This window comes from Euphorbia lathyris, chromosome 5 (assembly GCF_963576675.1).
Source record: "Euphorbia lathyris chromosome 5, ddEupLath1.1, whole genome shotgun sequence".
Taxonomy (NCBI): domain Eukaryota; kingdom Viridiplantae; phylum Streptophyta; class Magnoliopsida; order Malpighiales; family Euphorbiaceae; genus Euphorbia; species Euphorbia lathyris.
This window is the reverse complement of record NC_088914.1, coordinates 27,519,594-27,591,682: the sequence shown is the minus strand read 5'-3', so window position 1 is coordinate 27,591,682 and position 72,089 is coordinate 27,519,594. Positions and strand designations below refer to the sequence as shown.

The following is a 72,089-nucleotide window of genomic DNA, read 5'->3' as shown; positions in this document are numbered from 1 at the left end:
TGTATATATGTAGCTATGTTAAATAAAGTTGGTTTTTATAGCTGATAGTTTCTTATTGAGATTTTTGTCTCACTTTTTTTAAATGTTTTAATGTTTTTAGGTGAGAAAGTACATGATATAGAGAAGGTTACCGACCGTTTAGGCGGGGTTTGGAAGTTGGCTGCTTATTGTGAGAATTATGGTTAGAACTTTGGTAGTTCAATTGTAATATAATGGCGTTGGATAATTTGGAGACTCTTAAGTATTGATTATGATCTTTCTATTTCACGTCCGATGCCGATTGAGGTCGTCTAGGGTCGGGTGTGATTTTAAGTCGTTATAAAGTGTTCATACAAGCATAAAGTGAGACTATATACTTTATAATAGACCAATAAACTTAAAATCAAACCAAGTCAAGTAATATGTTAAAGAGGTTGACATGTTACTGTTGAGACTGACATGTAACTGTGTTTTCTATCGAGACAGAGAACTGATCTCACAAGCTTTAGATATGGAGATATCTAGACAGTTACATGGATCTGGTGAATGAGTTCATTAGGATTGAGACCCGACTTGAGATAACAGTATGGATAAATTTATCTAAGTGTCAACTGTACATCTCATTGGTAGTAGTAGGTATAAGTAATCATCAGACTCAAATAATCATTAATTAGTGATTCTGGATTATGGAGTGTGATACTTTGATTCTGTGCGAGCACGATCCGCTATAGGGGAGGCCATGGGGTGTATGAGAGCAGGATTGAGTATCACATAAAGTAATTGCAGGATAGTTAATGTTAGATTGAGCATTTGTCACTCCTGATAAATAGGAGATATATCTAAAGGGCCACTTGTGGTGAATTGACAGAAATCCTTACAAGGTGATAGAGTTAAGAGTAGAAATGAAGATTTCACTTAACTTGTCTTTCAGAGTAAATTCAACTTTTGTTTACACCTGAAAAACAGTCTTTTACAAAAGCAAGGAATCCCTGCTTTATGGAAAAGCAGTTTTTTCCAACAGCAAACCGTAGATAAAACAAACGAGCCTATATAGATAGATATGCAGAGAATTAGAGAGAATTTAGGGATTAATCTAAATTCTGTAGAACTTTTAGGTATAATACGAATAAAATATTCTTTTTATATAATAATATAATTAAAATTAATTTATTATATACTATATTATATTTTTTATTAGTAAAAAAGGAGGAAGTGACACTTCAGCCTCATCGTTACTGTTTTATATTATATATAGATTAAAGATAAATCTAGAGGGACTAATTAAGAAAATTTAGGGAAGTAGAGAGACTAAAGAATGGCTTTAACCAAATTATATCTTATAATTAATCATCTATTCCAGTACTGCAATAACGATTTTACAGTTATTAACTTCATTTGTCAAGCTTAAAAATGTGTTTAATGGCAAGGTTATATATAAAAAAAATTAAATGAAAAATATATTTGAGTAAAGTAGTATGTTTATACTTTCATATTATCAGGGCCGGCTCGGCACTACTTGAGGCCTTAGGCGAAATATAAAATATGGGCCCTTATATACAAGCAAAACTATAAAAATAAATAGATGTATTTAAGTATAATATCATCCTCTCTTTGTTTTCTATATTTCCAGACTCCTCCGTAACCATATCATTTTCTGGTTCATGTGATGTTGATGTAGTTTTTATCAAAAACTTATTAAGAGCCCCTTTTTATGATTGTACAAATTCTTCAGCTCTTTTTTTCTTGTATTTTTTCATAACCAGATTCATATTTTCTCTTCGTTATAAATTGCAATTTTCAATTTAAATAAAGAAAATATACAAAAGTAACAAACAAAATATGGAAACTATAAAAAGTATAGCAAAGTCACCTAAACAAAAATCAAAGGAAAGGTGAAGCGGTGAACACAGCATGTTATCTGATTAACAGCGGACCACACACCGGCATACAACTCAAGACGCCTACAGAAATGTGGTCAGGAAAGGTTGCTGATTACTCAAATTTGAAAGCTTTTGGGTGCACAGTTTACTATCATGTTAATGAGGGTAAGCTAGAGCCAAGAGCCAAGAAGGGAGTGTTCGTAGGCTATGGAGATGGAGTTAAAGGCTTCAGGATCTGGTCTCCATCAGAGAAAAGGGTCATTTTGAGTAGAAATATAGTCTTTGACGAAAAATCTGTGCTTAGACCCATTGTGAAGCCTACAACTGCAACAGAAACTGATAGCATTGATAAACAGGTGGAGTTTCAGGTCATACAGAGTGAGAGTGGCTTGAAGGAACAAGAGTTAGAAGCAGAAATAGAGCTACCAGAGTCTACACCATCAGTTTCTCAACCATCTAAAGCTACACATCGTAGCTTAGCTCAAGATCGACTAAGGAGGGTTGGAGTTAGGCCACCTAAGAGGTATGAGGACATGGTGGGCTATGCACTACAGGTTGCTGAGGAGGTGGACACTCGTGAACCATCAACTTACCAAGAAGCTGTTTCAGGCACCGATTCTGAGAAATGGCTTGCTGCTATGGGAGATGAGATGGAATCCCTTCATAAGAATCAAACATGGGATTTAGTCATACCACCTCCACGGAGAAAGATTATTACTTGCAAGTGGGTTCTCAAGATGAAGGAAGGGATATCACCTGCAGAGGGAGTCAAGTATAAGGCTAGAGTTGTTGCTAGAGGTTTCAATCAAAGAGAGGGAGTGGATTATAATGAGATATTCTCACCAGTAGTCAGACACACCTCTATTAGAGTGTTGCTAGCTATAGTTGCACATCAGGATTTGGAGCTTGAGCAACTTGATGTAAAAACAGCCTTTTTGCATGGAGATTTGGAGGAAGAGAATGACATGTTGATAGCTGCAAGGAAGAAGCACGACATTCAGAAGTTGAAGGGTCTTCTCAACGCAGAGTTCGAGATGAAGGATTTGGGTGCAGCTCGAAAAATTCTGGGAATAGAGATTTACAGGGACAGAAGCAAAAGGAAACTTTTTCTGGCACAGAAGGGCTATATTCAGAAGATCCTGTCAAGATTTGGCATGTCTACCGCAAAGCCCATAGATACTCCTAGTGCTGCAAGTGCACATCTGTCTATTGCTTTTGCACCTAAGTCTGCTGAAGAGAAGGAGTACATGTCTCGAGTTCCCTATGCTAGTGCAGTAGGAAGCTTGATGTATGCAATGGTCTGCACTAGACCTGATCTTGCACAGTCTGTTAGTGTTGTTAGCAGGTTTATGGGTGAACCTGGCAAGGAGCATTGGCAAGCTGTGAAGAGGATCTTTCGGTACCTAAAAGGTACATCTGACGTTGGTCTCATTTATGAAGGTGATACAGAGTGTTTGGTGACAGGTTTTTCAGACTCTGATTATGCTGGAGATGTTGACAGTAGAAGATCTATGACTGGTTATCTTTTCACTCTTGGCGGTTCAGTTGTCAGTTGGAAAGCTACTTTGCAACCTACAGTGACTTTGTCTACTACGGAAGCAGAGTATATGGCACTGACTGAAGCTGCTAAGGAGGGGATTTGGCTTAAAGGACTAGTTAGTGATCTTGGTCTACATCATGATCAGGCTACAGTGTATTGTGACAGCTTGAGTGCAATCTGTTTAGCCAAGGACCAGGTTCATCATGAGAGCACCAAGCATATAGATGTGAGGTATCATTTTCTGAGAAGTGAGAAGAGGGTCAAGGTGAAGAAGGTAGGCACTACTGACAATCCGGCTGACATGTTTACCAAGCCTGTTCCACAGAGCAAGTTTCAACACTGTTTGGACTTGCTAAACGTCAGAGATTATTAGTTGCCATGTGGGGGCGACTCTGAGGCAGAGGGAGAAGTCTGTTCTTCTGGTACTGTCATGGGTGCATCTGTTATGTTTTCAGGAGGATTCAAGTCAAGGTGGAGATTTGTCGTAATGCCTTGAATCAGTATATCTTGTTTCCTATTCGGAGTAGTATTGGGTTTCAGATTCCTAGTTGGATTAGGATCATGGGTTCCTAGTTGGATTGGGATCATGAGTTCCTAATTGGATTGGGATCATGGGTTCCTAGTAGGATTAGGATCATGGGTTCCTAGTGGGATTAGGTTAGTTTGGGTATTATAAATACCCCATTATGTAACCTAATCATTGTAATCTGATTTTTTCGCCTCCTAATAATACTATTCTCCTTCTGCCCGTGGACTAGCCAACACAACATTGGTGAACCACGTAAATCTGTGTTTTTCGATTGCTTGTTTATTTATCTTTCATCAATTCCGCACAACAGTATTAAATGGGGAACAATAATTTTATACATGATAAGATGAATCGGTGAACAAAAATCAATCCAGATTAGAATAGTTGAGCAAAATTGTAAATGAGTATGAAGAAGAACTTGTAGAGAACCAGATTAGAATAATTGTAGTTAAACACAATTGTAAGTGAATATAAAGAAGAACTTGTAGTAGAGAAATTTAATTGTAAAGAACTCAATTTGTAAGTACTGATGCATATAAACACCTTGTCTTTTCAATTTTTTGAATGTTAGAAAACTGATAACAATTGAATATCTTTTCTTTTTTAAGTCTGTGATCAAACACAAAAAGATGAGATTATGATCTACTTACTAGCATTTAGTCAATTGAGTGAGGCTTTTTTTTATCCTTCCAAAATAATAAAATATGGCAATATTTTGTACTTTCTCATCTCCACATTAAATGAAACTAACAATTTTTTTTTTAACTTAAAATCGTATATATGTAGCAAATTTATCCTAACTCTCTTTTTTACCAATTAACCAAACTAATTTTTAGGAGCCCTAGGCAATTGCCTAGGTTGCCTAGAAGCCCAGCCAGCCCTGCATATTGTTTTATTATCTAAATAGATTTTCTCTTTTATTTTCATCCCTAAAAATCAAACACAAGTAAAAAGGTTTCAACTTTATTGTCTTCCACAATAATTGCATTCCTTTTCCCACACAATTTTCATGAAAAAGTAAGGTGGATTCCTCTAACATAAAATAATAAAAAATCACATAATTATATTTTCCGATCTTCATGAGGTATGAAAATAAATCATTAGACATCTACATTTTTAGATTTAAAATTTGGTTTAAATAATTTCAACTAGTGGAGAATCATTATGATAACCATTCCAAATTAGACTCTCTAAATAATTAAGTCAACGTGAAATCTCTTCAACATGATCATCCTCAATTGTCATGTAATTTCATAATTAATTCAAACTTAGTGAAATATTCTTAATTTTATAAACTTGAGAATTGAAAAGTTTGTCTATGAATTCATAACCACTTTCATTTTGTGCGATGAGGAGCATGCACGTACCCATCATATAGATCCTGGTTAGGTGACTTGAGGTGAGGTAAGCATTCGTCTCCTTTCGACGAGAGTGGGACTGGACCTACGTATAGCGACTCTTTACATCCTTGAAGTATTGTTTTTCGGGAGTTTTATTTCAAGGGCCTAATTGGGACTATTCCTCTAGACCCCAATCATGTAGTTACACATGTGGGAAATGCGTGCCTATATCGTCAACACAATGGTCATAACATTAACAAGTGCTGAGACTGGATGGGAATGTACCAAATGATGATATATCGAGAGTTTATTCATGATCTCAAATTGGTTTAAGTGTGTAAGACTAGGTGCCCCATCGTTGGGTTGTTATGAACAACTGAATTTTTGATTTATGCTTTTGGCTTTGCTAGCATAGGTCGCATTTCGAACATTTTGTATTTTAATATATAAATCAGAATCTTTTTTTTCTGTTTTTAGTGTTCTTGCTCTGTGAATTGTTGTATGCCCTTAGGATGACTTCGATCCCCTTCTTGGAGGGGTATCTGGGGGATTTGCTTATACTTTTTAGTGTGCATGCTTAGTTTTTCGAGCACTCGCGTACGTGAGGCGTCTGTTGGACGAATTCCGCAAGTACACGGTTTCGCTCGTAGTAATAAAAAGATATTGATCCCATAGAGAATGTCTGATAATTTGATTAAAAATTATTGTTTTGATTAAATTCGTTTTCTCGAGGTTCATAGAAAATCGTTAATGGTTTAAATGATTTCTAATTCTAATTTTGGTTATAGTTAAGATTACAATTTATAGAAATCATATTTAGATTAAAGTTCATTTCAAGGCTAATTTATACTAAGCAAAAACACAACTTATAACTTCGATTTGTTTAAAAAGATATAACAAATTATCAATTGATTCAATTTAAAAGCATTGAACTGTAATCAATATATACCTTTCGGCCTAAGACTGAAAACCTTAATCAAATTCGGTGTTTATATCCGATTAATCGATCTCTCGCAATGACCAAATATAAATCCGAATTTACTTAAGTGTTCAACAAGTTAGCATGAAAAATGTCAAGACCTTTTTATAAATACTTTGCATGAAATACCTGTTAGAATTACTTAAAGAATATCGCTAGATCCAACTTTAAATAAAACAATAGTGAAAATGGAATTGAACTAAAAGATATTTATTAGTGTGAGTTGAAACATATCAAGTTAACAGAGAAGAAGAAGTTTGATTGGAATTTGACTACATTGAGTTCCGGATTGTCAATCCTTTACTTAACTTCGTAGGTTTGTCAGACCGTAGGTCGCCCCCAATATTGGTTCTTCTCGCTGAATCCTCGAAATAGCACCTTTCGACCAAACTACAGAGTATAAACTCGACTTGAGTAAACTCTAATGTAAATAATAAAATCTATTCATCGTATCTCTAACTATTTGTGTTTGAACAATAGTTGAACAATAGTTGAACAATAGTTGAACAACAATTAATCAACTATTGAACAACAACTGAACAACAATTTAACAACATTGAATTCTGAATTCTTCATCTATTTATAATTATCGAAGAAGTGTGCTGAAGAGATGTGTCCGTTGGTGAAGAGTCACCTCTATCTGGATGAAAGGATGGGTCGTTTGGAAATTAAAACATGTAAAATATGTTGAAAATGCTTGCTGTCCCTGTAGAGATTTCAAGAATCTCTACCGTGACAAGGGGAAGAGGAAGGAATGGATGGAATCGCGCTGCTGCTGCTGGGCGCGTGTCGCGATCAAGATTTTGATAATCTCGGTCGCGACAGAGACTTATCTTCACTTCCTTGTGTTGTTTGCTTCAAATCTCTAACACAGCTTTTGATTCTCGTACGCGTCTTTCACTGAAAACTTGATTTCTTACTCATTTCTACTCCATTTTTGCTCCTATTTGGATTTTTCCAAATAATTAACACCTTGCACACAAGTAACAAATACCAACGTGAAATCTTAGCAAAATAATATAATTAATATATATTTTACATGAATTTGACATATTTATGCATGCTAATTTAGGTATATTTTAGGCTTATCAGTGTCCACCAGGTGATGATAACATTTGATATGCAGGATTTGAAGATGAAATGCTTGGATTCATAAGGCATCCATCTGATGATGTCAACGTTCGGTGTGGAGGCTTTTGGTGTTTGTTTATTGTGCATATTGAGGGTGAGTGCATGATGTTTCACTGACTAACCCCTTGGTCTTGGTGTCCTGGATACTCACATTTGCGGGGTGTCGAAGAGAGCCCCAAAATCATTTGGCAAATGAATTTCTATGTTTTTGGGCACTTGCATTTTAGAGGTGTACACTAGGTGTTGATAGCGTTTGGTACGAAGGTCTTAACCTTCCACACGTTTGTATTCGCAAAGTGCTCATCTGGTGCTTATAGCATTTGGTGTGTAGGCTTTAGCTTCCTAGACATTTGCATGTGTAAAATGCTCGTTTGGTGTTGATACCATTCGGTATGTAGGTTTTGAGTCAGTAATGAAAGACACAAACTTATTGTGAAGATAAAACGAAATTGATCAACACAATATGCCCTTTATTATTAATAATATTTCAAAGAGTTTGTATATTTCAATTGTTGTCTAGAGAATTTCTTTCTAAGGAAGATAACTTGTAGGCTTCATTCAGAAGGGTTTTTGAGACGATGTAAGAGTCTTCCCAATTCTGACATACCTTCCCTTTTCCTATTAGAGATTGTGATGTTTGAACTATCGAGTATGGACGTGTCGATTGTAATATTGGTCTACCTTCTACTTGTATGAGGTGATTGATAGTAAGGAATTTAGCCTAAACTCCTGAATGTGATCAGTTGCATCTTTAAGCTCATGTTCGCTAGTGGTTTTATTATAGGACTATACCTGGTGGAATCATAAGGTGACCTCCATTGGGGGCATGGTTTACAAGATGTAGGTGAGGAAGAAAAGATTTTCTCTAGTGGCTAAGTCTGGCATGGTCCTGTAAGACTAGAGGACTGATGGTAAGTGGTCAACCCAAAAGCATCCCTTTTCGTGAAGGCGAGTCTTTACTTTTGCACGGAATGGTTCAGTTAATGACCTATGCCATCATATTACTTTGGGGGTGCTACCGAAATATACCGACATTGGATTCCCCATCGTTCATAAAAGCTCTGAAAATAAGCATAATCAAATCATTCTATTATATGTTAGAAATTGGTGTGGAATGCCAAATTGGTCTAGTTTGTGGCTCTGTAAAAAGTAGATAATGTTGGTAGCTGAGATTATGGTTAGGGCCTCCATTTCGACCCACTTAATGAAATGGTCTATTGCCACAACGACATATTTCTGTTGTTCGGATGCTGGCGGAAATGTGCCCAAGATGTCCACTCTCCATAAAGCCAAAGGACATAGTGAGATAATTCATTTGAAGACAACGTCTGAGAATTTTTTTGGTGTTAGCATACATTTGGCAACTGTTACACGTTTGACCAAGGTGATGGCATCCTTAGCCATCTCCAGACAATAAAGCCTTTGTAGGAAGTGCCTTTTGGTTAACACTTTTTCCCATTGTTGTGATCCAGACACCCCTTCATGAATCTCGCCTAGGTAGTGACCAACTTCTTCCTCAGAGATGCATTTCATCCATAGGTGGGTTATGGATTTCCAGTAGAGGATTCCATCCTAAATTGCTTCGGTTCCATAAGAAAGGGATGTCTTTTTAAGGAGTTTGTAGAATGGGATGCAGCGTTCCGCTAAGTAGGGTTCAAAGCGTCTGAGGGCTATGAGTATTCCATTGAGCCTCTAGACCTCTAGCAGGTTTCACGGGGCTACCATGTCGATCACATCGCTGAATTTGTCGAGGTTTGGCTCTATTCCTTTTTCGGAGATGGCATATCCTTGGAATTTACCTTGTCAAATGTTAAAGATGCACATTTCAGGGTTCAGTCTCAAATGATACTATGAGAAGATTGTTAAGGCATTGGCTAGGTCTCTAAGGTGATCTTCCTCCCACTTGCTTATGGCCACTATGTCATCTACATACATCTGCATGGTTTTGTCGATGTGTTCCACAGACATTTCATTGAACTTCCATTGGTAAGTGGCTGCCACGTTTTTGAGCCCGAATGACATAATTCCATAATGTGCCTTCATAGGTGATGAAGGGTGTTTTCTCTGCGTCATCAAGGTACACGATGATATGATTTTTTCGTCTTATATTTTATATATATATATATATAATTTTGAATAGTTTCATTAAAATCGGGTAGTATTTTTTGTTTGAAATAAGAAATCGGATAGTGTTAAACCCCACAATATCCATTTTCTTTATCATCTCTCAGTTATATAGAAGCACTCGAGTTGTATGATAACTTTTAAAGTTCACATTCAAAGGAAGTAATCTTACATTTAATTCGAGTGCATATAGAAATCAAGAATTAAATAATTTATGAGAACTAAGTTTTTTTTTTTTGATGAAAATGCCATATCTCATTTCATTGACATAAAAGGTACAACATACAGCACAAAAATAAACCCATACAGGCTATAGCTAGTATAAGTTCCATAAAGGGAAAAGAAATGACTACAAAGTGCAATATAAGACTACAACGAGCAATAATAACCATAAAAGGTACAAATACAACAAACATAGAAATCATATTCTTCTCGTAAGTCAAGTCCCGTTGAAAAACCTCTGTAATCCATGCTTCATCATTTAGGCTCCTATGGATTTTCGGATCTGAGTCCTTTCTATTTTTGCAACCACGCAGATCTATAGATCTACGGACAAGATGAAGCTTTTCCGCTCTTGCTAAGACCGAAAAAAGACTAAAAGAAAGAAGTATAGCGAACAGTTGTAGATCTGACGGAAATAGAAGTTCAAGAAGATATATAGATTTCAAACTAACAAGAAAAAGTAATTTGAAACGAAAACGAAGACTAAAACATAAATTGGAGGAGGAAGAAGGAAGACAAGCTTCCTTCTTCCTCCTCTAACTAGATCTGTTTAGAGAGCTACAATAGAGAAAGTGATGGTGATGATAGCGGTAAGGACGGGATCTGAAAAGAAAAAAGGAAAAATGAGAAGAAAGTTAGAGAGAAGGAGGAGAGTCTCTAAAAGTCTTTTAAGTTTATTAATAAATGTAAAATATATTTATGAGAACTAAGTTGAATACACATAACATGCAATCATGTTCATCTAATCAATGTCAAGTTTAGTATTTTTTTTAAAATAAATTTAGTTCAACACGTGATTTATGCTACAATATATAAACTGAATTGTTGAAAAAATACGTTAATTATCATGATGCATGAAATAAATATTTAATAGATTCCCCATTTTTCAATTTGAGTGACGGACCAAACTTTAGGAGATTTTGCAATCCAAAAGCTCCCTTTTACAAAAATGGATGATTACCATTATATAAAAATCAAAGAGATATTGGAATTCAGCTAGGTGTGTATCTACTTTTCTTTACTAAAAAATCAAATATATATATATTGATTCTGTTGAAAATATTCGTTATGCATCGGATATTTATCCGTCCGAATACAAATGGGTTAGATTATTAGTAAGATAGAAGATTACCGTTTGCTCTAATATCTATCTAATTAGAAGTGTGTATCGGTTTAGAATTGAACCCAAAAAACTGAGTATCAAAATTATCAAAATATTAGAACCTAACATTGAACCGAACAATGTGTAAAATCGAAATATAAAAATATTCGGTTCGGTTTGATTTTAAACCGAACAAACTGAATTTAATTAAAGCAATAAAGAAAAATCATTAGATTTTCTCATTAAATTAATCTCAATAAAAACATTAAAATACTTGACAATAATAAACTGATGAGTATGTGGTCACTATATAATTTTTTCCCCATTACATATTTTTTTTTTATCTCAACAACATGAAATAAATTAGACTTGTAAAATCAAATATGTAGATATATATTTGTATATAAATGTAGAATATGTGTAATTCAGTGCAAAGCATGATGAGTCATGGGACGAGACACTGAATGTACTCCCTCAAAAAGAGATTTTTTTATATTTCATGTTTCTGTTATCATGGACTGTTTTATGTTCTTTAGATAAAATATATTTGTCTTGGGTGATCCTATTTTGGATTCGAACACCCTATTTATTTTTCATATTGAATATGAATATTTATGGATTCATTTATTATTTGGAATAACTTTTTAATGTCATAGAGATATTTTTCGTAGTGTGGTACTTATCGATGAATGTTTTGCACCTTAAACAAAGGATAAATGGTTTTATATTAATTAAATATTCTAAAACCTAACTCATATTGGCTTAATCATCTAAGAAATATATAAACTAATAACACAGGTCGGACTCAGATGATAGAGTGCAGTTCTCTTGTTTTAGAAACTTAAGAGAAAAATGTAATCTATTTATAAGTTTTGGATGGATTCAAATTTATTAACAAATATGCTAATTAAATTAAATTCTAAATGGCCTATATATATTGAATGTATCCGGTCCTTAAGTACATATGTATTTAAAATTATTTGATTGGATCATGTTGATAAAATACAAAAGGCCAATATAAGTTAAATCACTTTTTGATACCTTAAACAAAATAGCCAGCTAAAATCAAACTAAAACATACTATATTAGATATGGAGTGTTTGTCTGTGTGATATCTCAAAAAAGTAGAAAATAATATTTCTATTGCCTGAATGAGAACAAATAGTTTGTTGCTCAGATAACTGTTTTCTTGGAAGAGAGTTTTCGGTTTTTAGAAAGACAGTGGAAGTAGAATCAAACTCTAGGAGTTCCAACGGCACAAATTAATTGAAATGGTAGTTTGTTGATTGAATCTGGTTCATGTAACTTGGAACGCACTCACCGTTCCATGAAAATTCCTAGTGCTTTCACATACATCTGATGACTCTTTATCCAACTTTTAATAAGCAAAACTCTTAGCCTTTGAGTGAAAAAGAACTTCTCAATTCTCCATAAACAAGAGTTGATCCTGAGCTTTTGCTAGATCACCAACCAAGAAATAGTCTTACATCAAATTATGTAATTTGATGATATGAAGCATTATTGTCCCAATATCGTTCCATTTGACATACCAATTAACTTTGCAATTTTTAAGTTCTTTCCTCAACTTTTTCAACTTGGCTCATTCACACTAAGTTTGAGGAACATCAAAGTTATTTTCTAACAAGCCATAATTTGTCAAAAGATAAAAAGAAATCATCATAAAAAGTAAAAATGATTTCAATATATATAATCAAAAACGCATTTTTATCCATATGAATTCTCCTAAAAAGATTATAATATTTTAGAATTTTTATAAAATAATACATAATTTTTGGATAATTAAAAACATTTTTTGTAAATTTAAAATGAATTTTGAATATTCAAAGAATAAAAACTAAAATTCCTTCTGTCAAAAAATTTATATAAAATGCATAAAAAATCAGAAAAATTGAAAATATAAGGTCTGGAAAAAATTGGAGGATAAAAGACCACCAACGCGCCACTCACGTGCTCGGTATATGGGATCCATGCGAGTCACAAGGCGTGCACGGATTGGTCGAAGGATACCACATGTCGTAGCGTGATTGGCACATGCACTACATGCGTAACATATGGCGAAAGTCTACTCCCACACGTGTGGGAGCCATAGAGGGCACATGTATCCCATATGACGCCTTCCCATCGTCTGTTGCCCCTAGAAATTTTTCCATTCTAGGATTTTTAGGGTCTCTGGTAATATTGGTGAACTCAGTTTATCCATACTTATGACTTATGCTTAGCTGGATGACCTAATTGATGATTTTGATATTTTAAGGTTTTAATTAATTTTTAAGTTTTAGTTTAGGGGTCAAATAAGTGGTATGCCATTAATTTATATGTAAGAGACTTAGTTGTTAAGATTTTAATAGATTTTTTTTTATAATTTTGTTAGTAATACACTAAAGATCTTAGAGATAATTGTTGTTTGGAAAAGTTTGAAGTGCCAGTTAAATAAGAGTGAAACCAATATTTTCTAATTTTCGATAACATATTACTAAAATTGATATTACTTGAAAACATTAGGGTTAAATTTACACAATTTCGTACAAAGGTTAAATCTCCACTTTTTTTTAAATGTTGGGTTAAATTTGCTCTCCATCTAATATAATACTCCCTCTGTTTCATTTTAATTGTCTTTTAAGGTTTCTACATAAATATTAAGAAACTCATTAATTAGCCTAAAAAGTAGTTAAACATTACCTTATTACCCTCTTGCAATTAATGATTAAATTTCTCTACAATTTTTTTCCTTTTATTATATGAGGACAAAGTTGGAAAAACCATATTTAATGCTCATTGAAAAGTGTAAAACGTCAAATAATTTGAAACAAAATTTGTTCCTCAAAACGACAATTATTATGAAATGGATGGAGTATATACAGATAAGGTGCAAAAATACCCTTAATGTTTACAACCAAGATCAATTTTATATTTAATGTCTAAAATTGTTCAATTTTACTGCTAAAGTTGGCAGCTAAGAGCAATTTTACCATTAACATTGTTAAGTTGTGTCAATTTGAGAAATAACATCAAACTATCTTCTCGGTCATTAATCTTGTCATCTAAATTTAACATATTAGGCATTCTATCACTCATTAGTAATAGATTATAAACATATGATCAGGGGCGGAGCCAGCCCAGGGCTCGGGGGGGGGGGGGGGGCCGGAGCCCCCCCGGCCACCGGCTCTGCCCTTGAGTACTTTTCGTTTTGTTCCCTGTAGCCCCTCATAAAATTCGTATATATTGATTCTATGTAGTATTATTTTAATGTTTAAAAGTGGATGAGAGCATTAAGAATGCATGTTTATATTCACGAGGTCTAAGTTCAACTCTCCCAAATCTCATTTTATTTTAGAAAGTTTTTATTTATTTTAAGTTTATTTTTTAATAATTATAAAACATATTACTATATTACTAATTAATTTAAATCAACTCTTTATTTGATATCACTTTTGAATTCATTTTTATTATGTCTTTATCATAAAAAAAAATTAAATTTTTATTTTTAAGATTCAAATAACTTAGTTTTTAAATTAAATTTTAATTTATGAAAAATATAAAAAATTTAAAAATAAAAACGGTAAAAATGTTATAATTTTTTAGAAATTAGCATTGAATTAATAAAAAATTAAATATGTTTACTATTTTCACGTTGAACGCTTTTAATGTTTATTCGAACACACCGTCGAACACTTTTAATGTTTTAGCGAACACACCAAAACGATGGTGTGCTCACTAAAACATTAGAAGTGTCAAACCTGAAAAGAGTAAAATTAGCATTGAACTAATAAAAAATTAAATATGTTTACTATTTTCACGTTGAACGCTTTTAATGTTTATTTGAACACACCGTCAAACACTTTTAATGTTTTAGCGAACACACTAAAACGATGGTGTGCTCACTAAAACATTAGAAGTGTCAAACCTGAAAAGAGTAAATATATTTAATTTTCTATTAGTTCAATGCTAATTTTAAAAAAATGATAACATTTTTACAGTTTTAACGCGTTGGACACAAAAAAAAAAAAATTTGCCCAGTCCAACGGGCTGGATTTTAAAAATTTACCTTTAAGCCCACGGCTAAAATTAGCCCCCAAAAATCTAAATTCCTGGAACCTTCGTTGCATATGATTAGATGTGATATTTGTCTGAAAAAAATCAAAATATTTCACCGAATTTATAAATATTAATCTTCAATTCTATTATTAAATTATAGAAAATATGAAATCTTTTTTTAAAAGAAACTGATATGCAATTAGCGTATAATAAGGAACAAAATATATATATTTTATAATAATGGCTGAAATTGATCCAATTTGAAAACGTCATGAGTAAAATTGCTCTTGACTCCAACATTAGGGGTAAAATTGCACAATTTTAGATGGAGGAAATAAAATTACTACTGACGGAAAACGTTATGAGTATTTTTACCCGTTGTTCCCTCTATATATATATATATAAACTCAAGAATTAATATACTTATTGACTTAGGCTTAATAGACATTCAGCCCCTTAAACTTGTAACTTTTTTTCACCTGACCCCCTCAACTTAGGGGACAACCTCTCAACCCCCTTAACTCTCCAAAAACATCACATACAACCCCTTAAACTTGTAACTTTTTTTCACCTGGCCCCCTCAACTTAGGGGACAACCTCTCAACCCCCTTAACTCTCTAAAAATATCACATACAGCCTCTTACACCCCTATATCCGGTCAAAATATTGACCCGTGTAGAAAACGCGCTTGACTGTTGACCACACCAATGCCACATGTCATTTTTTTCTTAAATTTTTCCATGTAAATCCAGTAAATTACCCCATAATTTGGACATCCGTAGAGTCTTCTTCCTTGATTTGCAGGTTTCCACGAAACCTTAAGTACAGCATATTCACCACAAAAACATGATTCATGAGTACCCACCATGAAATCGGTTTCAAGAACAACACAAGCCCTAACCTAATTGACAAAAAAAAGGAATTATCTCAAAAGAAGAAAGAGGCAAAGAAGAAGAAGAAGAAGAAGAAGAAGAAGAAGAAGAAGAAGAAGAAGAAGAAGGTAGAGGAGGAATAAAGGAGATGATACTTACTATTGAACTTGAATCGGAGACCGATCGGAGACAGAAAAGAGGTGAATCGAAGGAATCGGAAAAGAGGAAGGAAGGATTTCTGAGGAGAAGAACGTTAGGGATTTAAGAAGAAAAATGATTTTTTTACCGTTTAAGTTTCTAAAGCCAACCTTCACGCGCTTTCTAATGAGTGCAATCCCAACTTATTCCATTAAGGGGCTATATGTGATGTTTTTAGAGAGTTGAAGGGGTTGAGAGGTTGTCCCTTAAGTTGAGGGGGTCAGGTGAAAAAAAAGTTACAAGTTTAAGGAGTTGTATGTGATGTTTTTGAAAAGTTAAGGGGGTTGAGAGGTTGTCCCCTAAGTTGAAGGGACCAGGTGAAAAAAAGTTACAAATTTAGGGGTTGGAAATAGCCTATTGACTTATTTATAGAATTGCGAATTGAAATAGTTAAAATAAAAACTCGGGGGACATTTAATTGGCAATTGTGAGTGAAGGGGAGAAGCAGTAACCTTGGAGATTGAACAATCGTTTTATTACCCGTACTTATTAGGACACCTGTCGGTGATCATGTTTTATTAAAAAACTGAAGAATGATCGTACACTACGAAACGTACCCACGTGGCTACGTGGCAAACGGAAGAAGCTACGATGAATACTCTGCCACCGGCGATTAATGGTTGATCATCCATATCATTTCGCTGACATGGCCACGGCGGTGGGTCGGAAAGGAGGTGGAAGATGAGACTAGGAGGTAAATTTGGTCAGCCACGTGCTTGATCGAGACACATGAGGCACTAAATACTTAGGCCAAAAATGATTGTAAGCTCCATCTTATTTCGATTGTTTATACATTGTACCCCTGTTTCTTTTAACACAAGATTTCGTATTTTTGTTTTACCTTAATTTAATTTAAGGGATAAAATATAAAATATCTCTAATTTTTATAATAGGAGCTATTTTATTTTTAATTTAAAGTCAATTGTAATTTTAAATTAATTTCAGATATTATTATAAAATATAAATATTTTATTTTTTATTTTACATCAATTACATATCAATATTTGGCTGAATCAAATATATCCAAAATGAATAATATATATATAAGCTTAATGGAAAATTTTTAAAGTATTATTGGAGTAATATTCCCAACCAATGAATTTACGACACATGTATCTATAGTTTCTCTTTCTATTAATCATGTCCATATAATGAGATTCAAAACGATTTTCATTGGTCGGAAGTGTTACTCCTGGAGTACTTTAAAATTTCTCAAATTGTAGTGGTGAATGTATTATTGGTTCGTTAGGTGGCCAAGTTTTCAAATGTCTGTGTAAAAGAATTGAATCGAACTTGCTTAAATTGTTTTTATATAAATATATATTATCATCCGAATGGTTCAAAACCAATTTTTACGTACCAATATACAACTTTTCAAAATTACGCTAGAAATGAACTATAAAAATAAGATCGAGTCATTTTGAACAAATTTAGAGAAATTTATCCTATGTCATATATTATTCAAATTAAATTTGTAATTAAATACAAACTCAGTAAGTTAATTAACTATTTCGAACCTTAATTTGTCAAGAAACAGAGGAGATGAAACCATCTATGATAGAGGTAGTTCCAACGGTCGATGGCCGAAAACCATTCATGATAGGAATGGTTCTGGCGGCTTAATGTGATAGAAATAAAAAATAATAATAGATTTAATATGTTGAAATAAAAGATTAAAACTTAATTCACTAAAATGATGATGTATAAGGACCTGAAATACTCTTTGCCAATAGTTAAGAAGCCTTTCAATGGGCAAAAGTGAAAGCGAATCCAAGTTTTGGGGTTTGAACAGAAGAAGAGTCAGTTAGTTAGTGGCGGTTAGTGAGGTGGTTAAATGTGGGAAATATATCAAAGGTTAAATTAACTTAACTGTGGTTAAAGAAAAAGTTAGGCAACATTTACGCCTTTACGTTCTCCTGGCTATATAAACATGGTTTCGCTTCAGCTATTCTTTGACTCACATCTTTCTTTCACTTTCTTTTCGATTCTTAGTCACCAAACAAACACTGTAATTTCCTCTCATTAATTCACAAGAGAGAGAAAAACAAAGAACAAGCTGAGAGATAGAGAGAGAGTGAGAGATTTTGATCCAACCATGACGATTTCGTTGCGGAGATGCTTCTCTGTATGTACATTGATGCTTCTAGTACTTTTTGTTACTGTAAATGCATCAACAAAGAAGATCGAGCTGAATTCGAGGTACATTTTATTTCTCAGTCAATTTCTCTGTTTGTTAAACGAGAAACAGAGCTTCTTCAATTTAATCGTAGACGAAGCTTGTTTGAGTTCTTCGTTCATGATTTTCTTCTTATTGCAATTCAATTCTCTCTCATATATGTGAATTCACAATTTTTGGGTAATTTTAGCGCATTTCAACCACGGATACAATTGTCTCTCACGAGCACCGTATAAATCTCATAAGGTGAATCAATTTGATGTAGATTTGGCTTCTTTGTTTTTTTTTTTGTTTTTTTCTCTCAGATTGGAGGAAAGTCGGCCTCAGAGATCTCAGAACTCAACAATGGCGGACGGGTGAGTTATAGTTACAGAGCAGTTAAACTTTTCAATTGATCCTGAATGTATTAGACAGCCGGAAAGTTGAAGCCGTTGTGATCGAGATCGAGAAAATCTGGATCATTAATTCTGTTACATTAGTTTCTTGAAGAGTCCACTGCACTGTTCTCAAAATAAGAGGAGAAAGTTAACTGCAGAATCAATTGCTTTCTAAGCTATTTAGTTGACCTATTTAGATTTTGCAGTGGACAAAGAGGTCCTCAATTATTCCACTTCTTCCCCATTAGTCCTAAACACCACTGTTGGAGTTTATAAAACTTTTCGAGGCTAATTTAGTAATTTAATTGAGTGCGCGCAAAGCATTTGGTTCGTTAGGAATTTGGATACAAGTTGATTTCTCTGTTTTTAATATTTCAGGTCAGGTGAGGCATGGAATCGGCACGCTGTCGAAGATCCGGAAAACGTTGCTTCTATGGTTGATGAGTGAGTTTTTCTGCCCCCCTCTCTATTTAATTATGTACGTATGCTCACTTTTGGCCTTAATCTTATTTTTCTAATTACGGCATATACTAATATTATTTTATTTAAATTTAATTCATTTATATCAATTATCATCCTTTTAAGGCTGCCCCATTGTTACAGACATCATATTATTTTCTTTTATTTGTTTTAAGGTGAAAATAGAAAATAAAAAATCACAAGGCAGATCTCTTTCTTTCTGAATGAATAAAGTTAAACCAATTGGTCTTTGGCCTCATCTCACTTTTTTTTTAATGTTAAAAGAAAATATAAATCTGATATTTTTTGATAGAAAAATCTAGATCTGATTGGCTCCAAAGACCGTTGATGTATTATGATCAGTGACTCTGCCTTAGACCTCCAGTCCAAAATGCAGTTTTCACATGTGCCTTTGGTCCAGTCAAAAGCTGTAGTCAAATGAGTCAAATAGATTAATTTGAGCTAATTTCTTTATGGTAACAATTTTTAACTGCTACTAATAGACAAAGTTGGCATTAAATGAATGAAATATAAGGAGTATTATATGCATGACGAGTTATTGCTAGCATCATGCATGTGAGGAGCCTTTAATGTTCAAAACTTGAGTTCTACTACACTGGACTGTGAATAAAAAAGTACTAAGATGCATACATTATTGCCACATTTGTCTAATTAACCGTAATAGAATAGACATCAGCCATTCAAAATTATATTTTTAGGTAATTTGACATTTGACTCAAGTCTGTCATAGAACAAGAGCAATTGAAGAAGTTAGTAATAATGTTGCTACAGAATAATCTAACCATATAATTGAGGAATTGGTGAAAAAATAAGTGCAACCGAAAAAGTTTGGTTGAATTATTCTATCTAAGTCTTTAATTATTGTAATTGTGAGAATTCAACCATGTTCTTCACTGTGGGAGTCTCTCTGCCTTTTAATTCTGGTGCCAGCTTATGCACATGACCATGTTTTTAGATCCGCGCATCGCGCCCTTGATTTATTTCTTGTCTTGTTCCTCCTCCTATCCAAATCTACTACTCCTAGCTTTTCTATACCGACGAGTGAGACTTTACAATATTATTCTTTTTCCTAAAATAATTTTATACTATTGTCCTTTGGTGGTATATTTAATTACAATATACTATTACATCTGCCTTTTTAAAATGCTTTTGTAAAGCTCTCTTCTTATTGGTTCATTGAGACACACTACTTTTCACATGTTGGTAGTAATATTTTATAAATCATAAGTATTCGCTAAAGATACCATGCAAATTCTGCATATGCTGCTTTTCTGATTTGCTGGATAGTATTATAAGTTAAGACTTCTAGCGTGTCATTCAATTCGGATAGCGTGATTGTTCTTATTGGATTATAATTATACCTATCATTATTATTTACTCTGGACTGTCAAATACTAGGAGATAATTAATATTTTCATTGTAGTTAATTTCGACTGGCAGGGATAATGTTTTTTGCCAGTACCCTTTTGTTCCCATCTTGGAAGGGTATCATTATCAACTAAAAGTTAGCTTCTCTTCTTTCTCCAGCCTGTCAAGGCGTGAACTCAATAGTAACCCATATTCTAGATCTAGTTTTTTCTATAAAGATCGTCAAATCGGATTGTCATGTCACGATAATAGTGTCAAATGTGTCGTGTCAAGTGAATTGTTTAAATGATTCGGGGTCAGTTAACATGAACCATCACATGAAACCGTGCAATTAGCGACACAAATTCTCTCCCTCCACTACCATATTCTCCTCAATCTCTAATAACTTATAACACTCTCGATCACCCTCTTCCAAATTTGCTTAGGTCTACCCCTATCCTTCACCACTACATCCTTTACCACTCTTCAGTCCTCCTAACCGGCGCATCAAGCGCCCTTCGTCTTATACTAATTATATCCCAATAAAATTGATATGCTTCTTTTTCCATCGAATCTATTTTACCCAATCCAGTCTAAAAAGTTCTCAAATTTGACAGCTCTCGTTCTTTCAATGGGTCTTATTGTAGGAATTTTCTGATAATTAGATCTAGGATTTGTAATAACTGCTGCAGTGCATTCAATATTTCCACCGTGAATTCATTAAATGACCAGCCGTACTCTTTATTTTTTCTATCACCGACAAACAAAGTACCAGATGTAGATCGAATTGTTTCCACACCTATACATTTATTTCATTTTTTTTTTGTTACCCATACATTTATTTCTAGTATAATAGAGAAATTAGAAATCGAAAGTGATCTAAAATTTTCCGTATGGACCGTATCCATCTTCCCAGTGGATCTTCCACATTATTGTCACATGGCCTACGTTTTGATGTGGGACATTATGCTTTACCTTTCACATTATTACTTCCATTATTATAGTTTTCTCAAAAATAATAATAAGTATTATTCACAATAGTTGTGATAATAATTAATATGATTACTTTGATCCGATTTAACCAGGAGCATACGCAACAGCACAGCAAGGAGGAACTTAGGATATTTCTCATGTTCAACTGGGAATCCAATTGATGATTGTTGGAGATGTGACCGTCATTGGCAACTCCGAAGGAAGCGACTTGCTAACTGTGGTATTGGATTTGGACGGAATGCCGTCGGTGGCCGTGACGGAAAATACTACGTGGTCAGCGATGCCGGTGATGATGATCCAGTTAATCCAAGGCCTGGTACTCTACGCCACGCTGTTATTCAAGACAGACCTTTGTGGATTGTTTTCAAGAGGGACATGGTGATTACCCTTAAACAGGAGCTAATTATGAACAGTTTTAAAACAATTGATGCCCGTGGAACCAATGTTCACATTGCTAATGGAGCTTGTATCACCATCCAATTTGTCACCAATATAATCATTCATGGTCTTCATGTCCATGATTGTAAGCCCACTGGTAACGCAATGGTTCGTAGCTCGCCTTCTCATTATGGTTGGAGGACAATGGCTGATGGAGATGGGATTTCCATTTTTGGATCAAGTCATATTTGGATTGACCACAATTCTCTATCCAATTGCGCAGATGGACTTATTGATGCTATAATGGGTTCAACTGCCATTACTATTTCCAACAATTATTTCACTCACCACAATGAGGTCAAGTTTATATCCCCCTGATGAATTCCATGGAATCTCAATCCCACAATCACCAAAGATAAAGACTAATAATTTCCTCTTACACCATGAACAGGTTATGCTATTGGGACATAGTGATTCCTACACCAGAGATAAGCTAATGCAAGTTACAATTGCATACAATCATTTCGGTGAGGGCCTTATCCAGAGAATGCCAAGGTAAATGCAACGGAATGATAACCGTGTTAGATGATTGTTTGTGTTGTCGTGTCAGAAATTGATATCACTATCTACCTTGCAGGTGCCGGCACGGGTATTTTCATGTTGTGAACAATGACTACACTCACTGGGAAATGTATGCCATAGGTGGAAGTGCTAATCCTACTATTAATAGCCAAGGAAACAGATATCTTGCACCTAACAATGGTTTTGCTAAGGAGGTATTGTATTAATATACTATCTTAACTATTGGGAAATATTAGCAAGTGTGACCAACGGAAATAAATGACATGCAGGTGACAAAGCGGGTTGTAACAGCAAATAGTGCATGGAAACATTGGAACTGGAGATCAGAAGGAGATCTGTTACTTAATGGAGCCTACTTCATTCCATCAGGAGCTGGAGCTGCAGCTAGCTATGCCAGAGCCTCAAGTTTGGGGGCCAAGTCCTCCTCCATGGTGGGCACAATTACTTCAAATGCTGGCGCTCTTGTCTGCCGCAGGGGCCGCCAATGTTGATCTCCAATTTCATCCCATTTCTAAAAAAAAAAAAAAAAAAAAAAGCTATATAGAGCATTAATTAATTATCCGGCATGACTCCCCTGTTTCATCCCTATTCTCTGTATTTGTCTCCTTGAATCAGCACCCAGTGAAATACTACTTGGCAAGTGTACATTATTACAGTCACACGAACTTTACCAGATACAATATTCCACTTGTCACTACCCAATTGATCGACCTCGGCCTACTTTAGATGCCAGAGTGTTGTTCACCTCCTCCCCCATTAATTTCCTCCTCCTTTTGTACTATAATTTTTCTTTTTTCTTTTTTTTTTTACGAATTTTCATTTTCATATGGAAGATATTACTATATTGTTTAGCAGCAGAAATTATTCTTGTGCTTTAATCATTCTGGTTATTAATTATGGAATATTGTCCTCCTTTGTAATTAGTGGATAGCTTCAAATTAAACAGAATGCACATGATATAATCATAATGCATTCTTTTTGTTACCCCTTTTTTACAATGCTAAACACACTTTACTTAACTAACCATTTATCATTAATGTTTGGTTATTATGATACTTACCATATTCATTTTGTTGCATGTGATGTGGGGACACTCAATGCATATGCATGTGATGCATTCTTCACCTACAAAACTGTGGCATGTTCTTCTTCAATCCTTTTTCTTTTTGTTCCTGACATTTTCACTGAAATATTTATGGTATTTAACTAATTATTGTATATCAATAATGTAACAGCTTTGTTGAATGCCTGGTGTCACACTCAAGATCGGGTCGTTATAATTCCACCAGCTTCCAACCGATTTGTTGTACTTTTTATATATTTCTACTTCCATGACTATTTTAAGGATCACTTTTTACTCAAATCTTCCACCTCCGTATCATCCTTGAGTATCGGGTCAGTACTAGTAAGAAGGTGGTAATACATTGTTGCTTGCAACTTCCAACTTTCTAATTGTAAAAGAGAAGTGAGATTGTGTTAAATGAGAGCATAAGCACAAAAGTGGAATTTCTTAAGGAAGAGTCAAGCATATGCGATAGGAAAGGATAGGAGTAATGGTTAAATTGGTGAAGAAAATGATTTGAGAATATTATTTAGTTGAAAATATGAATGGTACAAAGTGTGTGTATAAAGGTAGATGCGGTTTCAATTCTTCATATCTCAACCTCCTGTCACTGCCAGTTCTTGTGGTAAAAATTCTTTTTTTGACTTCCAGACTGTTTATACTTTCCTTTTCCCTCCATTTTATTCTTTAGCATTTTCATGCTATATTTTACTACTTTTTTTTTTGTTTTCTTTTCTCTCACTTTAATTCCATTTCCAATATGATATTGCTCTGTTTTATATTTGTAAGACGTCTGCTCAAGGCCCGAAAGATTGAGACAAAAAAAATAACAGAAATTTAGGTTTAGAGGGGGAGGTTGAAAAATAAAAAATTTATAAAAATTACAGAAATTAAAAATATCAAAAGATGCAATGAAAATGAATATAATTTATAAGTCTAAACAGTTACAACATACAAATTTATAACAATATTTTTTTTTATAATAAAATTGTTGCAAATGTTTTGACCAAAATTGTTGATATTAGCATTTGAAATGCTTGTTGTTTTAGTATTTGAAATGCTTGAGTTTGTTAAAACAACAGATTGTTATCCAAATATTTCAATTACGTTTTGAATTTTCTTAACTATGTCAATGATCATTGTATTTGTATTTGCTGAGTGAATTTTTTCGTAGTTAAAATTATTTAAAAACTATTTGAGATCATCAACATCTCAAAAAAGATTAAATGGTTTAGCAATTTTATATATTGATGGAAATATATTAAAGAATATTGATGTAGACATTATTTTTAGCGATTCTGCATCTAGAAATGCTCGTAGATAATGTTTTGTATGAGCAATTGAGTTTTTAATGCGAAATAAAAAAAAATTATTTGAAATTATTAGCCCAATAAATAAATTTTATTTATTTATATAAATAATAGCTTATATTTAATTTTAGAGTAAAGTTTCAATTAAATAAATAAAAGAAAAATTAAATGAATAAAAAGAAAAAAATAATAATTTCGTGTGTGACCTACACCCGTCTCACCGAGACCTACCCTTCCAGGAGTTCATTCGGCCCACCCGGCTTCTCCCACGCTCATCGAGCTGCACCACAAGCTAACCCACGAAACTTAAATCCTCTACTCACACTCATGCCTATCCCTACACTATCTCTAACCACAAATTAGTTGGGTGATATGCCATGGAAGTTGTGGAAGTTGAGGGAAGTTAGGAAGAAGTTAGTAGTGGTTAGTGAAAGTTATGAAGGTTATAACACTAGTTAGTTTATGGTTAAAATCTGAGAGAAAAATAAGAGGTAGTGAGTTGATTAATTACCACAAATGTCATCACAAAATACTTTTATTAGAACTCACTCATTCAACACATCAAAACCTCTTCCTAAAAGTCCCTTCCAATGCTCTCTTCTTGAGTTCTTGGTTCTTGGTTTTTAATTTCTTAGCTTTGTTTTTTCAAGTTTTTAGTTCTAATTCCTTTTTCTACTTTTTTTTTTAGTTTCAATTCAAGTTTTTAATAGCTTATTTTCAATTTTTTTCCATTTAATTTAGTATTCCTAAACCTAAAGTTCTCAATCCTTAGCTAGAATCGTTTTCCAAATTATTTTTTCCAGCTCTTGTTATAATCCATCCAGTTATTTTTCAAGTTCGATTTCGTCTATTTAAAGTCCATTTTAGGCTTCAATTCCTTTTAAACATTTGTTCCTGACTTTTTGAAGTTAAATTTAGCCTTTTATTTTGTCCAATTCCGTGTTCAAACACTCCATTTACAAGTCAATCTTTGCACCTCAAATCGTTTTAGACATTCTGTTTCAGCTTTTAGTATAATCTGCCAGTGATTTTCTAAGCCCGTTTTAGACCATTTAAACTCCTTTTTAGCCTTCGATCCCTTCTAAACATTTGTTCTTGACTTTATGAAGTTTAATTTAGCCTTTTACTTTGCTTGATTCCGTATTCGTAAGCACTCGGTCCCTCCGAAGTCGAGGTCAAATCTGCCCATACTTGCATACTACAAATCAAAGATTTGTTAGATCAATTTCGCTCTTGATAACCAACCGCGGTTCTTCGAGGATCTCAAGGTGATACTAAATTCAATGTCTAGCTGAGATAGCTATTATGGCTATGAGTTTATCGTTGAATTTAAATTTATTGTTATTGCATCTCAATTCCTATGTATTGATTTACTTTTTTTCAATTAAATTGATTTATCTATATGTTTAGTATAGAAATATTTCAATGGTAATCAATTCCATTTTTTTTACTTTGAACACACATGTACTCAAACCTACATTTATATCAATAAATACTCATTTTTTTCCAAATCTCATGTCAATCTTACACTTTTAATTTCCTTTATTTTTCCCGTCCTTTACTTATTCGCATTAGCTTAAATAAAGTTAGATTATCTAGCAAAGTTTTTATAACGAAGCTAGTGGTCCAAGAGGGACATTTTCAATCATTACGTTCCTCGCCAATCACTTCATTTGGATTTCAAGTTTTGGCGCGTAAATTCCATAAACTTAACCATTTTAATTGAAAAATAATTTTTACTGGCACGTCCGCATCCTAACCACACGTGACAAGGTTAAAAATTAGCGTATTAGTAAAATATCGTCAATAATTTTTTACACATCCAGTGGGATCCGAATGTATTTTCTTAGACTTAGCCAAAAATTCAAAACCTTTTATTTTAGCTTTTTTTTTATAGAAATTGGAACGAGACAGAACTTGGACGGGGTGAGCACCCATGGCCCAAGAACTGATAAACCCATAATATATAAAAAAAGAAAAGTGAGTGTTTGAACAAGAGAAGAGGAAGGAGAACAAACAAAAGGGGGGAGGAGAAAAGATAGGAAAAGTCAAGAAAAATGCAATTGTGAAATATTACAAATGTCATCATTGATAAACCTGTGGCAAAAAGCAGGAGCTGAAGGCTACCAATTGATCACGGAGGAAGAGACTTCAAACTTTGCCAGTGCATCAGCAACTCTATTTCATTCCCTAAAGATGTGTGAAAAGATAATATTCATCCTAGAGCAAATGCTGAGACAATGCAGCCACTCTTGTCAAATACTCCAAGGGACATCCATGGAGCGGTGTCTAAGCAGATTAACAATGTACATTGAGTCTGACTCAACCCAAAGCTGATTCCAATTTTTCTCCCAAGCAAGTTCAATTGCAAAAATAGCGGCTCTTAATTCAGCCATATAAGCAAAAGAAGGGGGGTAGAAAAAGCAAAACAACCTTTGGGAAAGCCACGATAGTTGTGAAAAATGCCACCCGCTCCTACCTCGCCAGGAGTGCCAAAAGCAGAGCCGTCTACATTGACTTTAACCTAGCCCGGAGGAGGTTTAAGCCAATGGACCGGAATAATGTTGGGAGCAGGAGGCGGCCTAGGAGAAGCTAGAAGGCGGGATAAGATAGCAGCATCTCTCCGAGAAGAGCAAAAACCTTTAGAAGTGGCCAAGGACTCCCGAATCATTCGAAAGAGGGTGATCTTCGAGTGTTGAATAGAAGGAGAAACTTCCTTAAAGATTGCTTCATTCCTGCAATACCATATTAACCAGACGCAAGTGACAGTGGCAACACGCTAGATCATCGACACCTGTGAGCTAAAATGAATGCTACGAAGAGTGCTGAAGAAGCGGATGAATTGGGAATAACGAGGTAAAGAGCATTCAAAATGAGTCTCAATGGCCCTCCAAAGAGAATCTGCAAAAGAACAGCTAATGAATAAGTGGTTAATGGACTCAGCATCCCTACCACATAGAGCACAACGAGAGGCTATGGAGAATCCAAGACGCTGCAAGAGGTCATGAGTTGGAACTCGTCCATGCAAAATTATCCAGAAAGTGAAGGAACGAGAAGGGGGAGTGTGAGCATTCCAAACAAAATTATACCAGTCCACCAAGGAGGAACTAGGACTGAGAACCAAATAGTACTCTTTGGCAGAGAAAATACCCTTCGTACAAGGCTGTCAAGCGCAAAAATCAACATCATCTCTACCCCGGTGAATAGATTGAATACTGTCTTGAACAACTGAAGGTAGAGTACCTAAGCCAAGCCACTCCGAATTTACCAAAAAATCATCAACAGAATTATAGCGAGAACACTTATCCTGATGATCAAGACCCAATCTGTCCGCCATGGATGGTACGATCCACCTATCTGTCCAGAAATTAAGCGATGAAGACTGGCCAATCCACCAAAAGGTATGGTCCCAAATGGAAGAATAAACAAACTTACAAGTGGACCAAATCGAGGAAGGAGCAATGGTAGCTTTAGGCAAACCAGAGACAGCCATAAATCTAGACTTCATCAGAGAAACAGCAAGACCGGTGCCTTGAATCAACTCCCAACACATCTTACCCAAGAGAGCTTGGTTAAAGATCCTAAAGTCCTTAATGCCCAAACCTCCACCTTCCAAACTTTTGCAACACGTCTGCCAGGGAACCGTGATTAGCTTTCTCTTATCAATACAACCCGTTCAAAGGAAATTCCTAACACTTCTATTGAGGTTATTCAACAATCCCACTGGCCACTTATAGATCAAGAATGAGTGAACCAGAGAACCAGTAATAGCAGACTTAATAAGAGTTAAACGCCCTATAAAGGAGAGAGAGCTACCTTTCCACTTGCTAAATTGAGAGAGAAATTTGTCAGTAAGACTGCTGAGATGACGAGCCCTTGGAGCTCCTTTGAATAGAGGGACTCCTAAGTAACTGAAAGGGAGAGACTCCAAACGGATGCCAAGACAGTGAGCAAGACGAACCCTCCTCGGAGGACTCACCTGAGAACCAAAAAAGATAGCAGATTTGTCCCAACTAACCTGCTGACCGCAGATCTGTCCATAGAGCAGGAAGAAATCCTTGAGTGCATGCAAGTTGCTCAAGGATGCCACTCTAAAAATGAGCATGTTGTTGAAATACCTTTCCACATGATTTTGATTTGAGAAAATTATTTATGTGAATGATAAAAAATATTCTAACACATTAAATTTAAATGCTTTGATTTATTCACACTAATGTGTTTGTTCAATGTTGAGTTAATTGATTTATAAGACATTAAAATAAAAAGCCTAAAGGCCCATAAGAGGAAGTCAAGTCCAAGTCAACAGATCAATACCTCACGGCCCACGAAGACAAAACGCAGTCGTATCAAGTAAAACGCCAGCCCAACATGAAGAAGGATCGAGAAGCCTTCGACCAAATAGCTTCAAGATGAAGCTGCTGAGTTGAGCGACAAGGTAGTCAGGTCAGCGGCAGAACAGAACCAACTTAGAGACAAAGTATTTCTATTTTAGGTAAAGCTCAGAAGACACAGCAAGCTGTCTGGAAGACTTTACTATAAATGTCGAAACATTTTGTTCATCTGACGAAAAGTTGCTGAGCACTGCCGTAGACAGAAGATACAAGAATCTCATTGGCCAACGACACTGAGCACGTCCTGAGTGAAAGCGACAAGAAGCCGTTAGCCTCCAACGGTTATTTCGAAATTCGAAATCACCGGTGCTTGAAGTGTCACTATAAATAGGCCTTTCAAATGCTTCATTCGATGCAAATCTTCAATCAAGTCGAAACACTGACCAAATTCATACTTGAAGTTCTGTGAGAAAAGCAAAGCAAATATTACGCCAATTCCAATCATTGTGTAAAAGTCTAGAGTGATTTCATTCATCTAAGGTGTCTTAGCAATTGTTGTTTAGGACAAATACTTATCATTTCTAGAAGAATAGAAAGGAGAAGCTGAGTACTCGGTTATAGTACTCAGCGGTAGTTATAGGAGTGAGTAGAGGAATAGAGGAAGGTACTCTTGTATACTCATCTTCTGTTGTAAAAGGTTTCGTGCTCTACCTTTAAAGAGCTCAGTAGAGGATTCAAAAAGCTCAGAACGAGTTCCGGGGATTGGACATAGGCGGAGAGGCCGAACCAGGATATGTCTGCTGAGTAACACATTTCTAACCTTCAAACTCCTTTATATATTACTTGCTATAAAACTGACTAAGTAACGAACTCACGCTGAGTTGAGTGCGCTAAGAAGCTGAGTTCAGGAATACACTTAAGTGCTATCTCCTGACTCAAGGAAGGAAACAGACTTAGTCACCAGTTGACTAAGCTTGTGTCTTAAAACTACTTAGCGCCGCTGTGTAAACCTTTTCTCATAAAAAGAAGTCAGCCTTAACGGACAAAATTTTAAATAGTTCCTATCCCCCCCCTTGGAACTAACCTTGTCACGTTATACGGGACCAACAAGTGGTATCAGAGCTTAAAAGCTCACTGAGCAAGATATAACTATCTTGAGCTGATCCCCACAATGGCTGAGAACAGCACTCGTTTCCTCCTAGGAAATCAGACAACTCAGATTCTTCCTGAGGGACTGTCCATTACTCGGCCTCCTCTGTTCTTCGGGTCTAACCACACCTTTTGGAAGAACAGAATGAAAAACTTCATTTAGGCAACAAATATGAGTGCATGGCTTTCTATAGTCCAAGGCCTATTTGTTCCTGTTGAAACTGTTGACGGCCAAACGGTTGTTAAAGCTGAGACTAAGTGGACCGAAGATGGCCTCAAGAAGCTACAAAACCATGCTTCGGCTATAAACATGCTTCACTGTGCGTTAGATGCTGCATAGTACAACAAAATTTCAGGTTGTGAGTCAGCACAGGAAATCTGGAAGAAACTGGAGGTCACCTACGAAGGAACCAACAAAGTTAAGGAGTCCAAGGTGAACCAGCACATGAGGTTGTACGAGCTGTTTGAAATGAATGATGATGAAGGAATCTCTGAAATGAACTCAAGATTCACAAACATTATCAACGAGCTCAAAAGACTTGGCAAGATCTTTACTGAGGAAGAGCAAGTCAAGAAGATACTGAGGAGTCTTCCCAAAAGCTGGCAAGCCAAGAAAACTGCTGTTGACGAAGCTCAAGACTTGACCACCTACAAATATGATGAACTCATTAGATCTCTGCTGACCCATGAGATCTCAATGAAGAACTTCGAGGTGAAGGAGAAGTCTGAGGACAAGAAGCAAAAGTCTCTTGTCATGAAAGCTGACTCCACTGATGGGAGCTCAACAGACGATGAAGAAATGGCCATGTTCACTAGAAAAATGAAAAGGCTGTTCAGAAAGAATGAAAAATATTCCAAGAAGCCTTACAAGAAGTTTGACAAGTACAAAGTTGAGTCCAGCGACAGCAAGTACAAAAAGGACAGCTCAAAGCCCATCACATGCTTTGAATGTCATCAAACTGGCGATATCAAATCAAGCTGTCCTACCTTGAGGAAGGAAAAGAGGAACAGCAAGAAGGCAATGGTGGAAACCTGGAGTGACAATGATGAGTCATCATCATCAGAAGCTGATGCCACTGAGTCAGCAAAGATTTGTTTCATGGCTGATGAGCTTGCTGAGCCTTGTGTTTCTGAGCATGCTGACCCCTCTATTGCATCTGACGATGAGGCACACTCAACTGAGGTAATATCACTACCCTTGCTCAGAAATGAAATGATAAATGCCCTGAGTGACCTCTACACACTTATCAAAAAGTGTAACAAGAAGGTTAAAGCACTCAGCAGGCGATGTGACAAGATTGAAGAGGTCAAACTCAGTGACCTTCGATATCTTCTCCAAGACAACTCAACTTTGCATAGCAACATAGAAACTATGCACAAGTTTGTCACTGAGGTCCAATCAGATTCTAAGAAACTGAGAAAGGACGTCACATCTATTCAGAATCAATTTAAGGTTCCGAATAAAAGAAATATTTCTCTGCATACTCAGTACCGAAGTACTAGTCAGCAGAGATGGAATCCTTAGCGGAATGTCCAGTGTGACTTCTGTGGGAAGAAAGGACACACCACAAAGGTGTGCTGGTATGCTCAGCACTGGGGTGTTGACCAGTCAGTGAGATATCCCAAACGGAAGGTCAGCTGTGATTTCTGTGGGAAAAATGGACACACTGTCCAAGTGTGTCGTCATAAGATTAAATATGATGCTTTACCTGATGAGCCTAACAAACAAGGACCCAAAAAGACTTGGGTACCTAAAGATAACTAGATATATTGCAGGTAAGCCTGAGGTGTGCTGAGAAGTCAAAGATATGGTACATTGACAGCGCATGCTCGAGGCATATGACTGGTGATGAAACTCAGTTCATCACACTTGTGCGTAAACGAGGTGGAAGTGTAAGTTTCGGAGACAACAAAAAGGGTAAGATAGTAGGATCAGGAACCGTTGGTGGTAATCCTACTATTGAGTCAGTCTCCCTAGTCAGTAGACTTAAATATAACTTACTCAGCGTAGCTCAGCTATGTGATAACGGGAGAAAAGTTATATTTGATGACACTGGATGTATAATACTCGAGGGAAAAACAAATGAATTGATTTTAACTGCCCTTCGTATTGATAATGTCTTTATGCTGAATTTGGAAAAGAAATTTTCAAAAAATGTATGCTTAGTGTCAAAGGAAGACAATTCCTAGCTATGGCACAAGAGACTTGGTCATGTAAGCATGGACCTCCTGGCCAAACTAGCAAGAAAGCAATTAGTTGAGGGACTGCTAGAACTTAAGTTCGAAAAGGATTAATTATGCAATGCTTGTCAGGCTGGAAAACAAACTAAAACATCTTTTCATAGTAAAAACATTGTCTCAACCTAGCGTCCACTCGAGTTGCTACACTTGGATCTCTTCGGACCAGTCCAGCCGATGAGCTTGGGTGGTAGGAGATTTTCTTTGGTCATTGTAGATGACTTTTCTTGGTACACTTGGATCATCTTGCTGAGTAGCAAGGATGAAACCTTTGAGACGTTTTCAACATTAGTAAGAAAACTTGAAAATGATAAAGACCTAAAGTTAGCTCACATCCGAAGTGATTATGGTGGAGAATTCAAAAACCAACAGTTTGTTGAATTTTGTGAAGCCAGCGGCATTGACCATAATTTTTCTGCTCCTAGAACGCCTCAACAGAATGGGGTAGTTGAGAGGAAAAATAGAACCTTGGTTGAAATAGCCAGGACAATGCTGAGTGCGCATAGGCTTCCAAAGTACTTTTGGGGAGAAGCTGCAACACAGCTTGCTACATACTTAATAGGGCTCTAGTCAGACCCATATTAAAGAAGACTCCCTACGAACTTTGGAAAGGACGAAAACCCAACATTGGATACTTTCGTGCCTTCGGCTGTAAATGTTTTATTCCAAATACTAAAGACAGCCTCGCTAAGTTTGATTCAAAAGCTGATGAAGCTATCTTTTTAGGCTACTCAACAAACAGCAAAGCATATAGAGTTTTCAATAAACGAACTCAGGTCTTAGAAGAGTCAGTACACGTTGAGTTCAATGAAACTAACCCTGCAGGAAAAGATAAGCAGCTGACTGAGGATGATCCATACTCAGCACCTGTTGACCAAGAAACAGCCGCTGAGTCAGTACCTCAAGGGCTGACCAAAGGTAAAAGCGAAACTCAAATTGTTTTCACTGACCAATCTATACATGCAGAGATTGTTGAAACACAACCAGCTCAAGACATAACTCTACCAAAAGAGATCAGAATACCAAGAGGACACTCAGAGAGTGCCATTCTTGATGCTGCTGAAAACACCCTGATGACAAGAAATCAACTCAAGAGATACCTCAGCAACGTAGCATTCGTCTCAGTTCAAGAACCAAAGAACTTCTCTGAAGCTGAGCACGATGAGTTCTGGATGAGTGCAATGTAAGAAGAACTTGATCAGTTCAGAAGAAATAAAGTGTGGGACTTAGTGCCAAATCCAAAAAGCCAGAAGACCATAGGAACAAGATGGGTCTTCCGCAACAAGCTGGATGAACAAGGGAACATGGTCAGGAACAAAGCAAGACTTGTAGCTCAGGGCTATAGTCAGCAAGAAGGTATTGACTACGGTGAGACCTTCGCCCCAGTGGCAAGGCTAGAGGCTATAAGAATTTTATGTGCATATGCAAGTTATATGAACTTTAAATTATTTCAAATGGATGTTAAGAGTGCATTCCTTAATGGAGTTATAAACGAGGAAGTCTATGTTAATCAACCTCCAGGGTTTGAGGATCCCAAGTTCCCAAACCACGTTTATAAACTCAAAAAGGCTCTGTATGGTCTCAAGCAAGCACCACGTGCTTGGTATGAGAGGCTGACCAGTTTCCTGCTGACTAGAAATTATGTCAGAGGTAAAGCTGGTACAACTCTATTCATTAAGAGGAAGGGTAAAGATACCCTACTGGCTCAGATATATCTTGATGACATTATTTTTGGTGCCACTAATGAGTCCATGTGCAAGGAATTTAGTAAGCAGATGCAGACTGAGTTTGAAATGTCAATGATGAGAGAACTCATCTTCTTCCTTGGACTTCAAATCAAACAAGGGGAAAATGGCATCTTCATCAGTCAAACTAAGTATGCTAAGGAGATATTGAAGAAGTATGAACTTGAGAACTGCAAGTCAATATCTACCCCTATGGGCACTGACACTGTCCTCTGCGCTGACGAAAATGGTAAGTCAGTAGACAGCAAATTGTACCGAGGTATGATTGGCTCTCTACTCTACTTAACTGCTAGTAGGTCGGACATTCAGTTCTCAGTATGTTATTGTGCTAGATATCAATCTAACCCTAAGGAATCTCATTACATTGCTGTAAAAATAATCCTTAGATATTTGCAAGGCTTAGTGAATGCAGGTTTATGGTATCCCAATACTTATGATTTCACACTCATTGGATACACTGACGCTGACTACGGACGAGACAAGCTTGAACGAAAAAGCACCTCAGGAGGATGTCACTTCCTTGGAAGCTGTCTTGTGTCTTGGTTCAGTAAGAAGCAGTCGTCATTAGCCCTGTCAACCACTGAAGCTGAGTACATTGCTGCTGGAAGCTGTGTTGCTCAAGTCCTCTGGATCAAGCAACAGCTAGAAGATTATGGTGTTCAGACTAAAATGATTGAAGTCAAATGTGACAACAAAAGTGCCATTGACCTATCAAAGAACCCAATCCAGCACAGCAGGATGAAGCACATCAGCATAAGACATCACTTCATCAGAGATCATGTACTCAAGGGAGAGATCAAGCTGACCTATGTCCCAATGGATGAGCAGCTTGCTGATATCTTCACAAAGCCACTGGCTCGTGAGCAATTCAACATACTTAGAGAAGTCATTGGTATGTTTAATCCTCTTCAATAAATTTCAAGTATAATATGTGATATATGCATGCTGAGTTGATTACCATGCTGAGTGATTTGTGCTAAATCAATAACTATTACATGTTGAGTGGATATACACGCTGAGCGGTTATCTTAAGCTGAGTTACTAAGCACACGAATAATTCCTTTGCGTAAAACTGACTACTCAGAACATTAAACGTTTAGAATTCTTAACACTGAGTAAAGATTCGTTGCACAATTAATGCTACACACGCAAATTAAATAGCCACATAGGATGATGTAAGCGCAATAATTAGAAAATACATGCGCCGATTGTGTCATAAATGCCAGAATCATTGTCGGTTGAGTATCTCGAGGTCAAACCGCCACCTCAACGCTTCAGATCAACTCGACACCTCTATAAATAGTGGACGAATTCCCACTTGTACCTCTTTACGCTTAGAAATTTCTGGTATTCAAATCCTCTCTTTTTTAAAATTCCCAAACCTCTCAAATTTCTCTGAAAATCATGTCGGATTCTCAGAATCTCTCCGGTGCCGGTTACGATGATAACCGCTCCGATGAAAACCCTTCATCTCCTGCTCAGCAGGAATATAGCGAGACTCCCACCAAGTCTCAAGAACCTGGTCAGCATGACCATTCTAAGGTCACTACCCCGAGCAAGAAACCCCAAGCTGACCAAACTACATCATCAAAGAAACAGAAGGATAAGGTAAAGAAACTGATGGAACGTACCTACTCCCTAGTTTACAACAGCGTAAGGGGATATAAGGTTGACCACTCTCGCTGGTTCTCGAAGGGATTTGTGGAAGCTGAGCAACCCTTCTGTGAGTGGATCTCAAAGAACGGATGGACCGAGCTGTTCTCGACTCGAGAAGCCACCTACCCTGAGTTAGTGAAGGAGTTCTACACTAACCTAAGAGCCGTTGATGATAACCGGGACTACATGGTCACCAAGGTTCAAGGGAAAGATATCTTCATCAACCCTCCTTACCTTGCCAAACTGCTAAAACTGAAAACCGAAGGAGCTAAACTTCGAAAAACAGGTGACCACGAAAAAATTGACTATCCCACTGAGTTATGCAAACCTAATGGTCATGCCGGGGAAATCTCGAGTACCTCCATGGGTCAGAATCAAAAGATGACCCCATTACATACTGACCAACTTCCTCTTTCCAAAGGTCAACTCCATTTCCTCAGCGTCGAACTTCGAGTAGTGCTTCATCCGGCACATGCTGACCTACCAGCCGATCAACATGCCAGTCTTTCTAATCGGTGGTTTTCAAAGAAGTACTGGAACCCTTAGGTTAGGCTCCCTTATTACCAGAGTCCTCAAAGACTATCAAGTGAATTTGGTTGAGGAAATTAATGTCTGGGAGACTGAAATTACCGCAGCTGCATTGTTCGGCTTGGTCTACGACCAACCGATTGTGCCCAAGAAAGGAAAAGGGGCCGCTGTTAAGGAAACTGAGGGGATGCTGACTAGAGAAGGAAAGAAAGTAAGGAAAGCTCAAGCTGATAAGCAAGACAGAAAGAGGAAAGCTGTTCAAACCTCTTCAAAAGACGTTGACGCTCCACCGAAAAAGATTCGGTTTGTGTCCAAGGGAACTAAGCCTCAAGTTCAACAAGGTCAGGTTAGATCCAAGTCAGCAGAAACCCTCAAAAGGCAAGCTGGGCCTGAGGAAGAAGAAAAAGAGGACACTCCTAAGTAGCCCTTGAAGAAGAAGAAGAAAATCTCCTCTGGGTTGAGTCCTATCAATGCACCTCCACTTGACGTCGTCATCTCTGAAGACTCTCATTTTGTGAGAAGTCAGGGCATTGATCTTGAGAAAAACCCCACTGACCAAGATGAAGAAGAATTGGGAGGTCAGTTTGATGCTGATGAGACAGCAGATGTTGAGCAACATGAGACAGTAGATGTTGAGCAACATGAAACAACCAACACTGAGCAGGTTGAAGAAGAAGATGAGCCAACAGCAAAGGATCATGTTGATCAAAGGGCAACTTCACCCTTTGACTCACTTGAGTCTATTCCAGCTGACCCCTCTCCTCCAAAGACTAAGAGATTAAGGAGACTTAAAAAGAAGGCTCATAAATCCCCAGTGATTGACCTTATGGATGACTCACCACTACGGGATCCGATCACTGATCTCTCTGATATGCAGTTCAAATTCTTCTCCAATCCCACTGAGTCTCCTCCAAGAGAGCACCAGGAAAAGCAAGCCTCTGTTTCTCAACCTAAGGAACATACCGACTCAATTGCTACTCTAAGTCAAGTTGATACCGAGCAAGTGCTCGAAGTTCCTGCTCCTCAACATACTGAGATAGCAAAGGAAACACCTGCTCAGGTCAGTGCTGAAACTCTTCAACCTCCTCAAACCAGTCAGCTTCAGCCTGACTCTGAGCAAGTAGATAATTCTTTCGATCACCCTCTTCCACATCCTCAAGTGCAGAATATCAACCAGTCAGTTTCTGCTGGCAATTTGAACTCAAGTCCAGCCGCTGATCATGCTGGCACTTCCAATAATGAAAGGAACCACACACCTCCACCTTTCGGTTCTACTCGTATTCCGGCAACTGGGCCAAACCATGATGGATCCTATGCTTATCTGAATGCCACTGAGTCTGGTCGACGAATCATTGACTCAGCTCAAGCCCTACTCTAGGACCTTCATCAAACCAATGTCGATGTCGCTGGGTCTATTCCTGTTGAGCCAACTCAACTTTCCTCTGTCACTCAGCTTCTCACAGAAATTAAAGGTCTTAAGGATCTTCTAAGTGTCATGACATCACTCCAGTCTCAACAGCCCAAGCAGGAATCAATAATAAAGCTGGCCGAACTCCAGCTGACAATGGTCAATCACATAAACTCTCTCCAGGGTCAATTTCAAAACCTGTCAGTTGTGAACTCTATGTATGCAACTTCTGCTGAAGTTCATCAACTCTTTACCCAGCTTCACTCTGAGCAAGCCAGAACCAATGCTCAACTCTCTTCCTCCTCCCAATGCTCCATTGAGCAAATTAGTGAGGTTGTTTGTCTACTCAACTTGAGTAAGGAAGAGATGGAAACTGACCAACTCAAGACAAGTCAGCTTCTGCAATACTCCCAATCCATCTTCAAACATGCGCGTCACTCGAATATTCAGCGTCATTATTATGATCCGGCTCTGCTTAAAATGTTTCATCAAGCCTATGCCATGCTGACTGATACTATAACCTGGGTTGGGAAGTCTCAAGAATACATTCTGAGTATGCTCAGTGCCTCGGTCAGGGTTCCCTGTTCTGTCTTGGATGATGGTGTTCCTGTTTTTGATGGTCTCAATGAAAGCACGCGTAAGCTTAAGGCATTCTCTGTACGGATAACTCGTGCTGCCCTCAACGACACCTTCATTACTCCTCCACCTGATGCTAGCAAAACGGGGGAGAAAGAACAAGCTGGTAGAACTCAGCATACAGGAGAAGCATCTGGCAGTCAGCAGAAACAAAAGGGAAAAGCCAAAGAGCATTCTGCCCAAGTCAACTACAAGAAAAAATAGCTTGACTAGAATTGCTAGATTTAGTTTTTAAAACTTGTATTCTTTTCCTGATGTATTTTGTTGTGTTGACCATTAATCCAAAACTATGCATGCATCTACTTTTTCAAATTGACTAATCTTATGTGATGCTTACTTATGTTTTGTGCTAAACATTTAACGTATCTTCATTAAATCAACTGTGTTATTTGTTTACATTGCTTCATGATTGTCTGCTGTGTTGATCTATATGTTGACCTCTTTTATATGTCTTCTTAACTAAAACTCATTGAACAAAGATATACTCAGCGTACTCTGATATCTAAATCTTCCGCATAACTTAACTGAGTTAAATAGAATACGTTCCATGAGCTGACCTAATTCTGAAAACTGACCTTAGACTTACTTGATTAAACCTTGAAATGTTTAAAGTAAAACTAAGTCAGTAGCTCAACCCTTACAGGGGAGTATCTTGAGAAAAACAAGGTCAACTATCATGGGGGAGCTCAACACTGAGTTCCTTACTGAATATTTTTGCCAACATCAAAATGGGGGAGTTTGTTGAAACACTTTTCCACATGATTTTGATTTGACAAAATTATTTATGTGAATGATAAAAAATATTCTAACACATTAAATTTAAATGCTTTGATTTATTCATACTAATGTGTTTGTTCAATGTTGAGTTAATTGATTTATGAGACATTAAGATAAAAAGCCTAAAGGCCCATAAGAGGAAGTCAAGCCCAAGTCAACAGATCAAGACCTCACGGCCCAGGAAGACAAAATGCAGTAGTATCAAGTAAAACGCCAGCCCAGCATGAAGAAGGATCAAGAAGCCTTCGACCAAATAGCTTCAAGATGAAGCTGCTGAGTTGAGCGACAAGGTAGTCAGGTCAGCAGCAGAACAGAACCAACTTAGAGACAAAGTATTTCTATTTTGGGTAAAGCTCAGAAGACACAGCAAGCTGTCTGGAAGACTTTACAATATATGTCGAAACATTCTGTTCATCTGACGAAAAGCTGCTGAGCACTGCCGTAGACAGAAGATACAAGAATCTCATTGGCCAACGACACTGAGCACATCCTGAGTGAAAGCGACAGGAAGCCGTTAGCCTCCAACAGTTATTTCGAAATTCGAAATCACCGGTGCTTGAAGTGTCACTATAAATAGGCCTTTCAAATGCTTCATTCGACGCAGATCTTCAATCAAGTCGAAACGCTGACCAAATTCATATTTGAAGTTCTGTGAGAAAAGCAAAGAAAATCTTACACCAATTCCAATCATTGTGTAAAATTCTAGAGTGATTTCATTCATCTAAGGTGTCTTAGCAATTGTTGTTTAGGACAAATACTTATCATTTCTAGAAGAATAGAAAGGAGAAGCTGAGTACTCGGTTATAGTACTCAGCGGTAGTTATAGGAGTGAGTAGAGGAATAGAGGAAGGTACTCTTGTATACTCAGCTTCTGTTGTAAAAGGTTTCGTGCTCTACCTTTAAAGAGCTTAGTAGAGGATTCAAAAAGCTCGGAACGAGTTCCGGGGACTGGACGTAGACGGAGAGGCCGAACCAGGATATGTCTGCTGAGTAACATATTTCTAACCTTCAAACTCCTTTATATATTGCTTGCTATAAAACTGACTAAGTAACGAACTCATGCTGAGTTGAGTGCGCTAAAAAGCTGAGTTCAGGAATACACTTAAGTGCTATCTCTTGACTCAAGGAAAGAAACAGACTTAGTCACCAGTTGACTAAGCTTGTGTCTTAAAACTACTTAGCGCCGCTGTGTAAACCTTTTCTCATAAAAAGAAGTCAGCCTTAACGGATAAAATTTTAAATAGTTCCTATCCCCCCCCCCCTTGGAACTAACCTTGTCACGTTATACGGGACCAACACATGTCATCAGCAAAAAGAAGATGAGAGGGAAAAGAATTTCCTCCAGAATAATACATGGGAGAATAAGTACCCTCACTCACCATCTTAGCAAGCCAACGAGAGAAAAAATCTTCAGCAATGTCAAACAGAAGAGGAGAGAGGGGGTCCCCTTGTCTAACCCCTCTAGAACAAGAAAAGTAACCCTTTGGAGAACCATTAATCATCACAGAAATATGAGAAGATGCCAAAATGTTTAGGATCCAATCCCTGAAAGTGAGAGAAAAACCAAAGGAATCCAACACAGCTAAGAGGAAGTTCCAATCTAAAGTATCAAAAGTCTTACGAATATCAATTTTTAAGGCCATGTGTCCACCAAAACGTTTTCTGTCAAGCATATTAAGTCCCTCAGAAGCTAAAGCAATGCACTGATGAATGCTTCTACCTTTAAGGAAACCATACTGGTTGGGAGAGACAATTCTTGCAGCAATAACGGCAAGGCGATCTGCAAGAATTTTTGAGATGATTTTAAAACCAAAGTTACTCATCACAATTGGGCGAAAGTTCTCAATTCTGTCAGCTTCAGCAACTTTAGGAATTAGAGCCATAATACTAGAGTTTAAACCAGGCAGGATGCAACCATGATCAAAGAAAGCCTGAACCATATTGCAAACATCCTTCCCTATAATATCCCAAAAGAAACGATAAAAAAATTCCCCCAAAACCATCAGGGCCAGGAGCACTATCAGGATCCATGGAAAATACCGTGTCTTTAATAGTTTCAATGGAAGGTTTAGAAGTTAATTCCTCATTTTCTAAAGAAGTTACTAAGTTAGGAATTACCTCATTAATTGGAGAAAGATCAATATGTTCTCTAGAACTACGGAAGAGATTAGAGAAATACTCAATTACATGATCAGATAATCTAACCGTGTCAGAAGTGGGACCCTCATCTCCGATCCTCAAATGATGAATGTCGGCCCATGTTTTTCTAACTCTAGTAGCCCTTTGGAAAAAAACTAGTGTTCTGATCCCCCTCTTTAAGCCACTTAACACGGCTTTGCTCTCTATACATCATCTCTTGCCGAAGAAGCTGTAAATCAAGGTTGGAGCAAGCAGCAGAAGCAGCACTACTCAGCTCTGGAGAATCTCCTTGTTCTGAAATTTGATTTTGAATATCTGCAAGATGAACTTCAGCCGGGTGGATATTAGAATCAATTCTGCCAAACACGTTTTTATTCCAATCCCTGAGAATAGGCCTAAGAGTGCGAAGTTTATGACATAATAGTTGTGCAGGAGGGAGAGAGATGTGAGATGTTGACCAGTGGTTAGCAATTACCCCCTTTAAAGAATCATTAGTGGTCCATATGGCATGGAATCTGAATCTAGCCATCCTAGGTTCCCCAATTCTGCAATGAAGGAGCATCGGGCAATGATCAGAACTATACCTTGCCAAAGCTGTGCAAGAGATAGAGTCCCAAGAATCTAAAAAGCCCTCAGACACCAAAGCTCTATCCAGGCGACATTCAACATGAGCCGCCCCATGCCGACCATTGGACCAAGTAAACCTCTGACCCAAAGTATCAATATCAATAAGATCACAATCATCAATAAAATTCCTGAATTCCCTACAGGATGTAGCAGCATGAGGGGAACCAAGCTTTTCATGAGAGCCCGTAATAGCATTGAAATCCCCAAACACCAACCAATTATTATGTGGAAACGCACAACTATAGAGAGAAGACCACAACTCCCTTCTTTCCGAAGCCAGGTTACTACCATAAACAAAAGAAAGCAGAAAAGACTTATCACCCATCTGGTGTTGAACAGTAACATGCTGGACATGAGAAGAATGAAGAGAAAGAGAAGAAGCATCCCTAGAAAGAGGCCAAAGAGTCGGCGAATCCTTGTCATTCCAGGCAAAGAGAGAAAGACCCAGAGATCTCCAAAACCGATCAGAAGTGTCACTAAAACAAACAAGAGGTTCTGCAAGACACAAAAAATCAGGACGATGTTGTTGGCACAGAAGCTTCAGGGATCGTTGAGTGCAATCATTACCGATGCCCCTACAATTCCAAAATAACACAATCATTGAAACCGCACAGGCGGCTTGCTATGCCGTTTACCACTGACCTCAAGGGGAATGTTGTTATCTTTGTGTTTCTTCCTTTTCTGGACTTTAGACCAAGTCTTTTCCTCAGGATCATTCACCACTTGCAAACTGTCACTGTTTTCTGAATGCACAGTGATTTGCAAATTAGGAATTTCAGAAACTGGAGGATTAGGGTGAGAGGTTTGCCAACCTAAGGTTCCTAACTCTTTATCATAAGAAGGAAAGCCAAGAGAAGGAGAGGCGAGGGCCGTGCCAGAATCAGAGTCAAGAACCAACTCACTAATCTTAACTGAACTGTGAAGCACCATCTGCAAGTCATAGTTATTAGGTTTGTCAGACTCTCCTTTAGCAGGAGCTCTTTTAGAGGATTCACCAATATCATTGTGAACTACTGGCTTTTGTATCCAAATCCGAGTAACAGACCTAACTCGGGGCTCGGGAGATCCCATCTTTTGCTTTCCATTTCTTTGCTTTATGTCAACATGATCTCCACGACGAAGGTTCCTCCTACAAGCTTCAGCAGAATGACCAACGGAATGGCAAATGGAGCATAAGTTAGGAAGCCTTTCATATTCAAGGGAAATCCAATGCATTGAGGTGTCAGTATCCACCCTTAGTTTGTATTGAATTTCCTTAGAAAGCTCCACATCAATCAAGATATGAGGATAATGGCCCATTTCACCCTCCACGGTATTCTTGTCAAAATGAAGGGGCACCCCAATCGTCCTTGCAATGCTTGCCATGATCCGTTTATCCCAGAATTCCCAAGGAAGATTATAAAATCGGACCCAGACTTGAGCAGATGTGGATTTATGAGAGTCAGGATTAAATCTCGGGCTCCAAGGAATGAAATGCATAATCCCAGGTCTAAGAGCAATGGCACCACGACTCCAAACAGATTGGAGAGCCTCTGCGGACGAAAGAATGATGTGGTAAAAACCTCTACCCAAAGATATCAATTTCCAATCAGGAGAACAACCCCAAATAGATGTAAGTTTGGCCTTCAAGTCCGGCTGCTTCCAAGGAGATTCCCCTTTAGCAAGAGTGATACGGCCGATGATAGAATGCTTACAAAGATTGAGCCTTTCATTGTAAATATCCTGTTGTATCTTGACGGCTTTAAAGCCGCCTTCTTCAGATATAAGAGATCGATCCACGGGGGAAGGAACATCAGGAGAAATAGCCGCAGAAGGAGTAGTACCAACAAGGGTAGCCGCATAGGACTTAGGCCCAACAGAGGGCCCGGGTTGCGAAGGAGGACAAAACGCATCATCTTGAGATCCAGACAAGGCATGTTTCAAGAAAGATGATCTAGAAAAAAGATGAGCAATGGAGCAATCCATCTCCATCAGATCTGCGAGCGCAAAAAAGCCGAACAAAAGGCAAGCGGCGAAGGCGAGCGAACGGTAACCAGATTCGCGAGTTCGATCGGTAAATCAACCAAAAAATTGTTGACAAGTTATAATGATAATAATTACATAACCACAGCACAAGCTCCAGGGTCCACTTCTTTTCCAATTAAGGATTTCAAAATAATAATTATTATTAATTATTATTATTATTATTATTATTAATTATTGTTCATACACATAAAGCAGCAAGGCAGCAGAGAGAACAGCGACGGCGGCGGAAACCAGATCCACAAACAGTCGGCGACGGACAGACGATCCCCTGGCACCGAAGGAAAGCCGGAGCGACGAGAAAGCGGCGGAGAGGAAGCCTGCGGTGGAGAGAAACCAAGGCAGAAAAGAGACGGAGAGCCGCGAGAACGAGAGCGGAGATCCGTGAGATCCCAAGAGCAGGCGGCGGATCGGCGGAAGAAGAGAGGCGGGAGCGGCGGCGGCCAAGAACGGACACGACGGAGATCCGCAAAGAGGAGACGCGGCTGGTGGAGAAGACGCTGCCTTGCTTACTATTACGATCCACCTTTTATTTTAGCTTGTTATTCATGTTTTACTTTTTTTTATTCCATTAATAAATATTTATTTATTTACTTTCTTGCTTAATTTCAATTATTAATTTAATTTCATCATTTTTACCTATCAATACTTATAAAGGGTGCCTCCAAGGAATAACATAGGGAAAGATTCAATCCCGTTCAACTCAGAAGAACGTCAGAATCAGAGCCGAGATCAAAACATTGAACCCGGAGTGCCCGAAGGCTTCATGGTCGAGACTGTGAGCAATATCGAAGTTGCGAACCAACAACCACCTCAAGCATCATCCCTACTCGACATGTGGATTTCATCGTACAATACTATGAACAAAAGGTTTTTAAGTTGAATAAATCAATTTATGGCCTTAAACAGTCTTCTATACAATGATATATTCAATTTTATAATTAGATGATATCGAATGACTTCATGTTAATTGAAGAAGGCCATTGCGTCTAGATAAAATGCTCAGGTAGAAAATTTGTCATTTTGTCATTATATGTTGATGACATCTTGATAACAGGAATTAACATTGGATTTGTGAACAAAATCAAACACTGGCACAGTACGAGTTTTGAGATGAAAGATATGGGCAAAGCCGCATATATTCTTGGAGTTAAAATTTAAGAAATCGTTCGAAGAACATATTGGCTTTGTCTCAAGAGGCCTATATCAACAAGGTCGTCGATCAATTCAATATACGTGGTTGCAAACATGTAGATATCTCGATGACTAAGGACATCACCCCGAGTACCGATATGTCACCATAAACACAAGAAGAGAAAGAACATTGGGATGGTAAGCAAATATCAACCCAATCTAGTGTCGTTGGTAGTCTAATGTGTGCTATGTTGTGTCACGACATGGGAATGGTAAGTAGATATCAATCTAATCTAGGACAAGCACATTGGGCAGGTTTTAAAAGGATATTAAGATATCTTAAAGCAATTGCAAACTATTCTTTGTGTTATTAAGGCAATGATCTCAATCTAAGAGGATGTACATATGCTGATTGGGTAGGAGATTTGGACAAGAGGAAGTCCACCTCAGGCTGCATATTCTTGCTCAAGAATGGTTCCATTTCATGAAGTAGCAAGAAACAGAAGTGTGTAGCTTTATCCCTCATCAGCAGTTCAAGAGGCACTTTGGTTGAATAGGTTCCTAAACCATCTAAATGTTACTGTCTCTAAGACTCTTGTCATAGTTAACAGTTTAGTTTGTGGATTCACCGTTTTCACCTCGTGCTTAACATCTGTACGGGTGATTCATGACCGATGATACAAGATCGTGGTTGATCCGATTCTTCCATTGATATTCTTCTCAACAGGTTATGCCTTACAAGAAATAAGCCATAAAATCCATATTTATATTATTAGAATAATCTCTTCACTCATGATAGTCTAGTTGGTATATAAATGAACTTTAGTCATCAAATTTCAAATTTGGATCAAACCTAACTTAATATTTTTATAAATTCATAATAGGCTAAGTCCAATATCTACACACAAAAAAATTGATAAAATTAACCCTAGCTTATTTTTCAAAAGCTTATTATTATTTTTATTGATTGTAATTGAATCGAATTTAAAATATAAGTATTTGTTTATCATTTGAAAGATAATGATAAATTTTATTTAATAGATGATAGTGGTAGATTGGAATTAATTAGGCATATAATGATATTTTAAAATGATTAAATTGAAAAATGGGGTTGACATATATTTGTAAAAAAGGCCATATTGACAGCAGGCTCACTTATTAAAGTTATTAAAAAGAATTAAGATATTTTTAATAGTGAGATAGGGAATGTTTATGATTACAATTTACAATAATCAAAAGTAGACACTTGTATAATCTCAAAATAAAACCTTATTTATTGAAGGTCCAGTCCATTTACTTATTAGTGTGGGTCCATCTACTTTAGACAATTATTTCCTTCATATTCCAGGCATAATATATACTATCAATTTCACTATCTGAATACTTACAGAATTCTACTATTCTTCACTTATTTTTGTGGATATATAAAATTTCATTCAATAATCTCAAATTTCACATAAAATAACTACATTATACCATTTAATGCTAGCTGGAGTTGGAGATGGTTTAATTCTATTAAGCATGAGATGAGATGAAGCCTATGGTTCCGTATGTGTCATGTTTTGGTTCGATCCATGGATTCATGGACGGAGTTTGTTTCGTTGTGTTACTGTGATTAATACTCAATTGCAACGAACTAAACTGCATGCGGAAGGTCTGTTACACGAACCTTTAAAAAAGTCAACGAATTGACACGTAACTAATATGTCGGACTTGGACTGATACATAGGAAAAAGAAAACAGGCTTAATTCATTATTATTTTTCACCGTGAAATCATTAAACCCCTTTCCTTTTTCCTACGTGTCAGTCCAAGTCAGACTTGTCGCTTGTTGATAAGTTTGACTTTGAAATGCTTTCAACACAACTTTCACAACAAGTTTACTTATTTGCAACCAATGGATTAATTGTGTGCTATTATCGAGACATTTTAAGCAAGTTAAAGAAGCTATTGAAACATTTTGAAAATTCAGAGATAATCAAGCATTTTAGAATGTATTAAGGCAGGCAAAAAGAAAAGTAGATAATGGAAGGTTCCCAAAATTCGAAAATATAAATAATTGTAGAAAAGAATAACTTCTAAAAAAACAATGGTAGTCGTACTCAAATTCCTATTTAGATATAAATATATGTATAGTTTTTTGTTCTCCACCACTACTGATCAACAAAAGTTCCTTTCTCTTCTTAAATCCCTTTCAGTTATGTTCTAAGATACTTATACAGTAACTTTCTCTACATCTATATATCAACATGTAAACCAAGATCACACCACAAGACTTTTTCAATTTCTTTGAAAATGCCTTTTTTTATCGGAGAAACCCGCCGGATATTGTTCTTAGAAGATCAGAGGTTAAAGACTACTAACAAGCCTACTGTGACCTTCACCATAAGTTCTCAGTCCATACATCATCGAACTCTGATGCGCGAACCCAATGTTCGACTAACCACTCAGGCTATTCCTATCGTCCTACCCGATGTTCATGTTGATGAACAAGAGTTTCTTGCTTCTGCTACTGATGAAGAAGCCTATTCAAAGATTGCTTCTTTGTTTGCTTCTTTGGATATCAACACTAGTGATAAAGTTACTATTGGTAATAGTTTAGTGAAGAAAGCTCGAATTCTTCTTCGTAGAAGTTCGAGTTCTTCGTCAGGGTGTAAGTTGGTGATCAATGTTGAGATGCAGTTGATGACTAAGTATTGGTGGCAAGGCAATGTTCCTGCAACTCAATCATCCATCTCCAACTTGGAGATTGTGAGAGTTGCAGATTTTCCGGGGGATGAGAACTGCGTGGAAACAGAAAGAGGTTGCTCAATCTGTTTAGAAGAGTTTCGCGAAACATCGACAGCAGAAGTCGAGGTTAAACGTATGCCATGTTTGCATATGTTCCATGGGAAGTGTATTGATCAGTGGCTAAACAAGAGCCATTACTGCCCACTTTGCCGGTTTGAGATGCCGGCTTCTGTATTGATTTGATGCATGAGTGATTAATCTTTATGCTGTTTTCGGTTCTTAAGTTAACGACTAACACAGTTTCGAACATGTGAGTCCTAAATTAGCATGAGGACCAAAAGACTGTTTGAGGCTAACTATATGTATGCTGTTTCAGTATAAAAATTATCATGTACTTGAATGCAACTATGAGATGATTTCTTCTTGAATTAATAAAAACATCATAGGCTAAGAATCGAATTCTCCGAAACACAAATATAGGAAACTAGAATTACAACCAGCAGCTAAGGCTTCCAGAGTTAATCAGTAACAAGATAAAGGAGCAATTCATGCTGAAAAATAAAGCCTTGTAAATCAGAAAGGGGTACCGATTTCGCTTCTTGTTTCGGTAGGACTGTACAAAGCAGATCGGTTTCTTGGTCTGTTTTCCTCCAACTGTTTCACAACTTCATCCATAGTCGGTCTAACCGAGGGCACAGGCGCGCAGCATCCCATTGCAAGTTTCAGTGCCTGAACTAATCCTTCTTCCATTGGACTCCTTATCCCCTTCAAAAGCTCCATATCGAAAACTTCCATAGTTGTTTCCTCCAAAACAGCCACTTTCACCATTGCTGGCAAGTCCACAAACTCGCCATTTCTCCCGGTTTTCCCAGGTCTTTTGCCAATCAAAATCTCCAGTAAAAGTATCCCGAATGCATAAACATCTGTTCTCGAATTGCATTTCTTCATCCTTTGAAGTTCTGGAGCCTTGTATCCATCAGCTTTCGCATGTGCCACTATTTCATCAGCCACAGCCGGGACCATTAGCTTGTCGAGTCCAAACTCAGTTATTCTGGAAACAAAGAATTCATCCACAAGCACATTTTTTGATCTCACGTTCCCGTGTGTTATGGGTGTTTCAAGACCTGTATGAAGGTATGCTAATCCTCTAGCTACACCTAATGCTATCATGTGACGCCTAGCCCAATTCAGTACCAGTTTTCCTGCTTTTGTTTCTGCAACTAACCAGATGATAAAGCAAGAATCAAGAATATGCATTCTATTCCTGAATACACAAGATATCATAGCTTCATTTTTCAGCATTTACATGTCAATATTCAATGATGTTATTGTAATAGTTTTAGCATATTTCGAACAACATTACATAAATAAAAACGCAGGAGAAGGGCGAAAAACGAGCATACCATGTAGAAGATCATAAAGGCTTCTATTTGGAAGATAGTCATATATGAGTAGCTTCTCCCCTCTCTTTCCCTGGTAGAAAGCTCTCAAAGGAATCAAATTTTCGTGTCGAATCTTCCCTAACTGTTTTATTACTGTTACACATGAACTCCTATCTTTGCAACTACCTTCCCTTAACAACCTCAAAGCAATTGTCCCTCCATCACCAAGCTTCGCCTTATACACAGTCCGGTAAGTAGTCTTCTCCGTAACTTGTCCAGTCGCGTTTAGAACATCCTCCAATGTCAAATGCTCACCTCCTTGAAACAAAATTAGCTTTCCTTCACCACTACCATTGCCTCCTATACCCCCATTTTCTTCATCTTCTTCATCCTCTAACTCGTCTTCGCTCTCTTCTGCTCCTTTCCTCTTCTTGTTTTGCATATAACCAATCAACAATGAGGCAAAAACTACAACTCCAGTCATCAATCCAATCACAATACCAGCAATAGTACCAGAGCTCAATCTCGAATTCCCGGTACAACTTCTTAGAGGTAAACCACAAAGACTAGGATCATTCCCTTCAAAAGCCTCCACTCCAAACTTTGATTCACCAAAAACAGGCAAAACCCCACTAAAGTTATTATGTGAAAGATTCAATTTTTCAAGGTTTACAGCAGTTAAACCCTGAGGAATTGAACCTGAGAACAGATTATCAGAAAGATCAAGCTCCTTAAGCCCTTGAAACCGGGTCAAGAACTCAGGAAATATCCCAGAGAAATTGTTGGTACCCAAATCAATAAACTGCAAATTCTTACAAGTAGAGTTAGGCAATGCAGGTTCAGGAAGAGACCCAGAAAGTGAATTACCATGAATCTTAAAAGAAACTAACCTATCACACAAATTCCAAATAGATGCAGGTAAAGCCCCAGTAATCAAATTCTGACTTAAATCAATATCAGAGAGTGAAGAACTGTAACCAAGCTCAAGAGGAATAGTTCCAGTAAGTGAGTTAATGTTAAGATACAAACTTTGAAGCATAGAGAACTCAGCAATTTCTCTAGGGATTGAACCAGTGAGATTAGCAGAAGGAAGCTGAAGAGAAAGCAAGTGCAAAGATGGGTGTTTATAGAGTGTAAGATTAGTCCATTGAGGAGAAGAAAGGTCAGTACAAGATAAAGGAGAACCATCTGAGAATACCCATTTGAGGCCTCTCCATTGACATAAAGGAACAGAAGAGTTCCATGAGGAAAGTAATAGATTTTCATTATTACCTTGAAATGAAGCTTTGATCTTTCCTAGCAAGAGCACAACATCTGCTGAAGAAGAAGAAGAGGAGAGTGAAAGAGTAAGTGGGATAGCGATGAGGAGGATAAAGAAAGTGTAAAGAAGGTAAAGTTTGAAAACCGCCATGAAAGCAGCAGCAATGTAGAGAGAGAAATAGAAAAGGGGAAGGGTGAGAGTTGACAGAGTGGTGTTGTGTTTGAGGAGTTCAATGTTTGTTTGAAAGAGTGTTGTGTTGTGTTGACTCTATAAGTGAAATCAAAGCTCTTTTTTTCTACCAACTCAATGGCCAAGATTGGATAATTCGTCTTATATATATACTTAAGAATTTCTGTTGATATTCAATCATATACTTCAAGATGATCATGAATGAATACTAGTTCAACATAATCAACGGTAAATACATCACCCTATTCTACATAAAAACTTTTTCAAAATCAAATTTCCATAATATGGTAGGCTACCCCATTAGAATTCCACCCAAAAAATATATAAACAAAGAGTAAGATGAAAAAAAAAAACTACTAATCATGATATTAAAATGTAATTTTACTTCTAATATCATGTTACCACTATTAAGATGATGGAAAATTTAATAGTAACCACCAATTAGATTAAGTTCTATTGACAAGATCCTTAAATAATATATCATTATTATGAGTAAAAAATCGACTTCTTTTTTTTGGAATCATTACGATAGATTTTGTTTTGAAGTCTGTCGTTGTAATACAGGTACGATAACTATTTTTCTATTTAATTCTGTCAAATTATAGACATTAAGATGGCAATATATTTAGGCTCTGTTCTTTTTTTTACTTAATTTCAGTATAAGTAAGTTTAGTTCAGTCCAGTAATATTCAGTTCAGTTAATTTAAATCTCTCCTCTGAAAGTAAGGCGATACCTCCAATTTCTCCCTCTCCATCTCTAGCAAGTCGTCTTCTTCTCTTATCATTCTTAATCCACTCCATCTGGGTAAGTTATGTTGGGTTTTCTTAAGTAATTTAGGTTCAAATATTTAGTGTGCAGAATTATTAATTGTGGGTCCTTTCATCTCCAGTTCCCTCTAGCTTCTCCATCTCCATCTCCGACATCTTCTTCTCTAGTCATTATCAAATAGACTCTATCTGGGTAAGTAATGTTTGTTTGTTTTTTAAAGTTATGTTGGGTTCAAATTTTAAGTGTGTGAAATGGTAAGTAATGTTTGGTTTTCTTTCATCTTCAGAGCCTCTGGTCTCTCCATCTCTATTTCTGGCATCTGCCTTTGGGTTTCTGAAGTCTTCTTCTCTGGTCATTCTCATATATACTTCATCTGGGTAAGTAATATTGGGTTTTGTTACAGATATTAGTGCAAATGTTAATGTACCATTCTTAGATGTTCCGTATATAGAATTAAGTTATGGGTTTCGTTTATAATATGTTTGCTTATACTTTAGTGGATGTTTTGAAAAAGGTTTAGTGCTACTGGGCTTTATTGTGAATGTTTTGATAAGGACACATATAGAGGTATTGTTAGAGAATAATATTAGTTGGGGGAGTTATATTGTAATTAGCCAAAACCCAAACCTAATGGTATAAATAGCTACTCTTTTATCAACAGTACATACAGGAATAATATTCTTCTTCTTTTCTCTCTACCTCTTTTATGGTATCAGAGCAATAATGGCAGATCATTTGATACTCATTATTGAGATTTATCATGACTAGAAAGCGCAAATCATATGTTGATGCGTTGAATTCCAGTCAGAATATAAGAGAAGAAGATTTGAGTGAATCCGAAGAGAGATCTGAAAGTAGCAATTCCAATACTAATCGCAACTCAAATTCCAGAGAAAGAGAAGGCGATTCAACAATGAATTCAAACTCGAATTCATCAACTGTCAACAATAGCAATGATAATCCCGAACTTGTTATTGTCAGCACGATTTTGAATGGATCGAACTACATACCATGGTGGAGATCGATGTTGCTCGCTCTGAGTGCCAAACGCAAGTCAAATCATATTCTTCAAGATGAAGAACCGACAGATAAGACCTCAAATGCATATAAGAAGTGGAAATTGGAGAACGATCTTGTTTTTTCATGGATTATAAATGCGATGTCCAGAGATTTAGCTGATGTGTTCTTCTACGCACCGACGGTCAGAAAATTATAGACGAATCTGGAGGAACGATATGGCGAGAGCAATGGACCATCGATTTTTCAATTGCGTCATGAGATCTGTAGCTTGAATAAAGGAGGTATGTCTATGGTTGATTTCTTCAATAAAATGAAACAAATGTGGGATAAATATGCTATTGTGAAGCCTCCAATTGCTTGTTCTTATGAGGCAAGGAAATTAGTACAGGAACAGGTCTAGGAAGAGCAACTTATGCAATTTCTATCTGGATTAAATCCTGAGTTTGATCATGTGAGAGATTAAATATTGTTGATGAATCCTCTGCCTCCAGTCAACAGAGCTTATTCGATGCTTATACGTATCGAAAAGCATAGAAATCCTAATTTCATTGCTTCTGTTCAGAATGATTTTGTGAATTTAACAACTGGAAGCCAAAATTTCAGTAATAAAAAAACTAGAAATGCTAATCGTAGTAATAATGGTGGCAATCTGAGTAATAATGCTAATTCCTCAGTGAAAAGCAAGGAGGAGAAATTTTGTTCTTATTGCAGGAAAGGAGGACATGTGAAGAGTGAATGTTTTCATATTAAAGGATATCCTGATTGGTTTAAAGGAAAGAGAGTTACAGGTCCAGCTCCAGTTAATCATCAGGCACATATGTCTCATAAGCAACAAGAGTTTTCTCCAGTGGACGATTTTGTGCATAGAGAAGTACAAAGGATACTCAAAGGGAAAACAACACAGGATTATCTTCCACAAGAGTTTTCAGCATTTGCAGGGGCATGTGTAGGTAACAGTTTTGGCTCTTGTTCTCCTAGAATTGATGAATGGATAATTGATTCAGGAGCAACAACTTATATGATATATAATGTTGATTTATTGAGGAATATAGTCAAATTAGATGTTCCTAAGAGAGTATTTTTACCAACTGGTGAGGCTCAAATAGTCAGTAATAAAGGAGAAGTATTATTTGCTGAGAATTTCAAATTATTGAATGTGTTTTATGTTCCCAAATTCAAATACAATTTGAAGTCAGTTAGTAAACTGCTACATGATCAAGGCGTCTCAGTATGTTTTTGGGCCACATACTGTCTCTTGCAGGGCCGAAATTTTAATCAACGGTTAGCGGTTGGAAGATTAAAGAGAGGTCTATATTATCTTACTAAAGATTCTTTTGATAAGAATGTAATTCAAACCATTATAAGCCAAACTGATTTGTCTTTATCCGTTATAAATAATAATGTTGATATCGAATTATGGCATAAACGTTAGGGGCATATCTCACATGAGAAATTGTCACATGTTTTTAACTTGCCTAAGAGTTCTATCAATAGTTTTGCTGATTGTGATGTTTGCTTAAGAGCTAAACAAATTAGAAATCCTTTTGGATTAAGTTCCATTAAGACCTTGCAAGTGTTTGACCTGATTCATGTTGATTGTTGGGAGCCTTACAAACAAACATCTATTAGTGGTGATAGATATATGTTGACTATAGTTGATGATTTTTCCCGTGTGATATGGACTATTTTATTTAAACAAAAAGAGCAAGTGCCAAGATTACTTGATGGTTTTATTACTATGTTTCATACTCAGTTTCACACTAAAGTCAAGACAGTTAGAAGTGATAATGGGACCTAATTTGTGGGGCATTCAACACAGTTAGTGTTTGCAAAACATGGTATCACACATTAGAAAACTTGTGTGTACACACCTCAGCAAAATGGGGTGGTAGAAAGGAGACATAGAAGTCTTACTAATGTGGTAAGGGCATTACTCAAGTAAAGGGGATTGTCTGTTAAATTTTGGGGTGAAGCTATGTTATATGCCACTACACTTCTCAATATATATCCGACTAAGGTGTTGCAGTGGAAATCTCCTCATTTTCTATTATATAGGAAGGAACCAAGTTTGAGAGACTTGAAGATTTTTTGTTGCCAAGGATATGTGCTGAACAACAATCCTCAGAGAGGAAAATTTGATGATCGATCTGAACAATGTATCTATGTTAGGATCTCAACTGGGCAAAAAGGATGGAAGATGTATAACATGACAACTCACTGTTTGTTGTGTCCAGAGATGTTCATTTCAATGAGCATATTTTTCCTTATTTCTCTAACACTATTGTTTCAGTACATGACATGCCTCTAACATCACCCGTATTGTTTCAGTCTTTGCTTGATAATGATCAAGGTATTTTTGATACTGAAGAAAGCATATCTTCGCAGACTCCTAGTCCTTTTCACAATGCTCAAAATGATGATTATTCAGTAGAAAATACACCTCAAATGCCTTCATCAGATATTATCAGAACTGATTCATCAACAACTGATGACAATATGCCAGCTGATGCAAATGAACTTTCAGTAAGGAGGTCTACCAGGGTCACTCAAAAACCTTCATTGTTACAAGATTTTATTGCCAATCAAGTGACTCATGATGAAAATATTATTCAATATAGCATTAATTACCAAGATTTTTTGGTTTATATGAGTAAAGAGCATGAACCAATAAGTTATAAAGAAGCAAAAGGGCAACCTCAATGGGAAAAAGCTATGGCAGAAGAGATTGTTGCTTTAGAGAAAAACAAAACCTGGACAATGGTGCAATTGCCACATGGTAAATGTACAATTACTTTCAGGTGGATTTTTAAGATTAAATATGCTCTAGATGGATCAGTTGCACGATACAAAGCAAGATTAGTTGCTCGAGGTTATGATTAGCAAATTGGTGTAGATTACCATGATAGCTATTCTCCAGTCACTAAAATCATAACAGTAAGGGTGTTTCTTATAGTGGCAACTACGAATGGTTGGCCAATGCAACAGATTGAAATCAACAATGCTTATCTGCATGGTTCTATTGAAGAAGAACTATATATGCAGCCACCAGAGGGGTATATCAATTTTAATTCTAATCTTGTGTGCAGGCTTGATAAGTCCTTGTATGGTTTGAAGCAAGCCGGGAGACAATGGAACAAAGCATTTTCAGAAAAGCTTTTACGGTTGGGATTTGTAAAGTCTGTTCATGACTATTGTTTGTTTACCAAACAAACTGAAGATGATAATTTTTTTGCACTTGGAGTCTATGTGGATGATGTGTTAATCACTGGCACTTCCATGATGCTAATTGAAGAAGTTAAAAAAGCTTTGGATGCAAGCTTTACTATAAAGGATATTGGGGAGGTTAAATTTTTCCTTGGTGTTGAACTGGCTAGGTCTGATAGAGGGTTGTTTATTTCACAGTCGAAATATATAAGGGATTTGATCAAGGATGTTGGTTTGAGTGAAGCTCACAGTGTTGATAATCCTTTTCATATGGGGTTAAAGTTAGATGAAGAATCTCCTATTTATGACAAACTAGAGAGCTATAGAAGATTAGTTGGGAGATTACTATATTTAGGCTTTACCAAGCCTGATATTGCTTTTATACACAACAATTGAGTCAGTTCATGAGCATCCCTACTTGTATTCAAATGGAGGCAGCCAAGCATGTTGTGAAATATTTGAAGGACACTATTACGGTGGGTCTGTATTACACAGTCAATTCTGATTTATCTCAAATGAGAGGCTATTGTGATTCCGATTAGGGTAGACGATCAGTGACAGACTATTGTGTGTTTGTGGGAGTTTGCCTTGTGTCTTGGAAATTAAAGAAACAAGGGTCAATTAGCAAAAGTTCCACAGAAGCATAATATAGAGCTATGTCAATCACATCTTGCGAATTGAAATGGTTGGCATATTTATTGGCTGAATTTCATGTTGCACCCCAACTACCAATCACATTATTTTGTGACAGTCAAGCTGCAATATATATAGCAGCCAACCCTGTTTTCCACAAGAAGATGAAGCACATGGAAATCGATTGTCATTTTGTTAGACACTATATGGAGGTAGGATTTATACATATTCTGTATATTACTTCTGCTAATCAGCTTGCCGATTTGTTGACAAAGCCTCTTACAGGAGCTCAGATGGCTTCAGCCTTGCATCAAATGCATTTGTACCACAGTGCAGATGTTTCTTTTTCTTTGACTGCAAATGAAAATAACTCCAGTAACAACACAGTTGTGAAAGGCAAGATGAAAAGTATTTCATCTTGAGGAGGGGGTGTTAGAGAATAATATTAGTTGAGGGAGTTATACTGTAATTAGCCAAAACCCAAACCTAATTGTATAAATAGCTGCTCTTTTATCAGCAGTACATACAGGAATAATATTCTTCTTCTTTTCTCTCTACCTCTTTTAGGTATGTCGTTATTTATTTCTTGTTTGTTTATTTGTTTATTTAGTTTATATACATTTGCATGGACATATATTATTGATTGGATTTATGTATATAATATGAAATGTTTGACTATATGTGTTGATTGAAGATTTTTCAAGATATATAATTGTTTGATAAGAATTTGTTGATGTGTCTGTCATATTAATTGTTTGAAGCTTGTTCTTTTTTATGGACATTCAAGTCATGTATACTTTTTGTGTATGTGTGTAGATGTTGTTGCCTATAAATTCAACCCTATACATGTAAAATTGAGTGTCCATAATAGGTTATATTACAACTGATTATAAATTTGTATTTATTCAAGATGGATAAATCATGGAAGATGATTGATAGAAGATTATAACAAGTTAGAATAATATTAGAAGATTTTTTGAATTTTGCATCTCATAATACTTCTGAATCCAAACTATATTTTCTGCCTTTGCATAAAATGTTGTAACATTAGAGATGGTAGTATTGAGGTCATTAAGGATCATGTAATCTGCAACGAAATTATGAAAACTTATGATAATTGGATATCGCACGGTAAATGTTCTATGACAGCCTCAAATAATGTTACATGGCAGCCTCAGATTTGTGGTACAGTTTATATACATTATGATATTTTTGGTAAATTTGTATGTGCAAATTGTGCAATTTTTGGTGTAAGAACAGATTTGTGGATATATATATATATATATATATATATAGAGAGAGAGAGAGAGAGAGATTTGCTCACATATTACAACTTTTTGTGTGCAAATTATGCCTATTTTGGTGTAAGAACAGATTGGTATTTGTAAAACTGCTTTGGTTATATGTACATGATAATGAAAGACATAAACAACAGAAATTAGCATATATGCCACATACTAAAATAAAAAAATTTCGTTTGATATAATATTAGAGTATTAATGTAAAAAGACTGTCATCTTAAGAGTTCGTTCATGAGAGTTGGAGACCTCATTCGTATGTACTGCAAGCTGTTGAAGGGTTCAGGAATAAGGTGCAGGGGTGGAATAGGAATGTGTTTGGGCATATTATCAGAAGGAAGAACAAGTTATTAAAGAGGATGGAGGGCATTCAACGCAGGTTGGAGGGGAGGTTTGATCATAGCCTTGAGGGCCTCCTCAGAACCCTTCAGAAGGAGCTGGAGGCTGTGCTTAGGCAGGAGGAGTTCCTTTGGTTCCAGAAGTCTCGGAAGTCCTGGATTAGAGATGGGGATCGTAATACCAAATACTTCCATCTCTCTACCCTGATCAGAAGGCAGAGAAATAGAATTGAGGCCATTAAGGATTCTAATGGTGATTGGGTTTATGAAGATGAGGTTATTCGGAACTTAGCCCTGGATTTCTACAGAGAGCTGTTCAAAGAGGAACCTGTTCTTTTGGAGAGGGCTCACTCTATTGCTACATTTCCTTTAATCAGTGAGGATTGTAGTCAGGAGGCCTTTCAACCTATTTCCCGAAAAGAGATTGACCAAGCTATCTTCAGCATTGGGGCTTCTAAAGCTCCTGGGATTGATGGTCTTCCGGCGGGCTTTTACCATAAGCATTGGGATGTAGTGAAGGAAGGCATCTATAATTTTGTCTTGGGGGTGTTCAGTGGTTCGAAGGATATTGAGCTGGTTAATAGAACCCTCCTGGTTCTGATTCCTAAGATTGATAAGCCTTCTTCCTTTTTGCATATGAGACCTATCAGTCTTTGTAATGTTCTTTACAAAACTGTTACAAAGATTGTGGCTAATAGAATCCGTCGCATTCTTCCTGCGATCATTTGTCAGAATCAGGGTAGCTTTGTGCCTGGTAGACAAATGATGGATAATGTGGTGATCGCCCAAGAGATGGTCCACACGATGAAGATTAGGAAGGGGAGGAAAGGCATTGTGGCTCTGAAGCTGGATTTAGAGAAGGCCTATGATCGAATTAATTGGGATTTCTTGATGGAGAGCCTTGAGAGAGCTAGAATCCCGGAAAGCTGGAGAAGTTTAATTAAGGTATGTATTTCTTCTCCTGTGTTTCAAGTTATGGTCAATGGGGATATGTCGGAGGAATTTTCCCCGGGCAGAGGAATCCGTCAGGGGGATCCTATGAGCCCTTTCCTTTTTGTTATTGCTATGGAGAGGCTCTCTCACCTGATTCAGGATGCGATTGATAATGGGAGTTTCCACCCTGTGGCGATCAACAGCTTCTGTCCCCAGGTGACTCACTTATTCTTTGCAGATGATGTCCTTATCTTTCTTGAGGGTAATGAGGAGCAGTTGAGAGTCATTATGGATATTCTGGATTGTTTTTGTTCGGCCTCTGGGCAGAAGCTTAATATCCAGAAATCTAGGATGATGTGCTCTAAGAATATGAATCAGAGAGTCTGTAAGAGATTAAGTGATCTCTCAAGTATTCCTCTTACTGATTCTCTTGGGAAGTATCTGGGCGTTCCCCTCCATAGTGAGCGTGTGTCTAAAGGCTCCTTCAAAGAGACTTTGGATAAAGCTAATTCGAAGTGTGCCACTTGGAAAGCCAAGACTCTGTCTCTCGCTGGCCGCCTCACGTTAATTCAATCTGTTAATTGTGCTGCTCCCAATCACATCATGCAGGCTTGTAAGCTTCCGGATCCTGTGCTTAATGATCTTGACAAGATTAACCGTAGGTTCCTGTGGGGGGAAGCTGCGGAGGGCAGGAAGATCCATCTTGTGCCTTGGAGTGAGGTTTGCCAGCCTAAAGATTCTGGGGGTCTGGGTATTAGGAAAGCAAAGGACAATAATAAAGTTTTATTAATGAAACTCCTTTGGCGTATGTGGCAAAACCCCTCCTCTCTTTGGGTTCGCCTCCTTTGTGGTAAGTATCGGAAAGACAAAATCTTCGGGGGCCCGAAAGAGAGAGTTGCTAATTGTTCCTTCCTCTGGAAAGGACTTAGTGCTGTGTTTGATGAGTTCTGCTCGGGAGTTGGCCTGGAGGTGGGGAATGGTAAGTCCATTAGTTTCTGGTTTGATAACTGGATTGGGGATAAACCGTTAATTGAGGTGTGTTCTTCCCCCCCGCCTAGTGATATACGCAACTGGAGGATTGCCGATGTGGTTGACTCGGAAGGGGACTGGATCTGGTCAAAGTTTGATACTTTCTTTAGCCTTGAGACTCTCCTTAGAATGCGGGGAGTGAAGGTGAGTAATCAAGAGGAAGACTTGGATAGGCACTGTTGGGCGCTGACTAACAATGGAGTTTATTCTTGCAAATCGGCCTTTGAAGCTTTCTCTCTCTTTAGATCCGATCCTCCCTCGGATGTGTGGAAGTCGATTTGGACCCTTAAAGTTCCTTTCCGTATTAGGAGTTTCCTGTGGCTGGGTGTTAAGGACAGGCTTCTTACTAATTCGGATAGGCACAGAAGGCACTTGACTGATTCTGGAGCTTGCAGTAGATGCAGAGGTCATGTTGAGACTTTGTGCCATGCTCTTAGAGATTGCTCTAATAGTAAAGAGGTTTGGAGGAAAATTCTCCCACACCATATTTTCTCTTCCTTCATGGCACATTCTGAGGTCGACTGGTTCTCTGATGGTGTTAGAGGAAAGTTGCTTCCATACATGGAGCATGGTGACATTTTCTTTGCTATTATCTGTCACCAAGTTTGGAAATGGAGAAATGAGGAGATTTTTGGAGATAAAACTGTTTTTATGACAAACTTAGCTGATTTCTTCTCGAAAAAACTTTTCTCTATTATCGATAGTTTCAAAGGAGAGTCCCTTGCCAGAGCCTCTCAGTGTTGTGATGTCCATCTCGTGGGATGGAGCAGGCCAAGAGAGGGGGTTGTGAAGCTGAATACTGATGGTTCCTGCCTCAGTAACGGTAAGATTGCGGCTGGAGGTGTGCTTAGAGATGTAGGGGGCGTCTGGCTTTCTGGGTTCTCCCAGAATTTAGGGTTGGGTTCTTCCTTTTCTGCGGAGCTCTGGGCTATTCTTACTGGAATCAATCTTGCTAAAAGGCTGGGTGTTAAGAGGCTCTCTGTGGAGTCTGATAATTTGGAAGCAATCAAAATGATTTCTGAGAATCATTCTATGGGTCTTAGCAGTCGCAACCTCATCAAAGCTATTATAAGGCTTTGCTCCTCCTTTGAGTTCGTAGAGTTCAGACACATTTTTAGAGAGCAGAATCGTGTTGCTGATCGCTTGGCGGCGGCGGGCCATGAAGGGACGTTAGGCGTTACTACCCTTCCTGTTTCCCCTAGTTTCATCTCTCATCTTCTCTTAGAAGATAGGATTGGGGTTAGCTTCCCTAGGCTAATTCCTGGGTAGTTTGTTGTTATTCGTTTTTCTTTTCCTTTTCTACCAAAAAAAAAAAAAATAATGTATACAACGACAATAAATTCATAATCAACTGTCATACTAATTACATTTCAATGACCGAAATCTAAACAAAATCTGTCATCATATAAACTAAAAACTTACCTTTGACTTTTTTTTATTTATTTAACATCAATGTCATAAGACATTGTTTAATATGACAAGTGTGACTAAGGCCCTGCTTTTTTTTACTGAAATTAAATTAAATTAACGCAACTGAAATAAAATGAACACTATAATATCTTTTATCACAGATAATACAATATGTTGCTCATGTATCAATGATAAGACATGTGTCTGGTTTGACAAAATCATTTGCACTACTATTTATGCTTATGGCCTTGGATGTGGACGTTTGAGGAAGCAAAGATATCAACTGGTGATATTAAGTTTTGGTAAGAACAAATTGATCTGTTCCTGGTTACACGGAATGACAATCATCTTTATTTCCCAAGTATATCTCTAGAATGGCGCTATAATTTTTGTTATAGTTTCTGGATCAATTGCCATAGTTTGGGGGATATCCATGCTTTTTTGTAGAAGATATCTTTTGTGTGTCATATTCCTCCATAATAAATACATAACAAATTAGTCTTATTGTTATATGATTTTCTTTGTTTTTGATATTGGAACTATCATTTGAGTATTTGCTTTGAGTGTTTGTGTAACCTGCAAAAGGTGTGTTGTCTATGTTGGTAAAGGGATTTATGGAGTGGTTCAATTGTCTTTCATTTTGTATTGAAAGTGGAAAGAATTTATTGAGCCGGGAAGTGGTTTTAGGAGAAATATTTGTGATTAAACTGTAGAATATTGATCATTCAGGCTTTGGAGAAACATAATTATATGATCTCCATCTTGTTGTTCTCGTAGGGTCATAAACGCTTCACAATTGCAAGCTGAAGCACAAGGGCATTTTGGTAATGGCCTTAAGTTGAGAAGCTCATCATAAAAAAATCTCCAGTCTGGTATAATATTATGTCACACTTAGGTCACCTTGCTTCAAATTGTGAATCTCCTTCTTCAAATCTGAGATCCTCGATGAATCTTATTGTGCATATCTATCATGTAGACATGTCCAAATATCAAAGGCTTTGTCTAGCCATATAATGCTTTGAGCAATTAATTGGGAAACTGCGTGCATCAGCCATAAAATTACCATAGTATTACAACCTTTTCAGGTTTCATATAGTAGCTCAATTGTGTTTGTTGCTCGAATTGTGCCATCAACAAATGAGTACTTGCTCTTTGACATGAGAGCCACCTTCACCGAGTGAGACTATTGGTGGTAATTTGGACTTGTGAGGATGTGAGAAACCAGAGATAATGTTGAAGTCTCATTTACAAAAAGGAAGTAAGGACTTCCTAGTGTGTCTTCTACTCTTAATGGTGGTCGGTTATTATTGATGTTGGCCATGATTATCTATAAGAGTTTTAGCGAAATATTTTCTCCGATACCATGAGACAGTTGAATGAGTTAAGAAAGTTAATTTCTTACTGTATTTCTCATACATTTAAAGGAAAGAAATCAAACTATTTATAGAAGGAAGACAAAACATTAGCACACACAGCTGATGGGAAAAAAGGGAATTAGCAGAAAAGTAAAAGAAAATCCAATGCCAATTATTACGATTATGATTGCTGCAAACAGGTGTAACTAAATCTCTTCAATGATTGTCTTATTGAATCACATATAGATAGATGATATGGAAGGAGACTTTCTCTACCCTGGACGCATGAAAGATGAAGGATGGGTGATGCAGATAAGAAAGGAGAGATAAACTAAAGGTAAGTTGTTTAAAAGAGGAAAAATGTAGTTGACCGTTGTAGTTACTGTTTGAAAGCTTTTAAATTTCTCTAAGTTTCAGATAAGTATATCTTATTATTATTTTTTTTTAATAAAATTTGAGCCTAGTTTGTCATGGTTGAGTTCTAGAGTGCCAACTTAATTGGGATGTTCAATCTTTTCTACACTTTCTAGCTCAATGTTAAATTTAGGGGGTGTTTGGTTGGGTTAAAAGACACTAAGAAATGAGAATAGGAATGAGATAACTGTTGGTCCCTGGTAATTAGTTCCAAGGGGGGGGGGGTTAGGAACTAATACAACTTTTTCGCATTTTAATTAAGCCGACTGGAAGTTATTTTGAGAGTTTATTAACTCAGCTTTTTGGTCAGCTTGGTGAGATATGTTTAAAGACAGCTTTAGTCAGATGTTGACTAAAGTTGTTTTCTTGTGAGTTGAGAATTGACACTCTTGGAGGTCAGCTTCTTAACTCAGCACCACTTATTTACTCAAGGTCAGCTTAGGCAATTTATATGCTGAGTAAATATAGCAAACAACACATACAATATAAAAGAGAGTTCAGAGATTACTCAGTATCACTTATCCTGGTTCGGCATCTCTGCCTACGTCCAGTCCCCAGAGTCCTCCGGGCTTTTTGAATCCAATACTGAGCTCTTTAATGGTAGAGCACAAACCAATTACAAGGCAGTTGAATATGCAAGAGTACCTTCCTCTATTCGTCTACTCAACTCCTACTAAGTGCTACAACCCAGCACCTAGATTTCTATACCACTGAATGCTTACAACCAAGCACTCAGCTTAACACTCTCAATATTCTTATTGATCACAGACTTGTTCTTTTTATGCTAAAGAACACTTTAGATGATTATACAACAATCAATCTAGCATTTACACAGAGAATAGAAAGGTGGGTGTAAGATCTTTTTGTATTTGAGTGCTTTCAGAATTTTCTCTCTTTTTATTTTTCTTTTGATGCTTCGGTGGTGATCCAAGGTTCTTCATTGTCCTTTTATAGAAGGAAATTGCAGATTTGGATCCTTTGAATTGTTGTTACCGTTAACACCAAAACGGCTCTTTTGGGGAACAATTTCTGGTCAGTCTTCAGACTGCTCTGCCATTCCCTTTCACTGTTTTCTTCAGGCGTCAGGTTTGTCTTCTTGCGTCTGGCTTGTCTTTTTGTGCCAGTTGTCTTTTACCAATAATCTAGCGTCCCATGACTCTCGGAATTAGTCTTTTAGGTGTCTTCGAGGTTCCAATTATTGGTGCAGAAGATTGGCAGACTTTGTCCTTTAGTGAACGGATCGTTCATGCTGTCCTGACTGATATTCAGCTTTCTTCGTAATCTTCGGATGTTCGACTTCTAAGCTGAGTGCATACTTGATTAGCTCCGTTGTGTAACCGCTTCTAAAGAAATCTTCAACTTTAGTCAGCTTCGTTTTGCTTCTGAGTTTTACTCCACTCAGATTCCATTCTGTCATGCTGAGTTGCTTTCCACTCAGCTTTGCTTATGCTGACTTTTGCCCTGTCTTTTACTTTGTATATATTTTTGCACTCAATATTGAACAAACTCATTAGTACAATTAAATCAAAGCATTTAAATTTAATTGCCTCTTAATCATGGATGATTTTGTCAAATCAAAATCTTGTGGAAAGGTGTGTCAACAAACTCCCCCATTTTGATGTTGGCAAAATACATAATTATGGAACTCAGTTATAAGTTACCCCATGATTGATATTTTTGGAATGACTCCCCCGTAAGGGTTGCACATATTGTCTTAACTTAGTTCTAAACCTTCCAATGTTTAATTGAATTAGTTTTAAGACATTTGTGTATACTGACTTGGTTTTAGATTTGAGCTTGTCTGGATTAAAGTCAGTTTTTCAAAAATATTAGAAGTATGTTATTTCTCAGTTTATTGCATAAGTTGTTTTGGTGTTAATGCATACTAAGTGTTTTTAACTTCTTGATTTGTTTGTTCAAAATTTAGTCAGGTCGGGAAGGAAATTAATACTCATAATATATTGACCTTTTAAATTCAAAACACAAATTCAAAAACACATATATTTAAAGACATGATTATAAAGCTAAGTCCTAGATATTGACTGAGCTAGTTCTACTTCTTCTGTTTCTGAGCCGAGTGATCAGCTTGGGCAATTCCTTTGCCTTTCTCTTTCTCTTTGCTTCCAGAAGCATTACCTGCAGGCTGAGGCTGAGTTCCTCCTTGACGCTGAGTTCCTCCTTGACTTGTCTCCCCCGTTTTTCCATCATCGGGTTTGTAGAGGAAGGTTTCATTTCGTGCTGCAGAGGAGAGATAATGGGAGTAGCGCCGAAGCCTTTTGGTACTTTCACCCAAGCCATCAATGACTGGTACACTATCATCCTGGATATGCCTAGGAACCCGAAGGGAGCTGCTGATCATGCTGAGGAGGTATTCATGAGATTTGCTCAGGCAGGTGAGTGAGCTTGTGAGCTGACCAAAAGCTTGATGGAACAGTTTTAGCAGAGCAGAATCATAAAACATACACTGGGCATTGTTGATGCGCATTGCCTTCATGATAGCTTGTGAAAATCTCATGAGTTCAGTGTTGGAGATTGGATCAACATCCATCTGGGCTCTGTCGATGTTGAGTAGTCTGACTGCTTCACTTAATTGGTCAATAGTACACTGAGAAGAGGAGGATACTAAGTCACGTGTACTGGTCAGCTCAGTATGAAGCTTGGTGAAGCATTGTTGAAGTTCGGCAGAGGTGGAAAACTCAGCATTGCCGAGTGGACTTGATTTGGTTAGCTCAGCATTCAGCTTGGTAAAGCAGTCTTGCAACTCAGTAGATGTAGCAGACTCAGGATTGGCAGTTGTGCTGGAGGTGGTCAGTTCCGCTGTTAGCTTAGCAAAATAGCTTTGAAGCTCAGTGGAAGTGGCATACCCTGGATTGACTTCTGACAGTTGGTGAATTTTGCCTTCAAGCGAATTCATATGGGTGGCTATTGTAAGTATTACTTCAGTCAGTTTTGCTATTTGCCCTTGATTCGATTGCTGAGTTTGAACCGTAGTGATAACGCTAACCAGATCCTTTAGTCCTCGAAGTTCATTCAGAAGCTGAGTAATACTTGACAGGTGGGAGGACTCAGTTTGAGTAGATTGGTGACCATCAGCTTGAGTAGCATTGAAATCTTGAAGCAAGGACTGGACAGAAGCAATGACACGTCGGCCAGACTCAGTAGCATTCAAGTATGCAAACTTAGCAGTATTAGACTCAGAGGCTGGTATAGAGTTTGATGGTGGTGGAGGAGTTGGTTCTCTGCCATATTGAGTACCTTGATTGGTACCTGGACTTTGATTGATTGGATGAGCTGAGTCATCAACATATTGTGTTGGAGGTGGAGTTGAGGCAGGAGTTGGCTCAACTTGAGTAGTTTGAATTGGATCTGCAGGGTTTTTGGCTTGTTCCTCATCCTGAGTAACAGAGGCTTGTTTTTCTGCTGGATTTTCTGGTGGTGACTCAGTTTCATTTGAGAAGTACTGGAACTGGATTGTAGAGAGGTCAGTTTCAAGCTCATCAATGGGAAAGTCGTCCATGAGATCAATTTGCTTTTGCGCTTTCTTTTTGAGTCTTCGCCGTGTCTCAGCTCTTGGTGGTGAATGATCAGTTCGAATACCTTCACTGGACTTAGTAGCAACTGTCTCCTCTTCTACAAGTTGCTCAACAGGACCCTCAACAACATTATTTTCTTTTTCTCTCTGCTCAGCATCATCCTGAGATTTCTCAATATTGGGATATTTTTCCTGCTCAGTATTAGCTTCTTGGTGCTCAACATGTTGCTCAGTTTCTTCTACAGCTTCATTTTCTTGGTCAGTTCCATGACCTTCAAGTTGAGTAGAGGCTAGTGGGACAGCTTCCACTATCTTTAAGGAGTTACCCTTTTTCCTTTTCTTTAAGGGGGATTCTGAAGTTTCTTCTTCCTCATCCTCAGGCTCTTCTTGCCTTTTTCTTTTCTCAGCTAACTCAGCTTGCTTCTTAGCCTTGTCAGCTTTAGCTTTTTCTTTTGATGAAAGACTTACTTTCTTTGGGACAGCATGAATGTCTTTTGAGCAGGTTTCTACAACCTTCCTCTTCTTCCTCCTCTCAGGCTGAGCTGTCTCAGGTGACTCAGCATGAGCCTCAACATCTCTTGCAGGCTCAGTTTCGAGCTCAATTTCAGGTTGTTCAGCTTCTTCATCTTCTTCAGCATCTCCAACTCCTTCATATCCCTTTAAGGGTTGATTGTACAATAGTCCATCTAGTAGAACTGCAGTGATTTCACTCCCTAATGTACTTGTTTCATTCACCATCTCTATTTGCTTGTCCTGAATAATTTTTGTAATGAGAGAGCCTAAGCGGAGTTTCTTACCACTTCGTTGAAACGCTCCAACTAGAAAGACGGGAAGATTGAACGGAGTGTAGGTCAACATGTGCCAGATGAAGCACTGTTCGAAGTTTGATGCGGATGAAGCTGAGCTGAGTTTGGGGAAGATAAAGTTGGTCAGCATGTAGTGGACCATCTTTTGTTCTTTACCCATACAGGTGCTGGGTATTTCACCCTTATGATCCTTAGGTTTACAGAACCCCTTAAGCTTTTCAGTTGTGTCTTTTGGCACTTTCTCCTTCGTCGTTCTAAATTGAATTCCTTCATCTGGTAAATCTAGTAAGGTGGCTAGATAGGCAGGGGTTACAATGATTTTCTGACCTTTAACTGTGGTCTCCAAATAGTCAGAGTCATCTGCATCAACACGTAGATTCGAGTAGAATTCCCGTACTAACCTGGGATAGGTTGTTCCTGAAAGAGAGAAGAGACCTTTCCACTTGTTCTTCTCGATCCATTCACAGAATGGTTTCTCAGACGAGACAAAGCTTGGAGAAAACCATCGGCATTTTAGAACCTCCATATTGGCAACCTTTTTGTGAACCTTGATCATGGTTCTTTTCACTGGTTGTGAGGAACCGGCGAGGTCAGCCTGAGTGGGTTTATTCGAGGTTTGAGTTTTAGGGGTTTTGTCTTTGCCAGAAGCCATTTTTGAAGGTTTTGAGGTTTTTAGAGAGAGAGAAGTTCGATTTCAGGAGATTACAAGCGTAAGGAATGAAGAGTGGGGATTCTTCCACTTTTTATATGGATTTACGGCGGCCCTTATTCATTAACTAGCCGTTTTTCCTAGGGACGTTCAACTGACAAAAATTCTGTCATTTATGACATCTTCGGCGCATGGGATTTGCCATTAATGTGCGTCTTCCCAAGGTGCCAGAGGTTACACGTGTAGGTTCATTTTACGCGAGTGGGTTTTTACTTGATTTTGCTAGAATTCGAAGCATTCGTGATGTTAAGTGTCAATGTTTTGTCTATCTCTAAATAACTCAGCATACGTTTGAGCACTCAGTATGTGCTTCTACTCAGCATAAGATGAAGACTCAATATATCTATCTACTCAGCATGGGATATTTACTCAACATTTGTATCTACTCAGTATAACCACACAATGTTTATTTCTATTTTTAAACTTAATAGAGAGTAGATATATATTGTTAATTTACTTAGCATGGCATTTGCACATTCATTCAAATTTCCACTCAGTATAGCAATCATTCAATCATACAAAATTATTTAGAGTGGATTTGACATACCAATTGCTTCCCTTAGTGTGTTGAATTGTTCTCGTGCTAAGGGTTTAGTGAAGATATCTGCAAGCTGATCATTTGTTGGCACGTAGGTCAGCTTGATCTCATCTTTTAGTACATGGTCTCTGATGAAGTGATGCCTTATGCTAACATGCTTCATCCTGCTGTGTTGGACTGGATTTTTAGATAGATCAATGGCACTTTTGTTGTCGCATTTGATCTCTATTGTCTTTGTTTTGACTCCGTAATCCTCAAGCTGTTGCTTTATCCATAGGACTTATGCAACACAGCTTCCAGCAGCCACGTACTCAGCTTCAGTTGTAGACAGAACTACGGATGACTGCTTCTTGCTGAACCAAGATACTAGACAGCTTCCAAGGAAATGACATCCTCCTGAAGTACTCTTCCGTTCTAGCTTATCTCGTCCATAGTCAGCATCAGTATATCCAATGAGTGTGAAGTCATTTGAGGTTGGATACCATAGACCTGCATCAACTGAGCTTTGCAAGTATCTAAAAATTCTTTTTACAGCAGTTAGATGAGATTCCCTGGGGTCAGCTTGATATCTAGCACAATAGCATACTGAGTATTGAATATCCGGTCTACTGGCAGTGAGATAGAGTAAAGAACCTATCATACCTCGATAGAGTTTACTATCAACTGACTTACTCTTCTCATCCTTGCATAGGACAGTATCAGTACCCATGGGGGTTGATATTGGTTTGCAATCTACCATGCTGAATTTCTTTAACATTTCCTTGGTGTACTTAGACTGACTTATAAAGATGCCATTCTTACCTTGCTTGATTTGAAGTCCAAGGAAGAAGTTGAGTTCCCCATCATGGACATTTCGAACTCAGTTTGCATCTGTTGGCTAAATTCTTTGCACAAAGATTCGTCAGTAGCACCAAAAATTATATCATCTACATATATTTGTGCAAGTAGGGTATGTTTACCCTTTTTCTTAATAAACAATGTTGTGTCAGCTTTTCCCCTGACATAGTTCCTGGTCAGCAGGAAGTTGGTCAACCTCTCATACCAAGCTCTTGGAGCTTGCTTTAGGCCGTACAGGGCCTTTTTGAGTTTATAAACGTGGTTTGGAAATTTTGGATCTTCAAACCCAGGAGGTTGATTAACATATACCTCTTCGTTTATAAATCCATTAAGAAACGCACTTTTTACATCCATTTGGTATAGTTTAAAGTTCATGTAACTGGCATAGGCACACAATATACGTATAGCTTCTAATCTAGCAACAGGAGCAAATGTTTCTCCATAGTCTATACCCTCTTGCTGACTATAGCCTTGGGCTACAAGTCGAGCTTTGTTTCTAATCACATTTCCATGCTCATCTAGCTTATTTCTAAAGACCCACTTGGTTCCTATGGGCTTTTGATTCCTAGGTTTAGGTACTAAATCCCATACCTCATTTCTGGTGAATTGGTCAAGCTCTTCTTGCATAGCATTGATCCAATATTCATCTTGCTCAGCATCAGCAAAGTTCTTTGGCTCATGTATTGAGACAAATGCAACATTGCTGAGGTATTTTCTAAACTGATCTCTGGTCATTAATTTGTTGTTGGCGGCATCAAGAATGGCTTGTTCTGTATGTCCTCTTGGGATCTTTATTTCCTTGGGCAGTGTTGAGTCGTTTGGAAGAGGTGTTTCTACAATCTCTACAGGAATAAATTGGTCACCAAATGATATTTCAATTTCTTGCTTACCTTGGGTCAGCTCCTGTATAGTTGACATAGAGGCTTCTGGTTGATCAGCGGAAGCTGAGCCTGGTTCATCTTCTTCAGGCTGAGCTGACTTACATGTAGGGTCAGTTTCATCGAACTCAACATGTACAGACTCTTCTACAACCTGAGTTCTTTTATTAAATACTCTATATGCTTTACTGTTTGTTGAGTACCCTAAAAAGATTGCCTCGTCAGCTTTAGCATCAAATTTAGCAAGGTTGTCTTTTGTATTGAGTATAAAGCATTTACACCCAAAGGCACGAAAGTATCCAATGTTGGGCTTTCGTCCTTTCCAAAGCTCATATGGGGTTTTCTTAAGTATAAGTCTAACTAGAGCCCTATTCAGTATGTAACATGCCGTGTGAACAGCTTCACCCCAGAAGTACTTTGGAAGCCTATTTTCACTCAGCATTGTCCTAGCTATTTCGACAATGGTTCTATTTTTCCTTTCAACGACCCCATTTTGTTGAGGTGTTTTAGGAGCAGAGAAGTTGTGGTCAATACCACTGGTTTCACAGAATTCATCAAACTGTTGGTTTTTGAATTCTCCACCATTGTCACTTCTAATGTGAGCTACTCTTAGGTCTTTGTCATTTTCAAGCTTTTTAATCAATGTGGTAAACATCTCGAAAGTTTCATCTTTGCTGCTCAGCAAGATGATCCAAGTGTACCGAGAGAAATCATCTACAATAACCAAGGAAAATTTCTTACCTCCCAAGCTGAGTGGCTGGATAGGTCCGAAAAGATCCAAGTGTAGTAATTCCAATGGTCTTTTGGTTGAGACAATATTTTTGCTATGAAATGACTTTTTAGTTTGTTTGCCTTGCTGACAAGCTTTACACAGTTGATCTTTTTCAAACTTTAATTTGGGTAATCCCTCAACTAATTGCTTTCTAGCTAATTTGGCAAGAAGGTCCATGCTGACATGCCCAAGTCTTCTATGCCATAGCCAGGAGTTGTCCTCTTTAGACACTAAGCATATGTTTTTAGAAAACTGTTTTTCTAAGTTTAACATGTATACATTTTCTACACGAGGAGCAGTTAAAATTAATTCATTTGTATTTCCCTCGAGTATTTGACACTTAGTATCATCAAATACAACCTTTCTGCCGCTCTTGCAAAGCTGAGCTACACTCAGCAGATTGTATTTGAGGCCTTTAACTAAGGAGACAGACTCAATAGTTGGGTTACCTCCGATAGTACCTGAGCCGACTATCTTACCCTTCTTGTTGTCTCCAAAGCTTACACTTCCACCTCGTTTAAGCTCTAGTGTGATGAACTGAGTTTCATCACCTGTCATATGCCTTGAGCATGCGCTGTCTATATACCATAGTTTTGACTTCTCCACGCATGTCAAGCTGACCTGCAGTTTAAACTATTCGTTTTTAGGTACCCAATTCCTTTTGGGTCCTTTCTTGTTAGTATAAACAGGTGCAAAATCATATTTTAACTTGTGACGGCATACTTTTATGATGTGGCCTGGCTTACCACAGAAATCACAACAAGGTACCCTTTGTGGGTTGAACTGAGTATGGTCAGCATTATTGTGTTGGGCATGCCAACATACTTTTGTGGTATGCCCTTTTCTTCCGCAGAAGTCACATTGGACAGTCCGCTTGTTATGCCAACACACATCCTTTGTGTGTCCCCTTTTTCCACAACACTCACATTGAGTGAATTGTTTATGCTGACTAGTATTTGCGTACTCAGCATGGGGTTTATTTCTATTTGAGCCCTTCCCTTGACT

The 72,089-nt window shown here is 37.4% G+C and overlaps 3 protein-coding genes across 4 annotated transcripts; 2 read left to right on the top strand and 1 right to left on the bottom strand.

The window, feature by feature from the left end:
* The first annotated feature begins 17,901 nt into the window (after positions 1-17,901).
* Positions 17,902-23,269, top strand: LOC136230458 (probable pectate lyase 8). The gene is made up of 7 exons (XM_066019522.1): positions 17,902-18,151; positions 18,434-18,484; positions 18,884-18,949; positions 21,418-22,060; positions 22,155-22,258; positions 22,341-22,479; positions 22,555-23,269. Exons 1-7 carry the CDS (start codon positions 18,048-18,050, stop codon positions 22,774-22,776), a joined length of 1,329 nt encoding a protein of 442 aa, XP_065875594.1. The 5' UTR covers positions 17,902-18,047; the 3' UTR covers positions 22,777-23,269.
* A 23,948-nt stretch (positions 23,270-47,217) lies between these two features.
* On the top strand, positions 47,218-48,204 carry LOC136231223 (uncharacterized). Its single transcript, XM_066020538.1, has one exon. The coding sequence runs from the start codon at positions 47,343-47,345 to the stop codon at positions 48,018-48,020; it is 678 nt and encodes a 225-aa protein (XP_065876610.1). The 5' UTR covers positions 47,218-47,342; the 3' UTR covers positions 48,021-48,204.
* Positions 48,205-48,225: 21 nt separating this feature from the next.
* On the bottom strand, positions 48,226-50,710 carry LOC136231222 (putative kinase-like protein TMKL1). 2 transcript variants are annotated; one of them, XM_066020537.1, is made up of 2 exons: positions 49,181-50,710; positions 48,226-48,991 (listed from the first exon to the last, which is right to left on the bottom strand). In XM_066020537.1, the coding sequence occupies exons 1-2, from the start codon at positions 50,568-50,570 to the stop codon at positions 48,351-48,353; spliced, it is 2,031 nt and encodes a 676-aa protein (XP_065876609.1). In that variant the 5' UTR covers positions 50,571-50,710; the 3' UTR covers positions 48,226-48,350. The 2 variants fall into 2 exon arrangements, with proteins under 2 accessions (XP_065876609.1, XP_065876608.1); XM_066020536.1 differs by having other exon boundaries at positions 48,226-48,997; positions 49,181-50,708.
* Positions 50,711-72,089: the final 21,379 nt, after the last annotated feature.

Coding starts and splice junctions, on each gene's coding strand:
- LOC136231223 (XM_066020538.1), top strand. CDS start 47,343: ATGCCTTTTTTTATCGGAGAAACCCGCCGGATATTGTTCTTAGAAGAT.
- LOC136230458 (XM_066019522.1), top strand. CDS start 18,048: ATGACGATTTCGTTGCGGAGATGCTTCTCTGTATGTACATTGATGCTT. Junction 18,485..18,883: donor AACTCAACAATGGCGGACGG/GTGAGTTATAGT, acceptor TTAATATTTCAG/GTCAGGTGAGGCATGGAATC. Junction 22,061..22,154: donor ATTTCACTCACCACAATGAG/GTCAAGTTTATA, acceptor CACCATGAACAG/GTTATGCTATTGGGACATAG.
- LOC136231222 (XM_066020536.1), bottom strand. CDS start 50,570: ATGGCGGTTTTCAAACTTTACCTTCTTTACACTTTCTTTATCCTCCTC. Junction 48,998..49,180: donor CCTTTATGATCTTCTACATG/GTATGCTCGTTT, acceptor TCATCTGGTTAG/TTGCAGAAACAAAAGCAGGA.